The sequence below is a fragment of the Ruditapes philippinarum genome, unplaced genomic scaffold (genome assembly GCF_026571515.1).
Source record: "Ruditapes philippinarum isolate M1 unplaced genomic scaffold, ASM2657151v2 ctg6960_1_1_1_1, whole genome shotgun sequence".
Taxonomy (NCBI): Eukaryota; Metazoa; Mollusca; class Bivalvia; order Venerida; family Veneridae; genus Ruditapes; species Ruditapes philippinarum.
This window is the reverse complement of record NW_026861832.1, coordinates 24,106-90,873: the sequence shown is the minus strand read 5'-3', so window position 1 is coordinate 90,873 and position 66,768 is coordinate 24,106. Positions and strand designations below refer to the sequence as shown.

General features: G+C 32.2%; 3 protein-coding genes across 3 annotated transcripts; 2 read left to right on the top strand and 1 right to left on the bottom strand.

The window, feature by feature from the left end:
* Positions 1-6,513: 6,513 nt before the first annotated feature.
* Positions 6,514-35,145, top strand: LOC132716975 (origin recognition complex subunit 2-like). Its single transcript, XM_060700321.1, has 12 exons — positions 6,514-6,665; positions 13,546-13,662; positions 15,334-15,486; positions 16,101-16,220; positions 17,760-17,956; positions 18,320-18,528; positions 27,819-27,951; positions 28,601-28,700; positions 30,951-31,091; positions 31,596-31,829; positions 33,968-34,086; positions 35,057-35,145. Exons 1-12 carry the CDS (start codon positions 6,569-6,571, stop codon positions 35,138-35,140), a joined length of 1,704 nt encoding a protein of 567 aa, XP_060556304.1. The 5' UTR covers positions 6,514-6,568; the 3' UTR covers positions 35,141-35,145.
* A 3,400-nt stretch (positions 35,146-38,545) lies between these two features.
* On the bottom strand, positions 38,546-44,805 carry LOC132716973 (uncharacterized). Its single transcript, XM_060700319.1, has 3 exons — positions 44,639-44,805; positions 39,698-40,016; positions 38,546-38,805 (listed from the first exon to the last, which is right to left on the bottom strand). Exons 1-3 carry the CDS (start codon positions 44,679-44,681, stop codon positions 38,793-38,795), a joined length of 375 nt encoding a protein of 124 aa, XP_060556302.1. The 5' UTR covers positions 44,682-44,805; the 3' UTR covers positions 38,546-38,792.
* Positions 44,806-48,986: 4,181 nt separating this feature from the next.
* On the top strand, positions 48,987-53,456 carry LOC132716974 (crystal protein-like). Its single transcript, XM_060700320.1, has 5 exons — positions 48,987-49,208; positions 49,827-49,947; positions 50,702-50,891; positions 51,179-51,515; positions 52,372-53,456. The coding sequence occupies exons 1-5, from the start codon at positions 49,042-49,044 to the stop codon at positions 53,147-53,149; spliced, it is 1,593 nt and encodes a 530-aa protein (XP_060556303.1). The 5' UTR covers positions 48,987-49,041; the 3' UTR covers positions 53,150-53,456.
* Positions 53,457-66,768: the final 13,312 nt, after the last annotated feature.

The window sequence follows — 66,768 nt, the reverse complement described above, 5'->3', positions numbered from 1 at the left end:
TAACAATATTCCTGTATATTAAAGCTATTTGGGAAGAGCGTTCTTGCTGTTAGCATCCATGATTTTTAGCAGCATAAGATCAGCCTTAAAACAGGCTCGAGCTCTCGACACAAAACCCATTCCTATAAGATGTTCTCCTCCTTTTTACGGGCTCCCAAAATTACTGTAATAACAAGCGGGAAATAGCAGAAAAAAAAATCATGTTTTCAAATAAAATTGTAGTCAAATTTTGTAATTTTTTTCTAAGTTTTATGAAAGCGTGACTCTTCTTGTGGAAAAATTTCCCTGAAACAGCAAGAATTTTAAAATATACGTCAAACTGTAAAAAAAGGGCCCACCAAAGGGATGACAAAATTTTGGCCCCTTATAGACAAGTGCCCTTTAAATTTAAAAAGGTTATGAAATTCCAGTTTATAAAGAAGATTTAAATCAAAAAAGTGGGCCTTTTAAATTTACTGGGTTATCTTTTTTTAAGGGTTTGGTTTTAAAACCTTATTTTGCCCTTAATAATAATAAACAAGGGGAAAAACGGGCCAACATTTTTAGAAGGAATGTCTCATTTTATTTTTTTATTCAATCAATTTTCAAGCCTTGAATTTTATATTAAATTAACTATCTATAAATACTATCAAAATGTCAGGGGAAATAAAAATTTCTAGTTTTTTATGTTAACAAGCAAATAGTTTCAAGAGCAGAGAATTTTCATGTTGGTCAATTATGTTTCTAGAATGAGTTGAGGTAATTCAATAATTTAACTTTTATGAATAAAAATATACTTATCAAAGATAGATAGCCCAACAAATTGGTTTGCCAGGGCTTTTTATAACATGTATGATGGTAAAGACCAACACTTATGTATTATCAGTTTGTAAAATCAGTTGGTCTTGCAGTCGAAATACTGAGACTACATCAGAGGTTTAACATTTCCTACCTTCAATATTTAAATAAAATGTTCCTTTTTCAAACATTTTACCCAAAAAATTTAAATTTTCAAAAAAAATCCAAAAAAAATTTAAAATTATCTTTTAAAGTTATTCCCCAAAGGGTTCTAGTTTTTATTGTGGGGGGCCCTGTGCTAATATTTTTAAAAAATCTCATAAAAAAAGTTTCTTTGAGATTTTTTCCCAAAACTTTTTTCCCTTTTAAGTTCGGGCAATTAAGACCAGTTTTTTGACAAACCCCCAATTTTTTTTTGAAATAAAAAGGGTAAAAAAATTCAAAAAATTTAAAGGCATAAGTAGGCCTTTACTTGATATTTCCCTTAAACTTTTTTAAAATTTTTTGGTTTTTTACTTACAAAAATTTCCCCAATTTTTTTTATAAATTTTATATTTGATTTTTGGGACTCTTAACCCTTTATTTTTAAAAAATCCTCCTATCCGTTTTCCCTACAGTTTACAGGCGAAACGATTAATTTTAAAATGGGGGTAAAAAAAACCCACTAAGTTTTCTATTTTTGAAAGATAATAAGAACGATTTTCCTACATTATTACAATTGATTATTTTCAACGGACATCCTCTAACTTTAAGAAATATAAGAGATCTATCTAAAAAATTACCGTTTCGGTTCTGTGTTTTTCCTGACTAAAATACGCAAAGGAGATCTTTTGGAGTAAAATATGATATACAAGATCACCCTACAAAAAATGAAAGACTGGGTCACATTTTAATGAATTTTTTAGCAAATTTACATGTATTATATGTATTTTTGTATAAATCAGAGATTTTTTTCATGGTCGGTATTTAAAATACTGTTAGTGCTTATCCAGGATATATAAAAAATTGTTAAAAAAAAACTACATTTTTTATTTTTATCTCTGAAAAATCAGTTTACTCAGTATAGGTAAATTCATATTTACTTGTACTGACTTAGGGTACTTGTTCATATCCACATTGTGAAACACGGGTCTTCAAACCTTTATGATATTTGAAAACCGGGTGGGGTTATACAATGATTAAACCCCAAGTAACATGGGTTTAAAAACCTTAAAGTATACATTTTTTGGGTTTTTCACAAAAAAAGCGCCCGAAAAAAATTAAGGGGTTTCTGGCCCAAAAGGTTTCTCATTTGAGCCCAAATTACCCCAAAATTTGTTTCCCTTTTTTAATCATCAAATAAACTTTTATTTTTGGATATTTTTATAAAATTCCCAAAAAAATTTAAATTAAGGGGGAAATTTTGCCTGAACCATTTTTCTTCCTTTTCCCAATTTAGAAATTTAATACAGTTAAAGTGATTTAGTATTTTTTAGGGAATTTAAACGCTACTTTTAAATTTGATCCCTTTTAATTTTTATATAGTATTCAGATTTAATACATGTACGCTATTAGTCTCATTCTAAATGTTTGAAATAAAATAATCGTAGCTTTTGCTTCAAAATACCATAACAGTTACAGGAAAAGTAAAAATTTAACCATGCATGTATACCACTGAAACCTAATTCCACCAAGTATAAAGTTTACATTTTCTTCAAGCAAGATTTTGTGTTATGAATATTGCATTTCTTTCAAATATTAAAACATAGGCCTGCCTTTGTTGATTTATCACTCTATGGCAGTAGATTGTATACTAGAGATTATGTCCTTCATTAAGAATCACATAGGAAACGACCTAATTAGCCTTATACCACTGAAATAAAGAATCCCTAAAGAACGTAAAAAGCGCAGGTTTGAAAATGTTGTTAGCTTGGTTTAACTGAGATTGTTTGTGGATGGTACAGGAAGGTTCAGGTTTCCATATTTTAAAGTATTGATATTGAAAGAGTCATAGACGGCAAATACTTTTGTGTCACTATTTTCACAGATCAAAGCTTAGATAAGCATAAAGTCAACTAATGAACATATACGCCAGCTGTGTCTTAAACACAGGAATAAAAGTGTGTATTTCTGTTCCAGCTGGAACCGTCGCAAAATAGATACAAAATTGAAATGGCTCAGCGTCGAAAACACGATGAGCAAATCAGAACTACTCTACATATACAGAAAGTTTTTACGGGCTGGTTACTCTATACCGTTACCCCCACCCCACCCCTTAATAAAATGAACCCCTTATAAATAGACAAACAATTTAGACATTTATACATCCTCATTCATAATCCAAAATATGCACCCCTTGTAATTATTATAAATATTCGATTTTCCAACTATTGTCACACTTTGAAACTCCCTCACATGTGAACTTGTGCAAGCCCAAACTTTAGACAATCTTAAGAAGGGTGTGAAAAACTTGGACACAAAGATTAACACGACATATCTGTCTATATGAATAATATATCTTATCAAGGGTTTGGGGTGAAGACCTGCAAAAAGGTAAGATGTTTCACATACATGTATATTAATTCATTTATATAACAATAATAATTTGTTATTTACAATGTAGCATTTGGTTAACTTAGAATCAGGGACTACAGATATCGAAAATCATTGAAAGTAATTAAATGCTGTAAAACAATGACACAATTGCCAATAAAAGATTTAATGGAGCTTTAGGGGGTTTGCCCTTTTCGCAAGCACAAATCATTGCTTCTAATTAGCCTATGTTTTAAACATACCACGAAATAAAAATGTACATGTGATTTATGACTATATAAAAATATACTTATCAAAGATAGATAGCCCAACAAATTGTTTGCCAGGGCTTTTTATAACATGTATGATGGTAAAGACCAACACTTATGTATTATCAGTTTGTAAAATCAGTTGGTCTTGCAGTCGAAATACTGAGACTACACCGAGGTTTAACATTTCCTACCTTCAATATTTAAATAAATGTTCCTTTTTCAAACACTAATTATCCAAAATTTAATTCAAAATAATCCAATAAACATAATTATCAATAAGTTATTCACGAAGCTTCTAGTTTTATTGTGGAGTCCTGTGCTACTATTGTTAAAATCTCATAAATAATAAGTTTCTTTGAGATATTTACCACTGTTTACCTTAAGTTCTGGGCAATATAAGACCAGATTTTTTGACAATATCCCCAAATTCTTTATTGAATGATGGTGAATGTCATGTATTTAAAGGCATAAGTAGGCCTACTTGTATACTTCTTGAACTCTTTAATATTTGGTTTTTGTACTTACACAATTCCACAATTATTTTATCATTTTATATCCTGAATTATTGACTCTGTAATCATATGTTCAAAACTCCTCCTATCCGAATTCCACTACAGTTTACAGGCGAACGATCTAATATTAACTGAGTAACAAAACCACTAAGTTTTCTATTTTGAAAGATAATAAGAAACGATTTTCCTACATTATTACAATTGATTATTTTCAACGGACATCCTACTTTAAGAAATATAGAGATCTATCTAAAAATTACCGTTTCGGTCTGTGTTTTTCTGACTAAAATACGCAAAGGAGATCTTTTGGAGTAAAATATGATATACAAGATCAACCCCTACAAAAAATGAAAGACTGGGTCACATTTTATGAATTTTTTAGCAAATTTACATGTATTATATGTATTTTTTGTATAAATCAGAGATTTTTTCATGGTCGGTATTTAAATACTGTTAGTGCTTATCCAGGATATATAAAAAAATGTTAAAATAAAACTACATTTTTTATTTTTATCTCTGAAAATCAGTTTACTCAGTATAGGTAAATTCATATTTACTTGTACTGACTTAGGTACTTGTTCATCCACATTGTGTACACCGGTCTTACTGACCTTACTGATATTTGAGACCGGTGCGTATATACAATGATTCATCCAAGTAACATGGAGTTTAACACCTTAAAGTATACAGTTTTTGGGTCTCACTAAAAAGCGTCCCGAAGAAATTAAGCGTTACTCGGCCAAGGTTTCTCATTTAGAGACCAAATATATCCCAGAAATGCTTTCTTTTTTAATCATCAAATGACTTTTATTTTTGGTATACTTTTATAGATTCCAAAAAGTTATTCAATGGGCAATTTGCCTGAACCATCTTTTCTTCTTTTGCAATTTAGCAATTAATACAGTTAAAGTGATTTAGTATTTTTTATGGAATTTAAACGCTACCTTTTTACAATTTGATACCTTTTAAATGTTTATATAGTATTCAGATTTAAGTACATGTACGCTATTAGTCTCCATTCTCAATGTTTGAATATAATAAACTCGTAGCTTTTGCTTCAAAATACCATAACAGTTACAGGAAAAGTAAAAATTTAACCATGCATGTATACCACTGAAACCTAATTCCACCAAGTATAAAGTTTACATTTTCTTCAAGCAAGATTTTGTGTTATGAATATTGCATTTCTTTCAATTTTAAAAATGGCCCTGCCTTTGTTATTTATCACTCAAATGGCAGTAGATGATATAGGATTTTCCTATTAAAATCACATGGGAAAAGCCCTAATACCTTATCCCATGAAAAAAGAATCCCAAAGAACGAAAAACGCGGGTTTAAAATTTTTTATTGGTTTAAATAGATTGTTTGTGATTTCAGGAAGGTTCGGGTTTTCCATTTTTTAAATATTGATTTTGAAAGAGTATGGGACGGCAAATATTTTTGGGTTTCATTTTTTCACAGACCCAAAGTTAGATAAGCATAAATCAACTAATAACATATACCCCACTGTGTTTTAAAAAAAGGGAATAAAAGTGTGTATTTCTTTTCCAGCGGGAACCCGTCGAAAAATAATACAAATTGAAATGCTCACGTCGAAAACACGTGAGAAAATCAGAATATTACATATACAAAAATTTTTTAGGGGCGGGTTCTCTATACCGTTACCCCACCCCACCCCTTAATAAAATGAACCCCTTATAAATAGACAAACAATTTAGACATTTATACATCCTCATTCATAATCCAAAAAATGCACCCCTTGTAATTATTATAAATATTCGATTTTCCAACTATTTGTCACACTTTGAAACTCCCTCACATGTGAACTTGTGCAAGCCCAAACTTTAGACAATCTTAAGAAGGGTGTTGAAAAACTTGGACACAAAGATTAACACGACATATCTGTCTATATGAATAATATATCTTATCAAGGTTTGGGGTGAAGAACCTGCAAAAAGGTAAGATGTTTTCACATACATGTATATTAATTCATTTATATAACAATAATAATTTGTTATTTACAATGTAGCATTTGGTTAACTTAGAATCAGGGACTACAGATATCGAAAATCATTGAAAGTAATTAAATGCTGTAAAACAATGAACACAATTGCCAATAAAAAGATTTTAATGGAGCTTTAGGGGGTTTGCCCTTTTCGCAAGCACAAATCATTGCTTCTAATTAGCCTATGTTTTAAACATACCACGAAATAAAAATGTACATGTGATTTATGACTATCAACTATCTTTGCAATCATTAAATTTATGTATTGCACAGTTCACGTTCTTTTATCTTTGTACTATACCCTAAAGACAATTTACTATAAAAAAATATTTCTATAGTCACTTGATAGCTATAGTCAATCATACAAATCCAGTGGGGTCAGTTTGCATTGCGCCAAATGATCTCCGTTGCGGATTTTAGTCATACGGCGCCGTGCACTTTCTTTTTTCCCTTCTAACAGAAGAGTTCTTTATTGCGGGAAAGTGCACGAAATGTCTGACAGAAAACTCCGAAGAAAATCAGTGAATGTGACATTTGCTGGGGATGATGAGGTTTTACAGCATATTGTAGACGCACACAATCAAAAAGGTCACATGTGTTTTTAGACTGTCAATCATGAATACTGTCGTTTTTGGATATCGGTCGATTTCGAGTTTACTCGTCCCTTAGTCAACTCACTCTCTGATTAACTCGTCCACTAACTCGTCACCTATTTTGTTATACATCAAATAGTTGTAGAATTCAAAGACAATAGACACGCTAACCACTTCTTTTTTATGAATTTATCAAGGAAATGTTTTGTTTATTTAGTAACTGAACAGAATTATTCCATTTTCTTTAAGACGTTAAGAAAAAAAGACCGTGAAACACTTCTTTTTAATGAATTTGGCAAGAAAATACACAAAGATCATTTGTAATACTCCTGTAATTACTGTTGTTGAGAAAAAGTAATTGAATGTTTAGAACCTTACCAGTCTTTGTAAAAGACCTGCACTGGCGCTTTGAAGATCTATCAGATCAGTTAACTTAAATGCAAAAATAATGATGTACATTTACGGTACCACTAAAATACGCAACGGAGATTTTTTGGCGCAACGGACGCAACGGGCGCAACGGAGATATTATTTTTAGAAAAACCGGCACAACGCCTTTTTTAAAAGTCAATGTGCTATATTTAAGCATCTAAAATGATTGTTTATAACTATTTAGTAAGTAAGTTTTAAAATATTTCATAAATTGTATATGTTTAATTGCACTGAAGGGTCATATGCCTGGCGAAATGGAAATTTCATGGCGCAACGGAGATATTTTTTTTTCAGAAAAACCGACACAATGCCTTTTCTAAGTCAATATGCTGTATTTGTGCATCTAAAATGATTGTTTAGCACTATAAAGTATGTATGATTTCAAATGTTTCATAAATTGTATACACTGAAGGATTATAATATGCCTGGTGAAATGGATATATATTTCATGGCGCAACGGAGATAATTTGGGAAAATCGGCACAACGTTTGTACTATTGTACTATTATATGAAATTAATTAACACCAATGTTATTTGAATAAATAAATTAAAAAAATCGTATATCAATTAATCAAAGAGCTGCAATGTTGATGTTGTAAAGGATTGTGTGCCGCCGAAATGGACATTTTGTCTGCGCAACGGAGATTTTTTTTGTTTTGGCTCAACGGAATCAATGTTAGTCCGAATTAAGTAGTTATATGAAGAAGTAAATCATTAAAGATATTAACTGAATTACTGAAGTGGTGTAATAAATGTCTGTTTTATTAATTTAGAAATGGAATTAAATACGGTTTTATTGTTATGGCTGACACTGAAAGACATGTATGGATTTTACAATCTGTTTCATTTTTTCCCGTTCAATTCGTTATTTTTACGAAAAGTACCGTAATAGCTTTTCTATACATAATTTTCAGAATTTTTACTTGAAGAATACACGAAAAGTCCGTAAAGCATACGCTGTTGACTTTCTAATGTAATCTTAACAATAAATTACCAAATTTCAACAAAACGTTCATTAATGGCTTTACTGATGCACAAAGAAATACGATTTATTTCCGTCATGGCTGATATTCGAATGATTGTAATATTTTATGCATTTTTAAAATTAAAAATAGTATTTATACAACATATTTATTGTTTGACGTAATTATTAAAATAGTAAAACGACATGCCTGTAGAATTTGCTTAGACTTTCCATTTTAAAACATAAGATAATTAAATTGAACGTTACTTATAACAATTCCTTCCCAATCAGAAAACCCCGTTAATCAAAAGCATTTTGGTGATTGGCAGAATGTTTATCACGGGTGTTAAGTACCGATAATTAAATTACATGTGGTTGATGTTTATTGGACAAGCGTTTTCACACCATTTAGATAATGTGATTAAGAGGAACATGTATTGACTTTAAGGTATAACATATTTTTTATAACTTATTATTGTCGAAAATATTGCTTTTGAAGCTTATTATGCCTTATTATGCCATATTTCACTCAAACTATGAGAAAAATTGTGTATATGAAATGTGAAACGTAATAAAACATTTTGGAGCCTGAATCCGCCACTGATAACGGTCAAGTTTTCTTTTACAAGTGTTAAATTATTAAACACCCGTGCCATACTCGTGCACGATACGTTGCTAATTGCTTACAATTCTCGCGTTATTGATTACCGTTTGTCAATATAACAATTATGAAATATTTTGATTGCTTTTGATGAAATATACAATTTATACGCAACAAACAATTATTGAAAAGGTACACAATGATTAATGAAAGATAATAAATTAATAAAATAATATAATATGATAAAAACTGTTATGATAATCCCCGTTGTGCCGAAATGTCCATTTCGCCGTAATTTAAATATCTTTTACAATATCCTATTTTCAACATTTTCTAAAATAAAGGAAAGTAAATCATTTTTAAAAGACTGTTACTTATTATTCTCAAATTCTTAAGTTATGTTTACATAAGAACTACCCGTTATGCAAATCTTCATTTTCCATTGCGCCAAAATTATGTCCATTTCGCCGTCCATTTAGAATCTGATATATTCAGTATTCTACCCTAATAAAATCAAACTTATACAGTATATGTAAAAAATATGTATAAAATATCAACAATACCAACTAATATGATTATTTTATGTTTTAGAACATAAAAAAACAGTACACAGTTTTGAAAATAAAATCTCCGTTTCGCAATAATCCATCGGCGCAACGGAGTTTATGAAAGGTATAACAAAAATACAATGAATGTTTATAATAAAAAATTACTGAACATTGATTCTGTAATATCAACATATTCCTTTATTTAGTTAACTAATGCAAATTCAATTAAAAATTATGTATAGAAAAGCTATTACAGTACTTTTCGTAAAAATAACGAATTGAACGGGGAAAAATGAAAACAGATAGTAAAATCTATACTTGTCTTCCAGTGTCAGCCATAACGATAAAAACGAATTTCATTCTATTTTTAAATGAATAAAACAGACATTTATAACACCACTTCAGTAATTCAGTTAATATCTTCAATGATTTACTTCTTCATATTACTACTTAACTCGGACAAACATTGTTTTCTTTTTAAATTCCGTTGCGCGAAAAAAAAATCTCCATTGCGTAGACAAAATGTCCATTTCGCCAACACAACAATCCTTTATGTACAACATCAACATTGCAGCTCTTTGATTATTTGATATACGATTAAGGTTTTTAAATCTTTTTTTAAAATTTATTTATTCAAATAACATTGGTGTTAATTAATTTCATATAATAGTACAATAGTACAAACGTTGTGCCGATTTTCCCAAATTATCTCCGTTGCGCCATGAAATTTCCATTTCGCCAGGCATATTATAATCCTTCAGTGTATACATATACAATTTATGAAACATTTGAAATCAAACTTACTTTATAGTGCTATACAATCATTTTAGATGCTCAAATACAGCATATTGACTTTAAAAAAAGGCGTAGTGTCGGTTTTTCTGAAAAAAAAATATCTCCGTTGCGCCATGAAATTTCCATTTCACCAGGCATATGACCTTTCAGTGCAATTAAACATATACAATTTATGAAATATTTTAAAACTTACTTACTAATTAGTTATAAACAATCATTTTAGATGCTTAAATAGCACATTGACTTTAAAAAAAAGGCGTTGTGCCGGTTTTTCTAAAAAAAATATCTCCGTTGCGCCCGTTGCGTCCGTTGCGCCAAAAAATCTCCGTTGCGTATTTTAGTGGTACCCTAATTTAATTCGGTACCACTAAAATACGCAACGGAAAATTTCATGGCGCAACGGAGATATTTTTTTTTCAGAAAAACCGACACAATGCCTTTTCTAAGTCAATATGCTGTATTTGTGCATCTAAAATGATTGTTTAGCACTATAAAGTAAGTATGATTTCAAATGTTTCATAAATTGTATACACTGAAGGATTATAATATGCCTGGTGAAATGGATATATATTTCATGGCGCAACGGAGATAATTTGGGAAAATCGGCACAACGTTTGTACTATTGTACTATTATATGAAATTAATTAACACCAATGTTATTTGAATAAATAAATTAAAAAAATCGTATATCAATTAATCAAAGAGCTGCAATGTTGATGTTGTAAAGGATTGTGTGCCGCCGAAATGGACATTTTGTCTGCGCAACGGAGATTTTTTTTGTTTTGGCTCAACGGAATCAATGTTAGTCCGAATTAAGTAGTTATATGAAGAAGTAAATCATTAAAGATATTAACTGAATTACTGAAGTGGTGTAATAAATGTCTGTTTTATTAATTTAGAAATGGAATTAAATACGGTTTTATTGTTATGGCTGACACTGAAAGACATGTATGGATTTTACAATCTGTTTCATTTTTTCCCGTTCAATTCGTTATTTTTACGAAAAGTACCGTAATAGCTTTTCTATACATAATTTTCAGAATTTTACTTGAAGAATACGAAAAGTCCGTAAAGCATACGCTGTTGACTTTCTAATGTAATCTTAACAATAAATTACCAAATTTCAACAAAACGTTCATTAATGGCTTTATTGATGCACAAAGAAATACGATTTATTTCCGTCATGGCTGATATTCGAATGATTGTAATATTTTATGCATTTTTAAAATTAAAAATAGTAACTATACAACATATTTATTGTTTGACGTAATTATTAAAATAGTAAAACGACATGCCTGTAGAATTTGCTTAGACTTTCCATTTTAAAACATAAGATAATTAAATTGAACGTTACTTATAACAATTCCTTCCCAATCAGAAAACCCCGTTAATCAAAAGCATTTTGGTGATTGGCAGAATGTTTATCACGGGTGTTAAGTACCGATAATTAAATTACATGTGGTTGATGTTTATTGGACAAGCGTTTTCACACCATTTAGATAATGTGATTAAGAGGAACATGTATTGACTTTAAGGTATAACATATTTTTTATAACTTATTATTGTCGAAAATATTGCTTTTGAAGCTTATTATGCCTTATTATGCCATATTTCACTCAAACTATGAGAAAAATTGTGTATATGAAATGTGAAACGTAATAAAACATTTTGGAGCCTGAATCCGCCACTGATAACGGTCAAGTTTTCTTTTACAAGTGTTAAAATTATTAAACACCCGTGCCATACTCGTGCACGATACGTTGCTAATTGCTTACAATTCTCGCGTTATTGATTACCGTTTGTCAATATAACAATTATGAAATATTTTGATTGCTTTTGATGAAATATACAATTTATACGCAACAAACAATTATTGAAAAGGTACACAATGATTAATGAAAGATAATAAATTAATAAAATAATATAATATGATAAAACTGTTATGATAATCCCCGTTGTGCCGAAATGTCCATTTCGCCGTAATTTAAATATCTTTTACAATATCCTATTTTCAACATTTTCTAAAATAAAGGAAAGTAAATCATTTTTAAAAGACTGTTACTTATTATTCTCAAATTCTTAAGTTATGTTTACATAAGAACTACCCGTTATGCAAATCTTCATTTTCCATTGCGCCAAAATTATGTCCATTTCGCCGTCCATTTAGAATCTGATATATTCAGTATTCTACCTAATAAAATCAAACTTATACAGTATATGTAAAAAATATGTATAAAATATCAACAATACCAACTAATATGATTATTTTATGTTTTAGACATAAAAAAAACAGTACACAGTTTTGAAAATAAAATCTCCGTTTCGCAATAATCCATCGGCGCAACGGAGTTTATGAAAGGACTATAACAAAAATACAATGAATGTTTATAATAAAAAAATTACTGAACATTGATTCTGTAATATCAACATATTCCTTTATTTAGTTAACTAATGCAAATTCAATTAAAAATTATATATAGAAAAGCTATTACAGTACTTTTCGTAAAAATAACGAATTGAACGGGGAAAAATGAAACAGATAGTAAAATCTATACTTGTCTTCCAGTGTCAGCCATAACGATAAAAACGTATTTCATTCTATTTTTAAATGAATAAAACAGACATTTATAACACCACTTCAGTAATTCAGTTAATATCTTCAATGATTTACTTCTTCATATTACTACTTAACTCGGACAAACATTGTTTTCTTTTTAAATTCCGTTGCGCGAAAAAAAAATCTCCATTGCGTAGACAAAATGTCCATTTCGCCAACACACAATCCTTTATGTACAACATCAACATTGCAGCTCTTTGATTATTTGATATACGATTAAGGTTTTTAAATCTTTTTTTAAAATTTATTTATTCAAATAACATTGGTGTTAATTAATTTCATATAATAGTACAATAGTACAAACGTTGTGCCGATTTTCCCAAATTATCTCCGTTGCGCCATGAAATTTCCATTTCGCCAGGCATATTATAATCCTTCAGTGTATACATATACAATTTATGAAACATTTGAAATCAAACTTACTTTATAGTGCTATACAATCATTTTAGATGCTCAAATACAGCATATTGACTTTAAAAAAAGGCGTAGTGTCGGTTTTTCTGAAAAAAAAATATCTCCGTTGCGCCATGAAATTTCCATTTCACCAGGCATATGACCTTTCAGTGCAATTAAACATATACAATTTATGAAATATTTTAAAACTTACTTACTAATTAGTTATAAACAATCATTTTAGATGCTTAAATAGCACATTGACTTTAAAAAAAAGGCGTTGTGCCGGTTTTTCTAAAAAAAATATCTCCGTTGCGCCCGTTGCGTCCGTTGCGCCAAAAAATCTCCGTTGCGTATTTTAGTGGTACCCGTACATTTATAATTAAATACAAAATAAAGTTTGAAACAAAATTCAAAATATATATTTTACTCACTTTTTTTTATTGTAAATGCATAATAAAAGTGTTTTTAAAAAATTACTTTTTCATACCATGAAAATTGTATTTTACAATGTTTTCACTACAGTTAAACCAACATCTAAGAGTCGGAGGAAGAGTTGTCCGGAGAGAGTGAAGACAATTGAGGAGGAAGAGGAGGAGGATCATGGTGACAATGAAAACTTGCCTCTTAAAAAGTCAACAGGTTGGTAATATCCAATGTCTTACTCATTGGATAAGAGGATATATCTGTTTGAATTGCCAAAAAAACTAAACTGAAAGGTTTAAATTACTTTACTTGTATAGTGAATTATTTTTGTTTCAAAATTGTCTGAAAATTCTCATTTGATACATGGAAAAATACCCCTGTCTTGGTTTATTGACTGATTGTATAAAAAAATTTATAAACTGGTAAAGTGAATTATTTTTGTTACAAAATTGTCTGAAAATTCTCATTTGATACATGGAAAAATACCTCTGTCTTGGTAAATTGACTGATTGAATAAAATATATGCACCTGTCCAGTTTTCATGGCAAATAGTGTTTTGTTTGTTTTTCCTGGTGTTAATTTTGAACAATGATTATAGTAAGTTTTTCCTTAATTGAATTCTTATTTGAAAATACTCAAAAATAAATTTTTGGAATGAAAATGGAGGTTGAACCCTTTAAGTTATATTTTTGTGCCCCCACATTAGTGGCGGGCATTTAGATTTACCCTTGTCCGTCCGTCCGTTCTCTTTTGTGTCGCATGTAACTCAAAAAGTATTTGACCTAGAGTCATGAAACTTTACAGGAATGTTGATCAGCATGTGAAGTTGTGCACCTGGGTATTTTTGTCTGGATATTTTTAGTATTTTTAGAGTTATTGCCCTTGACTTAGTAAAATTTTGCAATTTTCAACTTGTGTCGCATGTAACTCAAAAAGTATTTGACCTAGAGTCATGAAACTTTACAGGAATGTTGATCAGTATGTGTAGTTGTGCACCTGGGTATTTTTGTCTGGATATTTTTAGTATTTTTAGAGTTATTGCCCTTGACTTAGTAAAATTTTGCAATTTTCAACTTGTGTCGCATGTAACTCAAAAAGTATTTGACCTAGAGTCATGAAACTTTACAGGAATGTTGATCAGCATGTGTAGTTGTGCACCTGGGTATTTTTGTGTGGATTTATTTAGTATTTTTAGAGTTATTGCCCTTGACTTAGTAAAATTTTGCAATTTTCAACTTGTGTCGCATGTAACTCAAAAAGGATTTGACATAGAGTCATGAAACTTTACAGGAATATTGATCAGCATGTGTAGTTGTGCACCTGGGTATTTTCGTGTGGATTTATTTAGTATTTTTAGAGTTATTGCCCTTGACTTAGAAAATGTTTGCAATTTTCAACTTGTGTCGCATGTAACTCAAAAAGGATTTGACATAGAGTCATTAAACCTTATGGGAAGGTTGCTCAGCATATTTAGTTTTGCTCCTGGGGTTTCGCTTGTGGATTTATCCAGTATTTGTAGAGTTATTTCCCTTGACTTACAGTAGTATAAATTTGCAATTTTCAACTTGGGGTTTGCTTGGGGATTTATTCAGTATTTGTAAAGTTCTTGCCCTTTACTTAGTAAAAAGATTTTTAGTTTTCAAAAAATATTTGACCTAGAGTCATAAGATTGACAGAACAGTGGCCCGGTGGGGGCACCCGTGTCCTATGGACACATTTCTAGTTTATATTGACTTATTTAAGTTTAAAACTGCAATTGATTATCAGCTTAACAATTTGATATGATTTATTATATGTGATAAATAATTTAAGACAGTTAAAAAACATTATTATTCATGTCACAGAATAACTTTGTTAAAGTAATTTTTTAAAAATTCTTTATCGTAGCATTGGAAGATGAAAGTCAGTTGTGTGGTGGAGAAGTATATGGGTTCAAAACCCCGAAAAAGTCAGGTCAGATGGCACAGTTGGCATCAGAGTCAAGAACTCCCAAATCTATCCTGAAAACACCAGTGACCAAAGAAGGAACTCCTAAAAAATGTAAGATTGTCAACATAAGGGTTTGTGTAAAAATAAAACATTTTACATTGATAAAAACTTTTTGTTTGTTAAATTTGTCTTGTTATTTATCATCTAATAAAAATTGTGAGTGTACCGGTAAAAGTCAAAATAACAACACATAATCATTTAGCCATAATTGCTTTTCAGTTATTTATTATACTTTGCATGAATAATCAATAACGCATGTGACACATGGGCATTGCCGCAACAATGCATAGAGACTAGAGAGTGTGGCTATCTTTTTACATTTTAGTCAGTTTTGTATGTTGTCCTACACATTTGTCATTATCAATTATTGGTCGATCACGATATTAATATAAATGTAATTATGCTCAGCATGACTGTAAATTGGAAAAAAATGAGATAAAAGTTTTAAACAAACAGTTTTATAAAGTGTACTTACATGTGTACCAAGTGGTTTAGGGCAACATTCAGGGTACCAAATTGCAATGTCTTACTTATAATTGAAGCAAAACGCTCATGTGACAAATTGTTTATGTGACTTTAAGTATTTTGCTGTAAAACTTGTAATTAAAAAAACAAAACAAAAAAAAAACATGACATATTGTAAAAATGTTATTGTATATCTTCAGCTGTAAATTTTCCATCAACAAAGAATGAAGAAATGAGGACACCTACTGGAAAAAGGAATCTTAGACATAGAAAACTGCAGGCTTCAACACCATATAGATTACAGAAGCGACATGGGGCAGGTGAGAATTAAGTCCCCTTACCAACACTTATTTCACTATTGATCTCGTTCGTTGAGTCTAATAGTCATCTGTCTCTCATGGCAGATTTACGAATCCGCTGGGATTAGTAAAAGGTCATTTTTGCAGAAATTGGTTATTACTGGTTAGTTACCCAACAGAGCCAGTTAGGTAGATCAAACATGAAGATATGACCATAAAAAACGAAACAAAGGTACAAACAAAACTTATTTTGCTTAAGTGCCAATTTTTATGCCCCCACAGAGTGGGAGCATATAGCGTTGCACTTGTCCGTACGAGTGTCCGTCCATCCGTCCGTCTGTACGTCCCGAAATCTTGTGAACGCAACTCCTCTTAAACCGGATGGCAGATTTTGCTTAAATGTCCAGGGATGAACAACCTTAATGTGTAGATGGTAGTAAAGGAAGGAATTTTTGCTGCGACCAAATTTAACAGAATTATGGCCCTTGTTGATTTTTTCACTATATACTATGTAGAAATTTTGTGAACGCAACTCCTCTTAAACCGGATAGCAGATTTTGCTTAAACTTCCAGGGATGAACAACCTTCATGTGTAGATGGCAGTTAAGGAAGGAATTTTTGCTGCGACCAATTTTAACAGAATTATGGCCCTTTGTTTTTTTTTTCACTATATACTATGTAGAAATTTTGTGAATGCAACTCCTCTTAAACCGGATGGCACATTTTCCTTAAACTTCCAGGGATGAACAACCTTAATGTGTAGATGGTAGTTAAGGAAGGAATTTTTGCTGCGATCAAATTTAAGAGAATTATGGCCCTTTGTTGATTTTTTCACTATATACTATGTAGAAATTTTGTGAATGCAACTCCTCTTAAACCGGATGGCAGATTTTGCTTAAACTTCCAGGGATGAACAACCTTAATGTGTAGATGGTAGGAAAGGAAGAAATTTTTGCTGCGACCAAATTTAACAGAATTATGGCCCTTTGTTGATTTTTAGTTTTGTGGCACATGTAGTCCAAAAAATATTTGACATAGAGTCATAAGATTGACAGAACAGTGGCGTGTGGGGGCATCCGTGTCCTATGGACACATTTCTAGTTAACAGTATGTTAGTCATATAACAGCTTGCAGTTCTCTAACTAGTGTTCCTGGACTGGAGTCTGTATCCAAGTTAACCTGGATGTAAGACATATTCTTATACTTTAATCCATCACAGGACTTAACATTGGTTTCTATATTATATACCAGTACAATAAAATGCACATAGAAAAATTGCATAACTGCCACCCTGAGGTCTGCAAACCTAATGCTTTTTGTTTTGTAAGATTCTGACTTTTTGTTGATTGGGGGGGGGGGGGAATGAAAGAAGGGAATATATTTTTTTGCCTTGACCTTTCGAAAGCTTGTCTTGAACATAACTTTAGTAATTCTTTAATGAATTTTCTTTGAATTTTTCATCATCAAACAATGTGTTGTGTGCAAGATGCAAGGAATATGTTTGTAAGAAAAAAGGTCAGGTGTAAATGTTGACAAAAAAGTTGTTGTTTTTTCCCCCAGGTGATTCAGACTCCAGTGACAGTATGGAGTCATCTAGCTCTGACAGTGATGAGGACATCAAACCCGTGTCCTCAACCAGTAAGTCTCGTACCTCCTCAGCCAGTGCCTCAAACACACCAGCAAATACTCCCGCAAAATCTGAGAAATCCTCGGCGACTCCTAGAAAGTCTCGTAGAAAAACAGAGGAGATAGATATGGTACAACCACATCATTTTTTATGTAAAATTTTGAGCTGTGTTAAAGCTGCATGCCACCAATATAGAGCTGACCAGGCTGTTTACTTATATTCGACTAATATTAAATTTTTACAGTTAAAATAATTTTAGTATTGTGTCTTGAATTTCTTTGGTTAAATCAGGTCTTTATAGTGGTAAAAATTAAGTAAGGAAAATTACAGTAAAGAAAAAAGAAATTATATGGATGTTAATTCTCGGCTAAAATTCTCACCTATTCTTGAAAAAATAAGTATAAAAAAATGGTTGAATTAAGATTTACATATCTTATTGAATTAAAATACCATTTAAGGCCATTTCAATAAAGTGATCTATTTTAATTTACAGAAGACTAATGTGGAGGAATATTTTGACATTCATGCTAGTGATGTCGGGCCTACGTCAGATGCTACCTTGTCAAAGTTAGACGTGCCCCGCCTGGATCAGGAATCCCTCATTAATCTGTTGGAAAATGTACAGTCGTCACATATCAACGAATGTAAACAAATGTTTCATGAACTTCAAGACATGTTCACAAACTGGATGTTTCAAATGTGGTAAGTTTTGCTTTCTTTTTCTATTATTTTAGCTTACCAGAGCCGAAGGCTCAGGGTGAGCTATTAGTATCAAAGGGGGATGCTCCGGCGACCGTCGTCATGCGTCAACAATCGTCTTCTTCTCTGAAACTACAAAGCAGATTTACTTCAAATTTGGTCTGTAGGTTCCTTGTGACAATCACACTTGAATTTGCTCATGTCATTCCCATTGGCCCCTTTTAGGGGTCAGCAGAGCTAAAAGTAGAAAAACATTTAAACATCTTCTACAGAACTAATTGATGGATGATAACCAAACTTTGTCTGTAGCATTCTTAGGTAGTCTTTTATCAAGTTTGCTCATATTAATTTGATTGGCCCCTTTAAGGGGTCTCTAGGGCTAAAAATAGAAAAACCTTTAAACATCTTCTACAGAACTAATAGATGGATGATCACCAAACTTTGTCTGTAGCATTCTTGGGTAGTCTTTTATCAAATTTGCTCATATTAATTTGATTGGCCCCTTTTAGGGGTCTCTAGGGCTAAAAATAGAAAAACCTTTAGACATCTTCTTCTACAGAACTAATGGATGGATGATCACCAAACTTTGTCTGTAGCATTCTTGGGTAGTCTTTTATCAAGTTTGCTAATATTATTTTGATTGGTCCCTTTTAGGGGTCTCTAGGGCTAAAAATAGAAAAACCTTTAAACATCTCCTACAGAACTAATTGATGGATGATCACCAAACTTTGTCTGTAGCATTCTTGGGTAATGTTTAATCAAGTTTGCTAATATTATTTTTATTTGGGCCATTTTAGGGGTCTCTAGGGCTAAAAATAGAAAAACCTTTTAACATCTTTGCCTACAGAACTAATGGATGGATGATCACCAAACTTTGTCTGTAGCATTCTTGGGTAGTCTTTTATCAAATTTGTTAATATTAATTTGATTGGCCCCTTTTAGGGGTCTCTAGGGGCTAAAAATAGAAAAACCTTTAAGACATCTTCTTCTAGAGAACTAATGGGAGTGGAAGATCACCAAACTTTGTCTGTAGCATTCTTGGGTAGTCTCTTTTATCAAGTTTGCTTATATTAAATTTGATTGGCCCCTTTTAGGGGGGCGCTAAAGCTAAAAATAGATAATACCTTTAAACCATCTCATTATCTATGGGAACCTAATTTATGGATGATCACCAAACTTTGTCTGTAGCATTCTTGGGTAGTCTTTTATCAAATTTGCTCATATTAATTTGATTGGCCCCTTTTAGGGGTCTCTAGGGCTAAAAATAGAAAAACCTTTAGACATCTTCTTCTACAGAATTAATGGATGGATGATCACCAAACTTTGTCTGTACCATTCTTAGGTAGTCTTTTATCAAGTTTGCTGATATTAATTTGATTGGCTCCTTTTTGGGGCCGTTAAAGCAAAAAATAGAAATACCTTTAAACATCTTCTATAGAACTAATTGAAGAATGATCACCAAATTTTGTCTGTAGTATTCTTGGTAGTCTTTTATCAATTTTGATCATATCAATTTGATTGGCCCCTTTTAGGGGCCGCTAAAGCTAAAAGTAGAAATACCTTTAAACGTCTATTTCTACAGAACCGATTGATGGATGATCACCAAACTTTGTCTGTAGCATTCTTAGGTAAGCTTTTACCAAGTTTGCTCATATTAATTTGATTGGCTCCTTTTAGGGGCCACTAAAGCCAGGAATAGAAAAACCTTTGAACATCTTACTGAAATAAGTGATAGATGATCACCAAACTTGGTAGCATTATTAGGTAGTCTTTTATCAAGTTTGCTCATTTTAATTTGATTGGTGCCGTTTAAGCTAAAGCTTAAATGCCCCAGGTCATGGCATTCTTCAAATTATTGTTTAAACATATTCTATGCTCAAATTGAATATCAGAAAATATTGACAATGGATAATTTCTGACTCTGAAAAGCAGTTGTTTCTGGTGAGCGACTCAGGGCCATCATTGCCCTCTTGTTTACAAAGGTGGAACATTCTGTGATTGTGTTAGTCTGTACATTTGCATGCACTTTGGGGGTGACTTTATCGGAAAACTTTCAATGTTTATTCTGTATAAACTGTTGTTTATAGGGTGGAAATAGGTTGCTTATAGAGTTTAGTAAATCAAAGATCAAAAAGAATAAACCCCGTAACTTCAACTTGGAAAGAACATCATCCTATTCTTGTATACTTTGACCTGTTTTGTGTAATTTATGTGGATTGAAAGTGGTTTTTGAAATATATAAATTACTTTCTTTGTTCACTTTATAATATTTTTTGCCGACTTCTTTTCAAAGAAAAAAAAAGATGTATTGTTACAGTCATGTCGGCATTTAAATTGCTGTTTCCCAAAATTTAAGTTTGATAATAACTTTTTAAGTTCTTAGTGTATTGTCACAACAACCCTCGGGAGAACAACCTTTAAGTAAACCAGACTAAACTTGTCCTTCATTTATAAATGTCTAAATTTTGCTTGATTTTTGCTATAAGTGGCTATAACTTTGTTATTTTTGAATGAATTGTCCTCAAATTTAAACACAACAATCTTTTAGGATAGACCTTTAAGTTCATCAGACAGGTTTTGACCTTCACTTACAAATGACCTTGATCTTGATGTAACTGGCTATAACTTGTTATTAATAAATGCACTGACTCCATATTAAGTCACAACATTCTGACTAATGAATGGATTGACTTCATATTAAGATCCAACATTCTTTAAGATAAAACCTAAATGTATTTCAAACTCAAATTGACCTTGGCTCATTTATGACCTTGACCTTGAAGGTCAAATTATTGAATTTTCACAGATTTTTCTTGTAATTGACTTCCTTGGTATTTAATAGAGACTATCTCCATACTTTGATAAAACGACCTTTTGGAGAAGACTTTCTAAAAAGGTTGAACTTTAGCTTTATATGACCTTGATTATCAAGGCCAAATTATTGAATTTCTATCAAATTGTCATAATTTTGTTATTTATATACAGATTTGATTTAAACAATGAACTTGGTCAAAAGAAGACTTGCTACCAAACAAACATATTGTATATTTTGACTGTCAAGTCCAAATTGATGAAAGTGACAAGGTGTACTTTTGTGATTGCAATTTTTTGTACAGCCATCGTCTGTCTATAATCTTTTACTTTTAACAACATCTCCTCATAGACCAGTAAGCCAATTTCATTTAAACTTCACAGGAATGTTCCTTGGGAGGGCACCTTTGAAAATTGTTCAAAGAATTGAATTCCATCAAGCAGAAGTCTATTTGCCATGTCAACCCAAAGAAAAAACTTAAAAAATCTTCTAAAAAAAACCCTAAGGGACTAAAGCTTAGATATGTAGCATAAAACATATTCTAGTGGGTGTTTACCAAGTTTGTTAAAACTGAAAGTAGACCTCTTTTAAGTTTGTACAAATTTATAGCCTTTGGGTCAAAATTGGCCCAGCCCGGGGGGGGGGGGGTCATTGATTTTTCTCACATGTATAGAGTAAAAACAACAAAAAATCTTCTATTATAGTAGCATTGCCTAGTGAACACCTGTACAAATTGATTTAATCATACCCCTTTGATCCAAATTGATCCCACCTAATGACTTGCTTTAGAATTTAAGAATTGTGACTTTTTCTAGAAATCAGTTGAGTGATGTAGGGCCATTTTAGCCCTCTTGTATTTTTTTGTACATTCTGCAGTTGACCATTTCATTATTCCTATTGACTTGAGACAATAATGGCTGATGACTGCATTAAACAGGGTCATTTTATATACAGGGAACATAGAATAATAAATAACCACATGGCTATATACAAATGTTTACAGGGTACATTTTTGTGTCGCCCCTACTCCCTAGAGGCGACATATAGGGATCACTACTCCGTCGTCTGTCCGTCTGTCACAAAACTTGTCCGGACTATTCCTCATAAACTACTGGTGCAATTTCATCCAAACTTTACAGGAATGATCAGTAGCACGTCTAGTTGTGCATATTGTCAGCATTTTCTGGTTCAATGATTTTTGTCGTATGATTTTTGACATATGATACACAAATGTATTCAGGGTACAAAATATAAAATAAGAACAAGACTTTATATACAAGGTTCATTTTATAAAACAAGGCTTGATCAATAGAAGACTAGCTCAAACTGTTTGACTACTGTAAAAAAAAAAAGCTTGGAATAATTCACCTTTAAAACCAAAATTTTAAATACATTTTCACAAGCAATACTTGTCCTCTACACAAGATGCTCTTAACTCTCAAATGTAAAGTCAGATACTACAAGTCAATGAAGTTGGAGTCATTCTTTCAATTTAACATGTTTAATTGTGTTTCAAAATAATATGTGATAAAAAGTGTAATGGCAGGCATTTATTTTGTCATTTGAATCAGTTTGATAATCATATCATTGAAAACTCTTAATACTTCCTTTTTTTTATCCAATTTTATTGGCTAACCAGTAAGCCAGAAAGGAGCTTACATATATGAATGTTTGCTGCATTGTTTCTTGCCGTTTGTTGAAGAGAAAGCATGTAGCAGTTTAATGCTTGTTGAGGTCTGTTTTCTTGTTCCATACATTGTCCTAAAATGTTGAGAGCTGTTTCTCTATGTTGGAGGTTTTTATCTGTTTCTATGGTTCTTTTAAGTTTACAAAGTGCTTGTTGTTGATCTTGATGTCTTTGTAGATGACGATAGATCTTGTATTGTAGGAAGTATAAGAAAGGTAGAGAATCAACTACAGCCCAGTCCATCCAACAGTGGTATGTTTCATCTCTGTGTATCATGTCATCACGAGTTGATCTGAACATTTCATATTGTAGTTCACGAGGAACACAATTGATCTCTCCCTGTATAAATCTGACACAAAAAGCTGTAATATGTTTGATACAGTCCTCACTTTGTGTATTACATACCCTCATGAATTCTGCTGATACTGTTTTTTGGTGGTGTTTAGGACAGCCACAGATAGGTAAAACGGGAATAATATTGTTGTTCTGTGTGTCTCAGAATTAGTTCAGCTTTCTCCATATCTCCTGTACTGTAAAACACTGAGGCCAATTTAAGTCTGCTAGATGAGATATCTGAGTTTAAACCAGCTGATAACCAAACCAGTGCTTGAGGTGACACTTGATTATTTTCACCAATGCTGGATGATGCTAGGATAGATCCATATGTGGTAAAAAGAGAAGGTGCTAGAAGCTTGTGTGCAGCATGTTCTAATCTATTACCATTGTCACTGAATGTCTTTAGTTTACTTACAGATTGCTGTATTGTTCTAATGTTTTTATTTTGTAAATGATCTAAAATATGCATATGCTGAAAACTTATGCCATGTGCAATGTTTATATATGCCAATGACATAACATATTGATATATTTCAAGAGAATAGGGAAAATAGTAAATTCCATGTGGTACCCTGTTCAGTTTAACTTGAAGTCTATGACCAACATCATCAATATCAATACTAAGTAGCCGTTGTCTATCATTCTGTATAAAATCACAAATATTTTTTGAAAGTTCATGTTTTGTCTCAGCTGTAAATTGCCCTGCCATCAAATTGTTTTCCGGTATAATGAAATGTGAACAACAATCATTCTGTACACAATTGTGTAATTCCAATAAGCAGTATGTTAAACATGTATATAAATTGTTATATTTCCATATTCCTGACTCTGTGTTTTCTATACAATGTAATAGAACTGTTTTACACATGAAACTTGATATGTTTATTTCATCTTGAGGATTAAGGAAAGACTTGAGAATCATTTTCAACAGTACATAGCACCTTATTTGTGTTATATTTAGATTGAACATAATACATCTTTCTGCCATTGATGTAGATATTCTCCATTCCAGTTCAGGATATTCACTGACCTTACTTCCAGTTGGAACAACAAAACACCCAGTACTGGTTGCATATCTTCTCATCTCTTGTGTTGGCCATCTGTCAATACCCTCTCTATGTAACCAACCAGATGCTGATTGAGGCCATGATTTACAATGAAAAGCACACACTTTGTCTCTATCACTGAATCCAGGTTGTCCTTGTTCAGCAATAGCTGGTCCATGCTGCTGCTGATCACCCACACGCATATCATTTAGCATTGTGTTTTTATACAATAGTCTTCCTCTTCTATCAGTAATATGGTGTTCATTACGAATGCCAGTTGCAGGAAGAGGTTCATCATGTCTGAGTAGTTGTAAGAAACAGTACCCGGGGGTAGTGTTCTCATCCTGTATCATGAGGTAGTTTAACTTGCCATGTTCCCACTCTGACCAGTCTTGTATTATATTGTAATTATCATTACAGAGTACTATATCAAGGTCTGAATGAAGTCCTATAGTAGTTGTACCTTCACTTTGACTCCCTAGTAAATAGTTAGTCACATTTTTATCAATTAACCTGTATATGATATTACTCATAGTCTCTTCCAGCATGTATCCTCTTCTCCTTCTCATCACCATTCTTTCATTGACACCAATGTCATGTAAAACCTCTGATAACATCAATGATAAGTTTTCTCTGTAGTCAGGTTCTTGAAACATTCTGTAATATTTTAGTAAAAGAAAAAAATATTTCAGTCAGCAGACAAATTAATTTAATCATCTACTTGTTACTTATTTGTCCTTTATGTCCCAGAACTGTATAGAACAGGAAAGTCTGAATCTAGACATTATGAAACATAAAATAAATAAGTTAGTGATGATATCAATTGATAAAAAAAATTGCATATTTTTCTCTATTTGGTTGTGGTATTTTTCTTCTCTGTTATGTAAATGTGAATATTTGTTTACTAAATTAAACACGTATTCAAATGTTCAACTAATTCATTGAATACAAATGACAAATTGTGTAAATATAAATAAAATAAAGTTCAAAACATTGACTTTTGGATATAAATTTCTTAAAAATTATGAAGAGGAAATATTTCTTTTCATATGACCTGATATGTGGAAATTTAGATTTATATAACACCACAATATATTTTGAAAAATACATTAAAATGTAAAACATAATTGTGTATATTTCTATTTATTCAAAATACATAATTCTTTTAAGAAAATATTCTTCTTTTTTTTAAAATTGATAAAAGGGAGACACAAAAATTAAAACACTTTCTAAAATATTGCCTGAATTACTTTCTTACTTAATTCATTCTGTATAAATGAGAAATTAAGTTTTAAAAATATAGTTTTAAACTTACTTTGAATGTTGTATTTAACAGTGTTTCGTAGAAATAATTTAGAAAAATTAAAATATTAACAACAGATATATTGTTTTATACTCTTTAAATTCCTTGAAAACTTTTTGAAACAGAAATTAAAATTTTAGGATTATATTTACTGGTAAATGAGAACTTGAATAACTTGAATAAGATTTTTATAAATTTTCCTTGTTACTTGTAAACATAGGGACAATAAATATATAGAAACTTGTTTCAGATCAATTTCCTGAATATATCTCTCCGCAAGTTGAAAGTGTATTTTTTTAAGTCTAGAAAAAGTTTCCATTCAAGTGTATATTAATGTCCCCTATTTTCAATGGTAGTGTTACTGATATATTAATACTGAAATGAGCCGCATCACACCCTTGCAGAAATTATTGGTAATTTACCAGGAATTTACTACGAATTTACTGGGAAATCCCAGGAATATTTACTTGGATAATTCCTAGGAAATGCAAGGAATCTGAGGAATTCCCAGTTACTGGCTGGCGGTAATTGAAACCACTGAAAACTAGAAAAAAATGTGAAACCAGAAATGCCTTAGATCGACTTGTACTGGAAAATCCTAATTACTGAGAATGACCTGCCCATGGTATTTGGAACATTTTTCTTGTCACTCCCAGGCATTTCATTGATTTTCCCTATATGCATATAGTAAAAACTTAAAAAATCTTCTTTTAAAGAACCCAAAGAGCTAGAGCTGAGATATTTAGCATGAAACATCTTATAATGAATGTCTATCAAGTTTGTTCAAATAAAAGCCCTGGGGTCAAAATTGGCCCCGCCCCAGGGGGTCATTGATTTTCCCTATATGCATATAGTAAAAACTTATAAAATCTTCTTTTAAAGAACCCAAAGAGCTAGAGCTAAGATATTTAGCATGAAACATGTTCTAATGGGTGTCTACCAAATTTGTTCAAATAAGAGCCCTGGGATCAAAATTTGTCCTGCCCCGGGGGTCATTGATTTTCCTTATATGTGTAAAGCAAAAACTTTAAAAAAAAATCTTCTTTGAAAAAAAACAAATAGCTAGAGTTTTGTTACTAAGCATGAAACATCTTCTAATGAGTGTCTACAAAGTTTGTTCATATAAAAGCCCTTGGGTTAAAATTGGCTTCGCCCTGGGGGTCATTGATTTTATTTATGTGTATAGCAAAAACTTAAAAAAACTTCTTTGAAAAAACCCAAATAGCTAGAGTTAAGATATTTAGCATGAAACATCTTCCAGTTAGTGTCTTCAAAGTTTGTTCAAATAAAAGCCCTGGGGTCAAAATTGGCCCCACCCCGGGGGTCATTGATTTTCCTTATATGTGTATAGCAAAAACTTAAAAATCTTCTTCGAAAAATCCGAATAGCTAGAGTTCAGATTAACTGTATTAAGCATGAAACATTTCTAGTAAGTGTCTACAAAGATTGTTCAAATAAAAGCCCTTTGGTCCAAATTGGCCCTGCCCCAGGTGTGTCATTGTTTTTAACTATATGTGTAAAGAAAAAACTTGACCAGCTAGACCTTAGATGTTTAGCATGAAACATCTTCTAATGGGTGTCTACCAAGTTTGTTCAAATAAAAGCCTTGGGGTTTAAACTGGCCCCGCTACGAGGGCCTATATACAGGTGAGCGACTTCAGGGCCATCATGGCCCTCTTGTTACACTTTGATCTTTGTCCAGGACATAACTCTGACACTATAAGAGATATGAACAATAAACTTAATAGTAAATAGATCTCATTGGGTAAATGAGCAGTGCAAAAAACAGTAACTCTGCCTTGCCTAATTTTGGAATTATTGCACTTTAAACCTTGTCGGGGACATAACTCTGAAACTACAAAAGGTATACTTTTCTGTGTCCAAAACCTACTCGGGGAGCATCACCAGGTTCATCCGGCTCTTTGTTTAAAACATTTGTTTGCTTTTAGAGAAAGTAAAAAAAGTTGAGTGTAACCCCTACATGGTGGTGGCTCTTGTAATTTTTACAACAAAAAAATCTAATATTCTAGAATTCAGAGATGGATGACTGTTAAAATATTTTTACATGTATATGAGATTGTTTTAATTGTTGTTTGTTTGTTTTTGCAGCAATGGTTTCAACATACTGCTGTATGGCTTTGGTTCTAAGAGAAATTTGATGGAAAAATTCAGGAGTACAACTTTGAAAGGATTTTCCCAGCTTGTAGTGAACGGATATTTTCCTAGTCTTACTATTAAACATGTATGTTTTATTGTTTGTATTTTGAAAAACTGTTCAAACATATACTATGCTCATCCTTGAGTGAAATATTTTAATCACAGAGGTTTATTCAATCTATGTAATTCTTAATGACTTTGTCTCATTTGAATGTAAGAATTAATAAACTATGTATTGGAAGCCGCGTTCCCTATTACAGGACAAGTAAATTTGGCCTTTTCTTAAAGAAACCCAACTCCAATCCTGAAAATTGTAATCTTGTGATGAAGGTAACTTGTGAGCTTTACAGTAGAGTGGATCTAACCATCAACAAAAGGCCAATGCTTGTCTGAAATTATGCATGTAAGGGCATCCACTGTATTTCTCAAGCAGTCACAGTTGGAAAAGAGGCATATTACATTATCATCATCATTGTGGTCCTACTGTAGTGGCAGCTTGTACCTGAAATAATGCATGGAGGGGCACCTCAAGTCTTTCTCCACCACTGACTAAAGCTGAGAAGTTGCTATATGACTTGAACAAAGTGCTGGCATGACTTAAAACCCAACCCCCAATATAATATCAGTTGTTTCAGATTTAACCAAAAACTAATAATAAAGGAATTGAAAAGATTTTAGAAAAATATAACAAATATATTTTGTTTGAATTGCATGATTAATATTTCTGATTTCAGATTTTAAATTCTATAACAGAGGATATATTTGGACATAATGGCAGTTTCAAAAACCCATTAGATCAGTGTGAATTTATAAAGAAAGAGTTTGAAAAATCAGGTTAGTTTTTAGCTCACAAAGTGACAGGGTGAGCTTTTGTGATCGCTTTTCGTCTGGCGTCCGTAAACTTTTACTTTAAATGACATCTCCTCATAAACAACTAAGTCGATTTCATCCAAACTTCACAGGAATGTTCCTTTGGTGGTCACCTTTAAAATTGTTCAAAGAATTTAATTCCATGCAGAACTCAGGTTGCCATGGCAACCAAAAGAAAAAACTTTAAATATCTTCTTCTAAAAAAAAACCAAAGAGCTAGAGCTTAGATATTTGGCATGAAACATCTTCTAGTGAGTGTCTACCAAGTTTGTTCAAATAAAAGCCCTGGGGTCAAAATTGGCCCCGCCCCAGGGGGTCATTGATTTTCCCTATATGCATATAGTAAAAACTTAAAAAATCTTCTTTTAAAGAACCCAAAGAGCTAGAGCTAAGATATTTAGCATGAAACATCTTCTAATGGGTGTCTACCAAGTTTGTTCAAATAAAAGTCCTGGGGTCAAAATTGGTCCCTCCCCAGGTGGTCATTGATTTTCTCTATATGCATATAGTAAAAACTTGAAAATCTTCTTCTAAAGAATTCAAAGAGCTAGAGCTAAGATATTTAGCATGAAACATCTTCTAATGGGTGTCTACCAAGTTTGTTCAAATAAAAATCCTGGGGTCAAAATTGGCCCAGCCCCAGGGGGTCATTGATTTTCCCTATATGCATATAGTAAAAACTTGAAAAATCTTCTTCTAAAGAACCCAAAGAGCTAGAGCTAAGATATTTAGCATGAAACATGTTCTAATGGATGTCTACCAAGTTTGTTCAAATAAGAGCCCTGGGGTCAAAATTGACCCCGCCCCGGGGTCATTGATTTTCCTTATATGTGTATAGCAAAACCTAAAAAATCTTCTTTTAAAGAAGCCAAATAGCTAGAGTTTAGATACTAAGCATGAAGCATCTTCTAGTAAGTGTCTACAAAGATTGTTCAAATAAAAGCCCTGGGGTCAAAATTGGCCCTGCCCCAGGTGTGCCATTGTTTTTAACTTTATGTGTAAAGAAAAAACTTGACCAGCTAGACTATAGATGTTTAGCATGAAACATCTTCTAATGGGTGTCTACCAAGTTTTTTCAAATAAAAAGCCCTGGGGTTTAAACTGGCCCCGCTCCGGGGGCCTATATACAGGTGAGCGACTTCAGGGCCATCATGGCCCTCTTGTTATTTCTTTGGGTCGTCAGACAAAACAAATAATGGTAGTGAAAATTGAACTTTGATATCAGCTGACCTAGATTTTGACAAAGTGTCTTACTGTGTTGTCCTTTGATGTAGTCATGAAATTTAGGCTGTGTGAAATATGACCTTCACCACCAAATTCAGTAGACTCGAGTGAATTGATATATTCCTACTCTGATCTTTTATCGGATTAATAGATTTAACCACTAATCTGATAATAAGAATTAGATAGGTCAGGGATCCATCTTCAATTGTATAGAAACAAAAAAAAAATCTGTTCCTACACTTCTATTTAGTGTTGTATTAATGAGGTGGCATAGCATTTTTCTCAGATGCTATCTTGTTTTCAAATTGTTTAAGTCAAATAAACATTGAATTGAATGTCAGTGTTGCAATTAGTCTTAAAGCCAATTTACTACAATAAAAACGCAGGAAAGCATTGGTGGCACAAATTGGTTTATAATCTCACAACCTTCACCTTTCTGACATTCTGAGACCCAAACAAATTCAGTGCTTAGATAATTAGAATGTTGGTGATCAATTTCTAAAATGTTTGATTAGTTCTTATTACATTAATCATGTCTTAGATTAGAATAACAAGTCATGAGTCATTTCTCAATTGGTGGTGGTGTTGGTAGTTTTCGCTTTGGATCATGGCAGTAAGCTGCATTGAACATTCAAGAGCACAGTTCAGCCACCCATTGTTCCTGGGCAGACTGTCAAGTATTTACCAGTACTAGTTGCCTTCACTTTCACAAGGAACTGATTACTTCTGTACATGCTAGAGCAGAGCTACAGTGCGAAAAGACTGTAAAAAGGATTTCATTATCAATCACAACAAAAGTGACCTGCACATCCTTGAATTGTATACTGATCGCAGTTTACCGTTCTACCTAATGAGCTAACCGGACGATGTTCATTTCTTAATTGAAAAATGGGTTAATTCTAAATTTAATTTAGTATACAGTATTGTTACAGATGCATATCCAGAATAAAGATATCAGTGCTCTAAATATGAGTTATTGTAAATTTTCAGGTCAAGATTTTTATGTAATTATACACAATATAGATGGTACCATGTTGAGGAATGACAAATCTCAGAATATACTTAGTCTCTTATGCCAGGTACCGGGACTACATATGATAGCATCTGTAGACCATATTAATTCTTCCCTAAGTAAGTAAAGATTTAAACATTTCCTAAAAATTAAAAATGATTTTTTTTTTCAAGACCTACTACTAGATGTATACAGTACAATAATTTTATCAATTTTTAAGCTTCCAGCAAACGATTCGGATAATAACAAACATATAACTCTTGAATGGTTTCTTTTGAGTTATTCCCCTTTGTGAACCTTAAATCTTGAATGGATTCTTTCGAGTTATTCCCCTTTATGAAAGTAAAAATTGCATGTTATGGTTTGAATACAAGTTTAATTTTCTCAACAACAAAACGTATGTCAGTGATACTACGCAAATATGTTCAGGTTTTGTAATTTCAATTAACTTATAACGATCCTAGGTTAGATTTTTACTGGAATATTCCAGTTTAGCACTTCTTTTATTCTATTTAATTCATCAGACTCCTGTAGAAGTTATGTTTAGATATTTTGCGTACTTGAAAACTTAAAAGAAAAGGTTTCATTCAAGGTTGTATTAAAGATCTTTTTTTTTATATCAGTTTGGGATCAAACAAAATGTAGTAGATTTAGGTGGTTATGGTATGACGCTACCACATTTGCACCATACACAGAGGAAACCTCATATGAAAACTCGATACTGGTGCAGCAATCTGGGGCTCTGGCTCTCAGCTCACTAACACATGTGATGAAATCTCTTACACCTAATGCCAAAGGAATCTTCTTGCTACTGGCCAGGAACCAGCTTGAGCATAAAGATAGCACTAATTATATTGGTAAGTTTTGAATGTTTTCTTTGGGTTAATTAAATTATATTGGTTAGTTTTGAATGTTTTCTTTGGGTTAATTAAATTATATTGGTTAGTTTTTATGTTTCTTTGGGTTATTTTATATTCTTCTGTCTCATAAGTAATTAAGATTTCTATGGCAAGTTTATCAAAGCCAGTCTTGGAAAAAATGATGTTATTTAAATGTACTGCATGGTAAACTTGATATCAAAAACTATTTTAATATTTATATACAGAAGTATTAACAGAGGACTTGCTATATTGCATGTATAATCTTAAGTGTCTGTCTATCAAAGAGGGCTCAGTGAGAGTTCTCAGAATGTGCATATTTAATTTAAGTAGGTGGAGATAATGTCTTAATACTACAGATTTATGAATCCTGTTGATTAATAAGCATACTAAAAGTGTTTAAATTGAAATGTTAGACTTAACTTCTAGTATGCTTATTAACAGTTTAAAATGTTTACAATTTTCAAGTTCAAACACTATGAGTAACAAGATGTGTAACTGTTTTTATCTCATTTGATTGATTGTTCAGAGTTGTTGCCCTTGATCAAGTAAAATGATGTATTACAAGTATCAAATATCTTTGGGGGTTCATTTTCAATCTTAAATATCTTATTGTGATGTAAACTATATAATATGATTTAATCATATTTCCCATGGTCTTGAATGTCATAATATATATGTACATATATACATGTATGCATATAGTGCTATAGTACAGTTAAAGCAAAGAAACTAAACATGTTATTAACATTCATGTTCAAAATAAGCTTCTTTATTTTCATGCATTGTTGATCTAAAAATATCTATTTTGTTTATTATTCTATTTGCCTGAAGGCATTTGACTAAAATGTTCATAAAAAACAATATGGAATGTTTAAATGATATACTGACATATGACAACAGAGTAGAGTCAAAACAGCCTTTTAAAAAACTAGCCTGACCAGAAACTGCGCTGTCTGTCCATGGCCAAGTGGTTAAGGTGGTTGACTTCAAACTACTTGCCCCCTCACCGCTGTGTGTTCAAATCCCAACAGGAACATCTGATTCTTTCATGTTAGGAAGCTTTCCAGCTAGTTTACGGAACGTCGGTGGTTCTACTCAGGTGCCCATTTTTGTCTGAAATAATGCACAGAATGATGCCTGAAGTCTTTCTGCATCAGTAAAGCTGGAAAGTCGCCATATGACTTATACAGTGTTTTTGCAATGTAAATCCCAACCAAACCAAAAAAAAAAAAAAAGCAAAAAAAAACCCCAAATATTTTGATATTGTTAAAATCCCTTGAATTAAAATGGGAGAATTCAAATTCATTTAGCATGGCAAGTCCATTAGGTTAATTTAGTATGGTTAGGTTGAAAAACAGGATGTTGTTTGCTTTCTTATGAGTTTAATTGGGGTTATTGCGACTTTTATGTCTTATTTATTTGTTTTTAAAACTACTTCACTACCAATTTTGTTTTTTCGTATCAGTTATGGCTCCTTGATTCATGTGACATTTAATGTTTCATAAACATATTACTTTAAGGTCAGACTAATTGACTTGAGTTGTTGATATATAAAATTCTTCATATTTCTATGTATGCGAGGGATGATAATTTACCTGTGTAGCCGTCTGCTACAGTGACTTGTCAATGTTGGAGGTGCATTCTTCTGTCTTTCATGCTGAACTACCTTTAACTGACAATGGACAGTCCCAGAGGCAGGATGAGTCTATTTCACAAATTTAGTGAAGGGAGGTTTGCATTTATATCTAAGTGGCTAGTACTTGCCTGGCTCGGAAGCCATGTTTCTTATATGTGGGTAAATTGGGTATTGTTTAGCTTGTTGCAAATGGTTTAGTTGGCTCTTAAGCTGTTATGCTCAACCTATACTATTGTGTGCAGGACTAATCAGCTTTACCTGTTAAAAGCGTTTAACACTGTTCCTTGTGGGGGCTTTTACTTTCCCTCTATATTAGTACATGTACTTATATTATTGAGAAATGCTGCTGTGACCAGACCCTATGCTGTCAACAGATATATAGGTTTGAAAATGAAGGTTCTATGTCAGATTATGAGATACACAAATATTCCTGGTGAAGTAGTGCCATGTTAATAAACTGTAGTCATATTTATTACAGGTATGTCACTACAAGAGTTATATCAGAGATGTAGAGAAGCGTTCTTGGTGAACAGTGATCTCACATTGCAGGCACAGCTTACAGAATTCAGGGACCATAAAATGATTAGATCTAAAAAGGTATGTAGATTTTCCCTTGGTCTGTAAGTAGATCACAGATAACTCTTTAATACCATCCTTTTTCAAGAATCCTTACAGTGGGGGGGGGGGGGTTCATGGCTAAGTTCTACACTTCGCATCACTTGCCCTTCATGTATGTGAGTGTGAATCCTATTAGAGACTTTAGAGTCATGTAAACATGAGACAGCTATGCGGTAAGTTTCTGCTGGTTCTACTAAGGTGCCAGCTTGTGTCTGAAATAATGCTCAGAGGGGCACCTGAAGTCTTGCTAGTCTCTTAGGTTTCAAGATCATGTATCATATCTTTTCCTACTTAGCTTGATAAGAAAATCTTCTAATCTTTAATCTAGGTGCCAATTGCATGATCGTTGGGCGATGTAAAATTTCTCTGTGACAATAGGACAATGAGTTTTGTGGTAATTTGTCTATCACTGCTTATTCAAAAATCATACATGATTAGTAGTCTCTCTGTCTCTTGTGAATTTATTGGTTATTACTTGTTAGTTATCCAGGAAACTTAGGTGTCCCAGCTGCTGAGATATGAGTCAAAATGTGTTAAAATCTCTATATCAACAACTCAAACTTAAAATCTTCTTTGAAAAACCCCAAATAGCTAGAGTTTAGATATTAAGCATGAAACACCTTCTAGTAATCAGCTCTTTAATTTAACAAAAATTGTTGTTCTGAATTTTGAAAATGTCACTTTTTGACTAAAATCTTAACTAAACAAGTGTATTATATAAGAAATAAAAACCATGTGCAAGGAAATGTTTTGCAAAATGAATCCATTTGTACTCTAATAAAACTTTTTCATATTAGAATTACTTATACTCTTAAACAATATGAAACTTCTTATTTAATAAACATTTTAAGTTTAAAAACGTAGCCCAATGTCAGGTGATAAGTAAATAGTTATTTTTATTTACTTAAATTGTAACTACATGTATAGTCATTCTTGTATATACTTTCAGAGTTTAGATGGTGTAGAACATTTACATATACCTATTGATGAGGGAACATTGAAGGAATTTGTTGATGAACACACTGATGACTGAGATAATGAAAAACTGAATGACACAAAAACACTGTGACAGTTGTGTGTCACAGACAAATTTGAGCCGCGTCACAACAAAACCAACATAATGGGTTTGCATCCGCGCAATCTGATCAGGATCCATGCTGTTCGCTATCAGTTTCTCTACTTGAAATAGGGTTTGTAAGCGAACAGCATGGATACTGATCAGACTGCGCGGATGTGCTGGTCGCAAACCCATTATGTTGGTTTTGTCATGACGTGGCTCAAATATTGTGACAGTTACATGTAATAGATCTGCTGTTACAGAAGGAAGGAATGACGAAACAAAATAATATGGCAAAATGATACAGAAATATGTCATATGCATGGTAGAAAATGTCCTTCAATTTATTGAATGTAAGAAATAAGTCCTTAGTATTTAAATTAGAGATTTGTGTAGAACAAAACATAACAAGAAAAACACTGATGTTACAACTTTGGTGCTACATGCTTATATTTGAACTTGACTATGTTGAATTTGTATATTACAGACATTCCCTACTTTAAATTTGGAATTGTCTAATGTTAATTTATTGGTTTCTATATAATAATAAAATATGAAAGTTAAGCATTGACACTGGGCATTCAATATACCCACTGAGATGTCACATATAAACTAAGATGCCATAAATACCTCACAGATGAATGATATAATGTTATTTAAAGACTTGTATATTGATACTAGAATTGTGTTCATAAGTTAAAACCAACTGTGTTCAATGAAGTGTGCAAAGCATATTGTTTAAAATCACCCAAAAGTTAAAAGAATTTAATCGCTTTAAGATTTTTAGCTCGACTATACTAAAGTATATGGAGAGCTGTCCTACTCGCCCCGGCGTCGGCGTCCGCGTCCAGATTTCAGATTAAAGTTTGGTGCAGTAAAATATTTTTCACTATAACTTTGTCATTTCTTAAGGTATCAACTTCAAACTTCAAATATATGTTCCTTATCATCAACCACATCTTATGTGACAAGGTTCACAACTCTAGCACCAATATTTTCAGATTTATCTCCCCTTGAACTTAGAATTTTCCTTAAAAAATACTATTCTTTACTGTAACTTCTTTATTTCTTAAGGGATCACCCTCATACTTCAAATAAATGTACCTTATCATCATCCCCATCTTATGTGACAAGGGTCATAACTTTAGCACCAATGTTTTTAAGATTTATCTCCCCTTGAACTTAGAATTTTTCTTAAAAATAATATTTTTTACTGTTACTTCTTTATTTCTTAAGGGATCACCCTCATACTTCAAATATATGTACCTTATCATCATCCCCATCTTATGTGACAAGGTTTGTAATTTAGCACCAATGTTTTTAAGATTTATCTCCCCTTGAACTTAGAATTTTCCTTAAAAAAATATTATTTTTTACTGTAACTTATTTATTTCTAAAGGGATCAACTTCATACTTCAAATATATGTACCTTATCATCATCCATATCTTATGTGACAAGGTTCAAAACTCTAGCACCAATATTATAAGAATTATCTCCCCATAAACTTAGATTTTTTTACTAGAAAAATGTTATTTTTTACTATAACTTTTTTAGTTTTAAAGGTATCTACTTCAAACTTCAAATACTTATTCCTTATCATCAATTACATTTTATGTGACAATGTTCATAACTCTTGAAGCAATTTTTACAGATTTATCTCTCTTTGAACTTAGGATTTTCTTTAAGAAATATTATAACTTCTTTACTTTTTAAGGTATCTACTTCAAACTTCAAATATATATTTCTTATCATAACACACATGTTGTGTGACAAGGTTCATAACTCTAGCGTGACTATTTCTAGAATTATTTCCCTTGATCTTGGAATTTATGTTAACATATGTTATTTTTTTACTATAACTTAATACATATTAATACATAATTGATTTTTCTTTCATAGTTTTGTCCTCCTTACTGCGTCCAGTATTTTATTAGTCGAGCTTGGCTGTCTCCTGTGACAGCTCTTGTTAAGTTTGTTCAAAATAGTTAAGCAGAAAATATGAAATTTAGTTTGAAAATGCTGAAATATAAACATTCTTGATTAAATATCCTTTAAATGATTTCATGAAATTGTATCATTAGAAATGATTTCTTCATGTGCCCACACTGATGGATAGATGATGGGGCCAAATTGATTTCTTTACTTTTTACTAAAGCCCTTAATTACATCTACAGCTCTTGTCAACTTTCAACACCTCCTTGGGATAAAAGCTTCATTAAGACATATCAAAATATAACCTTGATTCTGAATGACCTGGGCTTTTTTATCAAAGTTAATGAAAACTATGTAACTTATTTATTTATTGACATATTTTGGATGAGTATTTATTTATACTATTATAATGTTGATTTACTATAGGTGACATCAAGTTATAAGGCATTTATTTTATGTTAAAAATGAAATTTGTCATTACTTTGCAAATGAAATGAATTGAATGGAAAGACAAAAGAATTACTAGAAAGCGATTCCAAAACACACTTTGCTGTTGTACATGTACTGTATGTTGACATAATGATATTAAATTATTTGAAAATGAAATTTAAGAAAGAAATATTAGTTATTTTATTTGATATTTGGAAGAGCCTTTAAGAAACTTAAAGGGATAAAGGAATTCACTTTGAGTGTTATAGAAAATAAGCTAGGAATTTGAGTATGTCTGCAGGGCACCAGAAACGTATATAGGGAAAATATTTGTTGCTTGACCAATCGTAAAACTTGTACAGAAAATGGTGAAACAGTGGGTTTTTCAGGTGTTTAGTCAGGCAATATTAAGCTGCCCATTTTGCATACATTACACACCGGTGGTTTGGCGGGTGTGGTGCTTTTAGCTATAACACCTGAGATTGAAAATCGTCTTTATACTAACAAAAAAAGTAAAATAGTAGTGATCTCTCTGTCTTTAAAGTACACCTCAAAATGGACAGGTCATCAGCCGGACAATACACATGTAAATGAGACCTTAAACGTACAAGAAAAAGGAAAAAATATGTATTAATACCGGGAAGGGTTTAACTTGTTTATGGAAAGGAGTAAAAGTAAGTACATGTATTAGGAAATTGTGGTAATTTAGAGATATTTGGAAATGTAAATTGTTAGGCTGTAAGATAATTGTTGGATTAAGCTAGCTCTTGGAAGGTCTTGCTTAAACCAAAGTCCTTTTTGTACAAAAACTTTTGTAGAAATTAGGGGAGGTCATGTCACAACCGGTTAAGAAGGAAAATTTGCATATGTTAGCACTGACAAATAGCATTGAGCACTGGTGTCAGAATTTGGCACCAATGTCATAAAAGTTCATAATAGATATGAATGATTAAATTCGTACTGATTATCATCATCGTTATGTTTATAGGCAGTAAGCCAGAAATGAAATGACTAATATATAAAAACGATATTTAGAATTTTATTCTCAATGAATTTATCAACTAGTCCCATAGAAATCTTGCAAATTGTGATTCATGCATTCATAAATTGAATAATAAAACACGAAAATAAACTGTACAAAAATAATCAAAACATAAAAACACAAAATCCGGTAATAGAACGGTCAATTGGACAGAGTCTATACTGTCCCTAGTTGTTAAGTTCTGGAGATGGTGATATAAAAATGATCGTGTTCACAATGCCACATTAAGAAGCGCCCCTGAAACGATAAAAAATGTGTTAAGGTTAAATAGCAAGAAAAAATATTAATAAAGAGCGCAGGAAGCAACGTTGTATGAATTTAAGGCCTTACAAAATTCCAAATTACGATGCCAATTCTGACAAAGTCAAAACTTTTCAAGATAAATGCTTAACACCAGTATCTTACCCATAGCAGCTCAATGATGCATATTTGAACGATTGTTCACTCAGCTTATTAACGCAGTATCAAATGGTAATCTGTCACAGGGGTTTTATTATAATGAAAAGAAACAGGGGCCATAAAATGTACGGGTATATAAGTACCAGGACCCTTACCACCATAAATATCTTAAATGGACTAACATCTTCCAATTTGGAGAAACCATCGTATTCAGGAAATGTTTGTAAATATGTACTAGTTGAATACGATCAGACGGCACGGAGGTGCTGGCTGATATTTATTCTGCACTGGTAGCATGGGTATACCAGTGTACGATTGCCGTCAGCAGGCCTTTAGTTAAGGAACACTATAAAACTAGCCGTTTGACAAAGAAATTTATCCTGCTGTAGCATCATCATGAAACCCCTGTGTTACCTCAGTATTCTCATTTTGTACGATATGTATGTGCGATAAACTCTTGTTTCATAACCTTTTTATTCCGCGTTATTTACTTATGTACAAATGAAATGAACTTGCTGAAAAAATATGTAGATAAAATACAATGCACTTTCTACCATTGATGAAATTGTCATGTTTAAGCTGGGGATTAGATTAAGAGACAGACAAATTTAAGCTTTCACGTGACGTGGAAAAAAAAACCAATAAGTATGAACATGTAACATAAGGTTATGTTTAAGCATTTGTTAGAAATTTCATTGGCGGGAACGGGACTCTTTAGGAAAAAACTTACAAATTTCTGGCAAGGAACATTGTAGCCATGTCTCGTAAGCAACATCCGGTACCAAGAGCACTGCATTTAAGAAGATTCGGCATTGTGTACGTTCTCATGGAGATTATGTTACATATATCGGGCATATTACCACAAGGCACAAACGCAAGGTTTCGTGTGTTGCGGCATAAAAGTGCATTATTCATAGGGTTGCTCTCGCCTTGAGAGTTACCTCCCTGTGAAGTACCGCCTGCACCACCACCCCCTTGTGCGTTATTGTTACCACCTCCCATGTTATTCATTAGTTGCATCATCAAAAAGCTTTGTGGTAATTGGCCGACTGAAAATAATAAAATGAAATATATTTTATTATGCAAGCATAAAACTACCAATTATATTTTTTAACTGCCATAATAATATTTGAAAAGCTCGTAGATTGAGGCATAAAAGAATTGTTTCAATGACTGACCTTGCCATTATCATAGTTTGGGATGTAACTATATCACCAATGATCTATATCAACATATTCTCCGTGATCATAATCTTCATCACCATATCTCCGTCATTATAGTCTACATCACCATTTTAACATTACCACGATCTAAATCAACATAAAACTACATTTCCACGATCCTACATTACCACGATCCTACATTACCACGATCTACATCACCATAATACTACATTACCACTATCCTACATAACCAAGATCCTACATTACCACGATCTACATCACCATAATATTGCATTACCACGATCTACATCACCATAATACTACATTACCACGATCCTAGATTACCACGATCTACATCATCATCATCATACTATATTAACACGATCCTACATTACCACGATCCACATCACCATAATACTACATTACCACGATCATACATTACCACGAGCTACATCACCATACGCTTCGTTTTCTATATCTTTCTTTTATGATATATATTCATTATCGAGAGTCACTAATCACTGTATTCGGTTTTCGGTAAGGCTGCCTATCTTTGGTATTGAAAACGGCGGCTTATTGTTTACAAATATATGTGGCAGGGAAAACGACTGCTTATCTTTGATAGTGGAAACGACGGCGGAAACGACGATCAAATTATGAAAGTGGAACCGACGGCTTAATAATGACAGTGGAAACACGTCGTATCTAGAAGGCTTATCTATGACAGTGGAAACGACGGTTTATCTCTAACAGTGGAAACGACGGCTTATCTATGACAGTGGACACGACGACTTATCTATGACAGTGGAAACGACGGCTTATCTATGCCAGTGGACACGACGACTATTCTATGACAGTGGAAACGACGGCTTATCTATGACAGTGGAAACGACGGCTTTTTTATGACAGTGGAAACGACGACTTATCTATGACAGTGGAAACGACGGCTTATATCTAACAGTGGAAACGACGTCTTATCTATGAAAGTGGACACGACGACTTATCTATGACAGTGGAAACGATGGCATATCTCTGACAGTGGAAACGATGGCTTATAAATGACAGTGGAACGATCGTTTATCTATGACAGTGGATAAACGGTTTATCTTTGACAGTGGCTCGAAGGCTTATCTATGACAGTGGCTCGAAGGCTTATCTATGACAGTGGATCGACGGCTTATCTGTGACAGTGGAAACGGTGGGTTATCTTTGACAGTGGAAACGACTTCTTATTTATGACAGTGGAAACACCGACATATCTATGACAGTAGAAACGACGGTGTATCTAAGACATTCGAAGCGTCTGCCTCATTAAAAAAATGACACAGAAATACGTGTATTTTATGTTGAGATTAAAAATGAGATTTTACAGAAGTTATGTTATTATTCTAAGCAGGTAAATCACGGGAAATTTTAAGCATTATAAGTATAGCATATGTGTGTCACGCATTATAAATAAATGTCCAAAATTGTCATATTTTAAGCTGAAAACGGGGGCACAAAATAATATTTTCATATGTCTTAAGAAATTAAACGTGGCTGTGTGTGTGTGTGTTTTTTTTGTCTCCAATTTTAAATGCAAAGCAATGGACGTTTACTCTTTTCATGTGGTCTAAAAACTTAACAGAAGGTCCAAACACAGGAATATTTGAGCAATGTTTTTTAATGAAACAATGTGTTATTTATCCATGTTTATGTTGCGCTATATACAACTATTAAACGCTTCATAGCATTGTTGTATATATTAATTAAAGTTATTTTCTCGCAAACATTGTAACGTGTACGTTCGTCAAAGAACTTGTCAGCTTATGTCAACTTAACGTCCAAACTTTCTCAAATTTATGAGAAAAAGTAAATTTATGTCACCAGTTGTCACCTTGTAATACGTTTACGTTTTTTACCGTCTACTTCACTACTCGAGTTTTATCGTGTGTAAACAAATAATCAACAAATAAGTTATTTGTTTATCATTGTTTTCGGGGGTTTCATTTACTCTTTTGACGAAAATATGGTGTTAATTAACATAAAAAATGAATGTAATTTGTCATTATGGTATAGCCAGTGTTTTATAACGCAGCTTCTCAAAATTTATTTTCAGAATGTATTAACCGGAAATTAGGTGGTGTTTCGTGACATAGAGATCAAAAACGTACAGATTTGCTGTTTTCTGTGCATAAATGAAAACTTATCAACATGTAATAATTTGCTCCTTGTGTTAAATGTTTAATTCAATGTCTAATGAAAAGAAATGCTAGCATCTTTTCTTGTTGCTTAAGCATTTGTCCATGATCAGTCACTTTTAACCTTAAAGGCACGTTGAATTGAGGATATTGAATGAGTGTGAGTTCAATACTGAATTTATTGCACGAGTTGAATAAAATTATATTATGCGAGCCTCTGGCGAGCATAATATTATTTTATTCAACGAGTGCAATAAATTCAGTTATGAACTTGCACGAATTTAATATTCTATTTATCACATACCCTAAATAAAGACCGTTTAAAGTGAAATAAGAGTCATTTTTCACTGACGCGCCTATAGTATAACGCTAACATTTAGCGCGTCATTTCACTATGTTTGTATAACGCAAATGACGTCACGTCAAAATATATGCACGGCCGTGCAATACCATTTTTACGGAGTCGCTTAATCGGCACTGGTGTTTGATAAAAAAATTTACTTCTATAGAAAAAGCAAATATGCATTTTATAATGTTCAAATTATGGTTTTAGAAAAAGTGATAGATGTTTGTTACCTGGAGAAAGAAGCGATACATGTGAAATATTTTAACATAGAGGTGGCAAAATGTAAGCAAAGTAGAATTTTGACCTCCATATAAAATACTTATTACTTTTAACTGTATTTACTGTCAAAAACAACATATGGAAAAGATGGTCAAATAATAGGCCAATGAGTAACTTTTTGGATACTTTGAAGTACACCAAAATTAAAAAGCTTTTTGAGAATTAAGAAAATAATAAAAGCATTTCTGAGGCATACTGGGCCTTTAACCTGCTGGAAACAAAAGAGATTAGTTGCCATTAGTTTAGAGTCAGACCAGCCAGTACATTCGTGCAGTCTGACCAGGCTCTATACTGTTCATGTATCATTCTATAAACATTCCGTTTTCAAGAAATATTTCATACGAATATCCAGACGATTTATTTCTATTGTTTTTATCTATATTTGAAAAACTTACGAAAAATATGCCAATTGTAGACCAATTCACTTTAAACTTGAAATAAATTTTTCCTATGTCAAACCAGGGCAAATAAATTCATCACATATAATCAACAGGTTAAAGGGCTAAATAATGCTTAAGGTCAAAAATTTAACAATCTTTATTTTGATTTGTAGTCTTAAATATCTAAAAAGTCTGATCAGGATCCATGCTGTTCGGTATCAGTTTCTCTTCTTGCTATAGGGTTTGTAAGCGAACAGCATGGATCCTGATCAGACTGCGCGGATGCACAGGCTGGCCTGGATCCATGCTGGTCGCCAACGCACTATGTTGGTTTTTTCATGACGCGGCTCATTTGTTAAAAGTTAAAGGCACATTATGCCGTAGAAACGAATAAGTTTTTCTTTATTTAGAAAGGCCAAAACATATGTTTTATAATATTGTAATAATGAATAGATAACCTTAGAAATGCTAATTTCCTGAAGAAAATAGCACGACTGTGATTTTTGTTTTGTTATAAAAGACGCAAAATGTAAACAAATTGGTACTTTGACTTCCATACAAAATAGTTATTCACTGTAACGGTACTAATTGCCAAATGCAAAAGAAGCAAAGGGTGTCTCAGTTATATGGTCAATGAGTAACGTATTGGCAACTGTAACAAGGCACCGAACATAAAAAAATGAAAAGAAATGATTGCAAGTTTGAAGCTTTATTTGCCTTTAAGTTTAGTCCAGATTTAAGATGTTTTTAAAAACAGCGAGGTACAGGTAAAGCAATGAGCACTCGAATTATTGCCCCAGCCCCTCCCCCACTTCCCGACCTGCCATTTCCTTAAAGAAATTTATTTTTCACAATTTAATTTTATTTTTGTTTGTCCCTCTTTAATCTACTAATTTCCAGTCGCATAAGAATTAACAAATTATTATTTTCAAAATTTCACATTCATATTCCCATACAGAATTATTTTTAAATACTTTTGCTTTAAACATATTTTACAAGAAGTATTGATTTTTGTAAAATTATTTCGATAACTTCACAATCAATCTATGAAGCGCAAATTTAGATAAGGAAAACCGTTCTTTTTACATATACAATATGGTCGTACGCTAATTTTCTCTGTCAAGCTTCCGTATTAGAATAAAGAAATAATCAAAACATCCGTTCCATGTCATCGTACGTATATTTTGTTAGAAGTTAACCCTAAATGATTAGTTTTTGGGGAAAAAAAAACAACAACGAATTAACCGTTTTTGCATATAACGAAAAAATGCTATAATCACATCTAAAAGATCAACATTTTGAAAACAAATCTAATATGCTTACCGACAAGGCCTATAAGTGTTCCAAATATTATTAATTTAATCATATTTTTTGTGTGCACTGGAAGTTTTTTTTTCTAGTCCTGTTTTAAAATCCCTCGTTACCTCACTTCCGTTGTGCACGTTAAACTAAAATCTGATCTTGTAAACGTGGTGACGCTTGTCAACGTATTGCCACAGAGGCTGTCATACGTTAACGTTTAACGTGATAAATAACGTTACGTTATATATAGTTGATACGTGCTCGTTGATTGAGATTTTTTGTACCATGTGCTATTATACTGGCTGTGAATAGGTAATATGAATTATACAGTTTAATAGTATATTAATTCTGCTATGAAACATTACTTTTACTCAACAACTATAGACGGAGCATATATTTCAAGTTCTTTTTATTCACCTGTGTTAGGCCAATATTTCAGGAATTGTAGAACATTTAGATGTGATTAAATATTAATTGATCGGTCTTTAAAAAATATTTGATTGGAATTGTGATAACGTTATATAGCATTATAACATCCGCCGTTGATTTAAATAAATTTTGTTATACGTGAATGCAAAATGAGTTTGAAAAGATGAAGTACAAGGACAACAAAAAACATTTTGGCTTATTACACTAAGCTTTTGATCAAATTAATCATGTTTTATTTAGCAAACTATAATGATTTGATTATATTGAAGAGAAAAACTAAATAACCATAGAGGTTATTATTATTCAACAGTTTGAATTTTATATAACATAAGTATCGTGGGAGGGGTGGATGAAACTTATGCAAAAACACATATGCAAAAAGCATATTTCTGTTCATATATTTTGGTTCCTCGTATGTCAATCACCGGTATCCGTTACTTACGCGTAACTGACCATGTCAAAATGGCAGGTTTATAACAAAACTGACATGTCCGAACAATAAATCGGTGTTAAACGTGTCATTTTAACAACAACTATGATGCATAAATAAGTTTATTGATTCTTCTAAATCTATTTGTAGCGGTAAGTGACGTGTCATCTCAAATGAGTAACGTAAACATGTTATCCGCCTACAATACAAGTTCACCTGGGGAAAATGCATGCCAACTTGTAAAATATCACTAAAAACGTCCCTGTCTCATTAAAAGCTTCGCATAAAAAGCCTCTGTTACGTCCCATAGCACACCGTATTACCGGCGCCAGTGATAGCAGATCACTGCAGTGATGGCAGATAGCTGAAATTTACCGCTCGGTACAGGAAGGTTATAAATTTGGTTGGTATTATTATATATCACAAATACGGCCCATTTCATTGCTATGAAACTATTGTCCATTGACTGGAGATACTATTAGGTAATTTTGGACTCATTTTTCCTGGTTTTAGACTATTTTGAGCAGTTTAAAAGTGACAGCTTCGGAAAAATCCGTGAAAATGTCTGTTTTTTGTTCAAAATATCTCAAGTTTTAACTAAATGGCAGGATTTCGTGTTATTAATAAAGACGTTCATCCATTGGGGTCACGCAAGCCAAATATCTACCCCGAGTGTCTTTTCTTGAAAGTTTTACAGACGTTCAATCTGGTCCGGTCGAAGAAAATGCTGCCGTTGTAGGCAGATGCTGTCGTCATTGGCAGAAATACCATGAAAGTGGCTAACATTCTGACAGAAAATCAAGGTTAATCTTTTATCAATTCCTCTATTCTTTGCGACCTTTTAGTCGGAATTGAGACATTAAGCTATCATGTCTAATATTTTCTCAAGATAGAAAAGTTATTAATGCTGTATGTGCATCGAAAAAGCTTTTTAGCAACACGCAGTTACAATACAAAATGTGATGATTCAGTACGACCAAATTGCACTATAAATAGAGCAAATAACATGAAGAAATTTATTTTTCTATATTCATGCATGTGTGCTTGATCTGTCAGTTACATGCATACAATACCACATGTATCTTAAGTTTAGCAACGCATAATTCACTCCCTTTTCAAGACATAACGCCATTTGCATATTACAGCTGTAACTTCAGTAAGTGGATATTCATTTGCTAGCATATGACATTATTTTCTCGAGGTGATAATGTTCATCGCTTTATGACATATAAAGGCTGAAATTTACTTAGTCGGCATTATAAGTTACTAAATGGATGTAATATAGGGAAGATTATTAACCTTAACCGAGTCTGCAATTCTTATGTAATTTATAATAGTACCAACCAAATTTATAACCTACCTGTACCGAGCGGTAAATTTCAGCTATCTGCCATCACTGCAGTGATCTGCCATCACTGGCGCCGGTAATACGATGTGCATTGCCCAACGTGATTACTAACTTTGTAATTGTAATTTATTAAGTTGTAATTGTAATTTATTAAGTTGTAATTTATTAAGTTGTAATTGTATCATAGTTTGGGGACCTTTCTGTTGAAAATGTGTCAGAGTTAAACATATACATGCACAGTGCGTTAATTGGTTACTTTTTCCCGGGGTTTCACATTGTGACAACAGGGAACGTGTTCTTATGCTTGACTATGATACAAAAGAGAAAGAACATCAAAACACTCGGCAATCTGATTAATACTCGGGGACTACGCCCCCTCGTACAAATCAGATAGCCTCGTGTTTCGATGCTCTTTCTATTACTTGTATAAGTAATAAGTAGGTATAATAAGAAACGATTCAAACACGTTTGTAAACGATGCTAGTTATATATATGAGTATCATCTGGTCACTTGCTGGTTTCTACCGATGCGACCAATGCAGACTTAGATGATTCGGCACATCTTTGCCTTCCGATCATGGCAACAAAATGTCATATGTACAAATTTACAAATGTATTGTATAAAATGCAACTCGATCGCAATCTGTTGAATAAAATGCTATTTGTGTTGAATTTTGTTTTAAATGAAATGCCGAGTTGAATAAAATATTTTAAGATACCAGAGGTCATAACTATTTTAATAGGGACTTTTCGGGTGCTCCTTGTTTACCGTCGCGATACAATAACACGAAATAGTAAAAAAGTTCAAATTTGTTGAATGCTCAATAAAGGCAATTCGTTTATACCGTTTTGTACCTGTAAAACTGACCATAAAACCAATTAAATGTTTAATGCAAAAACATGCAAAAAATTCAGAAATGTATCTTACAAAACCGACAATAGTCTGTTATGACAGAATTTGACTTCAATGTGCAATGATGATTATATATGCCGACTTCCAATTTAATTATTATATCCAATACCATTTTATTGTGAAAAAAAACAACAACAAAAACAACAATAACAACAACAAAAACATAACTTAAAATGATAACAACAACAACAAAACAAAAGAGAAGAAGAACAACAAAAATATGATTTAAAAAGATAACAACAAGAAACCCCAACAAACAAGAAAACCTTCAAAACAACAAGTAAAAAGATATATACTATAAACAACAACAACCAAAACACAACAACAAAATGCATCATCACAGAAGTTAAATGCGTGTTTTAAGAGTCTATAATTGTTAAGGTGCCTGCCTCCCTACTCGATATATGTTCAGGATGTAAGAAGTGTCCAGTGAATTATGAATAGGGTGTAAGAAGTGATTTGTGAGAAGTGATTGGTGAAATATGTTTAGGATGTGATGTGAGAAGTAGAGTGTGATTATTATTTAGGATGGGAGAAGCGATTGGTGAATGTAGTAAGTGCTCGGTCAATTATGTCGGGTTCAAGTTCTACTGTGGTCACTACCATGTTTCCACTAATAATAACAGTACAAGTTGAGTTCTTGGAAGCTGATTCAATGGCGGTTCAAAATAAACCTAAAGCTTTCAACACAATAAAGCTAATATAAATATGTTTCTAATACATGTGACTTGTCATATAATACTTACACATTTGTAACAACTTAAGGTGGTAGGATATTCACATTTTAGGAATTTTTGATTAAGTAAGTTTATTATAATTATATGTAGAAATGAAATCTTGAGAATTATTGATAAAATAAAACGCGTATTTTTATTTTCTGTATTATAATATTCCACTGCAATGAAACATATTTTCCGTTTTTTTTTCAATGGTGTCTTGTATATAGGACTACTTTCTTCTAAATTCAGCAAATACACAACTTTTGAGTGGGAACCTTCCAAATCGCAAATGTCAAAAAAAAATGTATATAATAAAGGAGATATCTCATTTTAAACACTATTGCTGTTACATCTTTACATCAAAACTTTATCGAAAGGGCCACCGTGAAATAGAGCAGACATACTAAAATAATCTACACGTAACATTGTTTTCGTCTGATAAACTGATATCTGAATCTTAAATCTCGGTCAAGTAAGTTTAAATAAGATAATATTTTACATTGTAAATAAATATCAAATAAATTTCAATACATGATGTACTAAATACACCTCATCAATACACTGTTAATTAGTTTTTGCTCCACAATGCTTGTGTGTTTGCGTTTTCTGCCATTGTTTCTTAGTCTCATTTCGGTAACTTCCGGTGATGTTGTTGTGCAGACGAAGTATGGAAAGGTGAGAGGAAAACAAACCGATCAAACCAACTCTTTTCTTGGAATACCATACGCAAAACCACCTTTAAATGAATTACGGTAAGTGAATATCTTATCTATAACCAATCGTCACAATACAATAAAAATAAGCATTGTTGATATCGCATCCGGTGCTTCTTTCTGAAATTTCATTTTGCGAACAAAATACATGCAAACGGTATTTTAAATTTCGCTACATTTTAAACATTTCTTCTTCTTTTTTTTTCTGTGATAATTGGTTGGACTTTTTCGGTGACATTAGAACATTTATAAATGCTAAACAGTGTCCTGTTAATGTCGGGCTATTTCTGAAATTCTTATTCGTTATGTTAAGTAGAATTCATTACATGTAACCTCATAACCTGCCGAAAACCAAAGAGATTTATGTCTTTTCCACCAGTATAGACAGCTAGCCCGCGCATTCATGTAGTCTGACCATGCTCTATACTGTTGGTAGCTCCATCTTATTATTTTATTATTGAAAATCCTTGAATTATATTTGGAATGTACCAGAATCAAAGCAGTTCATTACACAGACTGATTTTAAATTTAAGGTTAATAGTACAAAGTATACCGATATATTATATAAATTTTACTCCGAAATTAATTCTATCTAAAACCTATCAAGTGGACCAACAAATACCATATTCATTAAAATTTATATATTTCTCTTTTCAGATGGCAGCCACCAGTGGAACCACCGGTCTGGACAGACGTGTATAATGCTACCGAGCTGAAACCTGGCTGTCCGCAACATGGATGTTTCTCTTCGAATCCATCATTTGTCTGTCCCAAAGAGGTTACCTTTCTTATCATAACCAATCTGAGAAGTGCATATTAAATTCCAACAGGGTCTTTCAAATACATGTAAATTATTTTAAATTTGAAAGACCCTGTGTCCAGTAAAGATCTGCATTGTCTTTCATTCATGACTTTTTAGCAATAAACTTCCATCAAATCGCCATGATCATAAATGGTAAATGGGATTCTCGCTTTTGTTAGTTGTCAAATATATTTTTTTACAGATAATATTGAGAGAATTGTCTTGTTTTACTGTCAAATATTTTTAAGGATTAGTTTAAAGTTAGAAGTACTTCCTTCAATGAACAGTCTGATTAAAGGGGATGACTTGACAAGATTGATAACTGTGGCCTGTACTGCAAAGTGGAAGTTTAAGTAGTGGATTTACAGTAAATGGACCAGATACAAGATTATTTAAAAGCAATGAAAATGCCATTAGTTAATAATAAATTCATTTGTGTTATCCTTTTTTTTTCTGTTTTGATATTTGTAGTTTTGAAATGGTACGTTTATACGCATTTTTGCGTAATGAAGCGTCATTTGTAAATTGAAACTCATTCTTGAATATTTGAAGTAATTGCTCAAGTTCCAAAACAAGGTGTTGTTACTTAAATATACATATACGTATACTAATAAATGAAATATGGTTATCTCCTCTGTTTTATTATTATACTTTAAACCCAATCAATTAAAAGACAAGTATCATATGAACGAAAAATGGTATATTCTTTATTCAAATCATTTTGTTTTAGACATCAGAGAGTTGTTTGTTCTTGAACGTGTATACACCTTCAAACTCTTCAACCTCCAACCTACTTCCGGTTATGGTTTACATTCATGGCGGGAACTTTGTGCATATAAGCGCCAGTAGTCCCATTTTCAAGGGAGATTATTTTGCAAGCAAAGGACAGGTGGTGCTAGTGACATTCGACTATAGATTAGGTTAGTAATAGATTAAAAAAATCAAACTACAATTTCTTAAAGTTGATACAAAAGTACCACAGTGGATAAACGCGACCATTTTCCTGAATTGATATTGTTGTTGTAAATGGTGTAAATGGCTTATTTCTTTACAGTGGGCCGCTCTGCAGAGCTTACACTGTACCATCTTTTCAATATTCCTTTTTAAAGATCAAAGAAAATCTTTATTCTTCGAAAAAGAAACGAGATCCTTTTCGATAATATAAACGTATGCATACAATCACAAAATATGTATTTTTGCTTATTAGGTGTATTAGGTTTCTTGTATACCGGTCCTAAATCAACCGATGCTGCTGGTAACTATGGTATCCGAGATCAAAGGCTTGCTCTGAATTGGGTTCAGGAAAACATCAAGTACTTCGGCGGAGATCAAACCAGGGTGACCCTTTTCGGTCAAAGTGCTGGAGGGCAGTCTATCCCGATACACCTGATGTCAAACGAAGCAGATAACCTCTTTAGGAACGTGATTATTGAGAGCGCACCGTTTGATATTCCCTTCAAGAATCCAGAGGAAGCTGTTTACCTTGCAAGTCTAGTTATGCGTTATATAAACTGTACAATGGACGACTATATGACGTGTTTACGGTAGGATAACTTTTAGATTTGTAATCATTACGGCATGGATCTTAATTATGATTAGTTTGCACATAAATCATATGTATTCACGGGCGTTTCCGTACCGGAAAAGATTTTTGCGCTTAAAATGCAAAATTACTCGTTTAAAATTCGTTTAAATGGATAATTTAGTCTCTGAACTTAGTTGACTTTTCCTCAATGAGAACACTGTCGCTTACTATCACTTGGGGATAATTTAATTCCAAAATTATTGAAAAGAAAATTACCGAATTGACATATCACGTATTTTCGCATTATGTGATTAAGTGTTGATACATTGTATATGTTTATGTATGTATGATTATGTGCCATGTCGTACTCTATTTTGTCTTCAACGGAAACAAACGGTTAGAATTCTATTAGACTAGTTCCATATTTCGATTATTTTTCAGAAATATTATACAGCCTTTGATAAACGAGCATCATAATATAATGAGATATTGATATTTGGCTGCTGCTCGCCATTATAGGACAATGGCTTTATATCCATAATGTCATTCGAGCCTGCGGCCCTCCGGTCATGATGGACATCTTCTGACCATTGTCGCATAATGTCGCATAATGTCATTCAGGCCTTCGGCCTCCAGTCATTATAGACATCTTTGGGCCATTGTCGCATAATGGCGAGCAGCAACCAAGCAACCTTCAATCAATCAAGAGAAGGAAAAGGCAATAATGACCAAGACAATAGGTTTATTTCCTGGTCATGGGAAATAACATTATTAAAAAGGAACAATATAAAATATTTCAACTAAGTTCTATCGAATAACATAATATGTTTACCTACATGTATATGATAATAGTTTGCTTTTGTGTCATTATCTAGGTCTAAAACCTCTGATGAGCTGGCCCAAGCCCAACTGGAAGCTAGAGCCAAACCTACCTCACTCAAAGTACTTGATTTTTTCGAACCTCTTGGTCCTTTTGTGGATGGCGATGTTGTTCCATATGAACCTGTCTACGCCATCCAGAATAACAAACTCAGAAAAGTTCCAGTTATGATAGGTACCATGACGGAAGAAGCTAGAATATTTGTTTACGAGGCATGGGGTAAGCCGGTGCCACCGTTAGAATACATTGGCGTGCTTGCAGCAACTTATCCGTCTCATGTGGAGCAAATGTTGAATATGTACCCGTTTGAAGGAGCGACCGACACAAGGGATAATATAACAAAACTAGGAACAGATTTTATCTTCACGTGTGCTTCAAGAAACATGAGCAGACATTTTTACAAAAATGGCCAAAATGTCTTCCGGTTCGAGTTCAATCAGTCGTTCTCGTTTAACGGGTGGGGTAATTTCTCATATTGTGAAGGTCATGTCTGTCACGGAGAAGAAATAGTGTATGTTTTCCACAGCGCTGATCAATCAGGGTTTAACTTCAACCACGAGGAAGAGATATTGTCCGATCAAATGATTGGGTATTGGACAAACTTTGCTTATACGTCTGATCCTAACAAAGGGCCACATTCTGTCAGTCTTCAATGGCCTCTTTATGATTCTGCATCCAAGATTATTAAATTTAAGGCGCCTAGTAATACTGTAATTGATAATTATTTAGAAAAGTATTGTGATTTTTGGGATACCATAGGATACAAAGCGTAGCTCTTACTTTACTCGAGGTCTTTCTCTACCAGAAAAGCTGCAAAGTCGCCACGTGACGTTATATTGTGTTAGTGCGACGTCAACCCACGTGAAGTAACATTGAATAAAGATATCTATATTTAAAATGCTAAATCTTGTTTCCTGCAAACCCGTTAATTGTTCGTTTACTGCCATCAAGACTCTAAAAGACTTTGTAAAAGTGATAAAAAAACGCCGAAAAGTTACAATTGAATTTGTTTGTTTCAAGCTACCTTATCATAAAATCATTGTATTCTCCCATGTCCTAAATAAACATTTCCCTTTCTTATTTGTTATTGCACCCATTCAATGATCTCTTCTGTATCGCTGGCTTTCATTACTTTTAGTGCTTTTGAATGCTCATAAATAAAATATCATACATTTGCATATTTTGCAGTGTCGCTCAAGAAAGAAACCTTTCTGAAAATAGTGAAATATGAATCCAAGGCTTAAAATTTAATGTATGGATTGCTAGTTAAAATGATCAGGGCCAAAATAAAAGAAATACTATAAAATTCACATAAAGTTTTCTATGTCATAATGATCAATGTAACAATTAAAGAAATGATAAAAAAAATTCACATAAAGTGTTCAATGTCAAAATGAAATAAATAATATAAATTAGGTACAAAAAGGTAATCGTAACTGTGTATACTATGTAACCTGTCCTCAAGCTTTTTTTAAACTCGGGGAAATTTTTTTTAAAAAAAAGAATTATTTTAGACCTCGGTTTTAGAAAACTAAAACACCTTTTTTTTTAAATGGTTGTTAAAGTTTAAAAATAAAAATAACATTTTTCACCCTTTTGCAATAACCCCCAAAAAAAACCACTGAATGTATTTTAAGTACACAAAAGTCAATTAATCTTCCTAACAGGTATGGTAAGTCATGCGCCTGCTTTTCAAACACGATAAGGTCATTTATTATGAGGCGTTAGATCAACACCTTTGACAAAAGAGTGAAAGTTAGTTTTTAACGCGAGGCGATGTGGTTATCGAATATGATGTTATTTCAACTGAAGAAAAAAAGTGATTCAGTCGTTTCTGATATATCTATGTTAAGAGTCATTCAGAACATTCTTCCCGGGTTATTAATACATCTGAACATGTCATGGCGTTGCTTTAATTTTATGTCACTTCCTTCTATGAAAAAAAAATGTATTAATGCAATTTCATATAAATACATGAAACTGCTTTGTTTATGAAATTATAGCGTATTTCTTATTAAGACTAACAAAACCACAAATATGCTCGCAAAGGTAATTCGAGTGAGTTATAGCATATATTCACCTTTCAGTGAAAGTTCAAGTGTAGCAACATTTACTTTGTTCGTTCAATTAATTTTAAAATATTGGATAAAATGAACCACAATACAGTGGGTGATGTATGTCAAACATATGTTAATTATGAAACTATGGACCTTGTTAATAAGTATAAAATAAAATATGCTAATTCGGATTAGGTTTTTTTAAAAAAAAAATTGATTATCCATTGTCCAGCTTAAAGTATTCTCAGACAATATAATGGCATAGGAACTTTTTTTGTATTTTACTTTTAGAACTGGGGAAAAATCCGTTTTAAATTTTATTCAATTTATTTCCCCTTTCTAATTTTTTACAAGCCGGGGAAATTGGTAGATTCATTTGTTTCACTCAAATAAAGCCCAAAACCCTTTCGAAAATAAAAAGGATGACACTCTCCTTTTGATCAAATGTTTAAAACACTATTATCCTGTTTATATTTAAATTTTTTTTAAATCTAAATTTTCTTTCTGTTTAAACCTTTTTTCATAAAATTTTTTTAACTAAAAAAGGTTAAAATTTAAACTTATACACTTTCCCTGAAAATTTTTCCCGACGGGCGTGTTTTTGTAACAATTCGTTGTATGATTAAAACTGATATATCCTTTACACATGACCTGCTGGAACCGGAAGTTATTAAATAGAGAAAAGAACCTAAAGAACGCCAAACACGGTAAAATCGAACGTGTTGCATGCTTGGTTTGATTGAGCCTGTTGCAACCATTATAGAGTCAGGACAGTCTCCACTGATTTTTGGCTGATTCACTTGAAATTTTCATCTCGATAAACACAAAATTGATCATGGGCAGTTCCTGAAATGGAAGCTGGAAATGTGATTTTCCATTTCCCAAAATTCAGCTGTTTTTGATGTATTTAGTCACAAGTTAAAAGAAAGGCAAGCGATGAAATATTTGTTAAATCTGGTACGTATGAGAAACTAGACCAAGACAATCAAATTACTCTAAAATTAGTCTCATTATCTCACGAACTTTTGTCATGTGTAAATAAAATTTATCGCACAATCTACGGTGCAGACGTATAAAGGCCTCAACAGACGGTAGGATTTTGAAGTACGACACCAATTAAAACTAAGATGTACAGGCAAATCTTTATGTGTAAGGCTACTATTTCTTGAATGCAGAATCCTTATGTCATGTCTAGATGTAAGGGATAGGACATGTTCTATTTTGATTATCTTGTCGTACAGATTTCTACAGACCCCACCCACAATGACAAGTAACATATTACCAAATTATCTCCTGATAATGTGTGTAATGAATGAAATTCCAGAACAATTAGGGCTAAAAGGTAAACATAGTAGTAAGATGGGGTAAAAATGATGTTGAAAAACTCTTCGGGAGACCCAAAGTTGAGTTAGGTTCGGTATTGAACTGTTTTCTAATTAGGGGAGGGGAGGTAGTTCGAAGGCTGCCGGATAGCTTAGTCAGTAGAGTCGCAGTATGGTATTTCGAGGGTCCCAGGTTTGAGTTTCTGTCAGGATTCACATTAAAAAAATTATGGAGGTGTTTCAATAATTACTCGTGGCGAAAAAAGTATTTAGTGAGTAAAGTATGTAAAGGATCAATTGGGAGGGATCCTTTTTTGTGAAACCTCAGATGATTCCTACCGTCTGAATGCAAGTGTTCTATAGCTTTGGAAAATTGTTTATTTTATCTCTAATTAGTGTTGTACATCTAAATCCTACCGTCTGTTGAGGCCTTAATGAAATATATAGACAGGACTGATTTTGAGAATTTGGCTACCTATAAGATGCTAGAGGCATTTTGTAGTACAAGTGGTATCTCGGTGTATTTTACCTATAAAGGTATGCTGAATCCGATAAAGGTGGATACCAAATTGAAAAACTTGATCTTGACCATTAAAATGGCAATTTAAAATAACCACTATAATGACAGCCAAATTTCTTTATCATAAATGAATGATATATCAAATAAAACTTTTAAGGAAAGGAAAAGCCTGAAATTTGTCACAAAGCATGTTTAGGTAAAAACAAATTAGACACCAAAACAGAATTAAAAAAACAAAACAAAAAAACAATCCAATATGGCCGAAAAATCCAAGATGGCAGACACTTTTCTATAGGTCAATATATTAGTAATATAGAAGTAATATTAAAGATAGTACTGAAAACTTTAAGGCATTTACGCAGCGAACACCACACTCTTTCCTGCCCTATCTGCTAATTATAGAGCTTTCAGGTATTTTATCTGGCACTCTATGCAAGCATATAGAGTGGCTACTCAGATGCCTACTTATATTTGCACAGCGTGCGTATGTGTGAGGGGGTTAAAACGTGTGCATGAAAAATATACATTAATTAAAGGCACCTTTCTCTGAGTACTCTTGGACTTTGGTGTACGTTTTTATGTTATCGGTCGTCGTCTTTGTTCTTCTGTTATCGGTTCTAGTCGCATTTCTCTGCCGTCTTCTTCTCCAATTGGTCGTGACTTTCGTTTTTCAGTTACTGGTCCTCATCGCAGTTCTCTTGTTGTTCTTCTGTGATCGGTCCTGGTCTCAGTTCTTTTGTTGTTAGATGTTCTGTTATCGGTTTTCGTCTCAGTTGTTCTGTTATCGGTTCTCGTCTTCGTTCTTCTGTCATCCGTTCTTGTCTCTATTCTTATGTAATCAGTCCTGGTCTCCGTTTTCTTGTTGTCAATTATTCTGTCATCGGTTCCCGTCTCTGTTATCAATCCCCGTCTTCATTCTTCTGTCATCAGTCATCGTCTATGTTATTCTGTTATCGGTCCTCGTCTATTTTTCTGTTATCAATGCTCGTCTTCGTTGTCTTGTTGTCAGTTCTTCTGTCCCTGTCCTGTTCTGTTATCGGTTCTGGTCTTCGTTTTTCTCGGTTCTTCTGTCATCGGTTCTCTTCTTTCTTCTTTAATCGGTCCTGGTCTCCCTTTTCTTGTTGTCAATTCTTATGTCATCGATTCCCGTCTCTGTTATCGATCACCGTTTTCATCCTTCTGTATTCATTTATCGTTTATGTTATTCTGTTATCGGTCTTCGTCTATATTTTTCTGTTAACAATGCTCGTCTCCTTTGTTTTGTTGTCAGTTCTTCTGTTATCGGTCCCTGTCATTGTTTGCTTGTTGTCAGTTCTGCTGTTATCGGTCCCTGTCACTGTTCTCTTGTTATCCGTCGACGTTACTGTTCGCCTGTTGTCAATTCTTCTGTTATCGGTCCCTGTCTCTGTCCCTATTTTATTGGTCGACGTCTTTATTCGCTTGTTGTTAGTTCTACTGTTATCAATCCCTGTCTCTGTTCTTCTGTTATCGGTCCTCGTCTCTGTTCGCTTGTTGTTAGTTCTGCTGTTATCGGTCTCTATCACTGTTCTTTTGTTATCGGTCGACATCACTGTTCGCTTGTTGTCAGTTCCTGTCTCTGTTCTTCTGTTATCGGTCCTCGTCTGTGGTCGCTTGTTGTCAGTTCCCCTGTTATCAGTCCCTGTCTCTGTTCTTCTGTTATCGGTCCCCGTCTCTGTTCGCTTGTTGTTTTTTCTTGTCTGCGTTCTTCCTTCTTTTATCGGTCGTGGTCTTCGGTCTTGTACTTTCGGTACTTGTATTCTGTTCCGTTAAGGTCTTCTCTTGTATCTATTCTTGTCGTCATTCTGAGTCTATGTCCTGGTTTTGTCAGTCTTGTAGTCATTTTTTCGTTTAGTGGAGTAGCGGGGGATCGAACTCACGACCCCTTGATTTGTAGGCAGACAGTGTTACCACTGCACCATAGCGCCCGCTCTGAATAATAACCATTTTTGAAAACCCTTTATACATTAAATACTATTTCAATGGCTAACAAAGGGTGTATTACAATTATATTTTAACACCTCTATTATGTAGCTAAACCACGTGACTTTTATATATGGTCAAAGAAAGTATTACTCCATTTTTTACAAGTATTATTTTTATAGATAACTTTGCTGTTACTTTAAGATATCCTGGAAATTTATTGGAGGGTACCCGGAATTCTCAATATCAAATGATGTGATAATCCTCTTGTAGAATTTTCTCAAAACCATGACTGAATTCCAAAAATTTTTTGCTACGTGTGCAATATCGTGCCACGATATTGCACACGTAGCAATATCCCGGTTTCAGACATTTTATGACTAGATGGAAATATGGTGTTGTTATTGTTGTTGTTGTTGTTGTTGTTTCTAACTTTAACTTTAAATTGCAAATTAAATAGTCGATCATCACTTATTTTTAAACATTTGTTGTTTTTGTATTTTTGTTAAGAATGTGATAAAGTATACACTTCTAAGTTTAAGATGACTTTTTAATGTTATCGATTATCCATCGTATACCTGAATGCAGTTATAATTGAATCTAAAAAATGAATTATGCAGATATTATTTTTGGCAGAAAACAAGAAATACAAACAAAACAACACACAAAAAACTTACATGCAGCATACATGTGTAATGCTTACAATGTGCTGAAAAACGGCTCTTTATTAATTTCAACATTTCAGCAAGTGACACATTTTATAAAAGATAGGACAGAAATGTTATTTAAAAAGTAGATTGGATATTTTTTAACCTAGTTTGCTCAACACTCAATTATCACATTTTTATATATAAACCTGATGTACTGAAAAGCATAGAATAAAAAAAACTATAAAACTAATGTTAGTGGAAGTCATATCTGCTAAAATGTAAACGTCATCGTTACTTCCGCAGTAGCACAGCCGGTTAAGTGATTGACTCGATGTGTGAGAGGTCTATGGTTCGATTCCTACTGCTGCATTTTTTAAGACCTTTTTTTTTTGGGGGGGGGGGGGCGCAGTTTATTTTTTGAAACACTTTTTTCTGTCGGCTTGTGTTGTGTTTATGGCATTGAAATGACATTTTTTGACATTTCAAAATAATTTTTAAATATTCATTTTAAACCATAAATACCATAATACCTTAATAAGTGCAAAATATATGAAAACAAAATGAACAACTTAAAAAAAATCATAGTTACGAAATATTAATTTGTTATTACGAAATGTTTATTCTTTGGTAATATTTATAAACTAAGTTTATTGTTAAATATAAGTCAAGTAAACAAAACATTAAAAGTGATTTTTTTTCAATCTTAGTCTTATACTTTAACGCGCTAGTAAAACAGTGCTGAATATACTGTTAATTGAGCCATTAGACTTATAATCGCTATATTTGTTGGCCAATCTCATTAAAATCTGATCATATTGAATAATCATTTGATTTCGACAAGAATAATTAATTGCATCATATTGTATCATAGTTTAAATGACCTATTATAGTATTTTTAAGCAGCCATTTTGTCAATTTTATTTTCTTTGTATCCACCCTCATCGTCTTCAGCATACCCATATTAGGTTAAAACACTCAAGATATTACTTGTACTATAAAATGACTCTAGCATTCATATTTTCTTAAAATCAGTCCTGTCAAATAGTGTAATTTGATATCACACTAGCCTAATAAAAATCCTCTTTGAAAGACCTGTTGTCTTAATAAAAATAGGTTTATTTGTGTGCATGTTTATGTTTCTGCGTGCGTGCGATACTTTTCTTCTACATAAAACTAGTATTTTTTCTGCCTCTTTGCAATTTACAGGCTTTTCAAAGTCCTTTTTTAAGTGACATTATGCTCATTTTTTAAAGTTCAAGTTGAACTGACTACATATTTCTAAATTGTGTTGATTGACCAACATTTGTTATTGGAAATTGTTTTGGTTAAAGTATAAAACTGTCTTAAATATAAAAAAAGACTGCCTCGCTCTTTCTATAAATTGAATGATACAGGTAAATCATTATGGATATTTACAGCAATTTCATAGGGCCATGTACGTTATTTATCTTTTGTGTGAAATATATTATAAAATTAAAATGAATTATTGAAAAATGTCAAACTTAATTTGACTTTTACCTGTTCCCTTACTATATACCCTTGTATGTGCATTAAGTCTCTTTAAACTAAGTCCCCGAAACAAATCTAAATTAATCCTTCAACAAAGTGAACTCATTAAACTTTCAGAACACGTCATCAAAAATACGTGGCAACTTTGGACATAGTAATACCTCACGACCTAAACTTCCGTTTTATTTACTGGTATTTAAATAACATAGGTCAATACAACATTTTATTAATACATAAATTTTCTTGTGATATAGTGTAATATAATCTATATTTGAAAGTGGGGTGTGCATACTTGAAGACTTTGTTTGTAATTTTTCAAAAGTAATGTTTATATTTTCAGTACAGGTCATATAAGTCCATTAAATAATCTCACGTTAAAGGGCAAGATCAATGGTCTGTTTTTGTTTCAATCAGTGCAATTTACTATATAAAAACTTTTATCTAGTACAATTCTATGAACATGTATGTAACATTTCTGCACCTTGACACTTTGGGAGACAAATATATTGGTTATTTCTGAGAGGTGTTGCTCTAGTTCAATTTATTTTTATTAATCTTGACTTTAAAAGGAAATGATACGGACGTTTCAAAAGGTTATTACTAAAAAGATGGCTGTTGTACATAGGTTGAACGGTTTTTATATCATGTATGACTTTTAACAATTTTAAAATTTCTATAAACGTATTTGGGTTATGAAATGACCAATGTCATCAATCATTTTCAAAAAAGCATTATATTGCCGAAGCATTACTGATTCTTGTATTTTCATTGGTTATAGACTTTTTCACATGGACTTAACAGAGATTGTTTGGTTTTTGTATTACCTTTATACATTATGTCTGCTTTTGTAGTTGACGTATTTGTAAAAATGTGTTGAACATTCCAAGATTATATATCATTCGTCAGAATATAACAATCAAACACTGTGACACCTATTCCACACAAATACATCTCAAATAATAAATGATTAATCAAATGCTAAAACAATACATGAAAAACACAATTATTTTTAAGCAAAACAATGTCAAACTATAAGTATTTAATTCATTTTGACACGACTAAAGACTAACCTTTTGTAAGTTTTCTAGGGAATGAACTTGCTTGTGGGTACCTTCTGTGGGGTATTTTGAAGTTGATTTTAAACAAACCTTACAACTTATAATAACAACCTATCATCAGAAATATTTTAAGAAAACAATCAAATTATAACAATAAAATATGTAAAACATCATTTTTGAAACGCTCAGCAATGTGTAAACTTCTCATAATTTATTCATTTTGATGCGAAAATATTGTATACTTCTGTGCAGTTTTGTGAGTATATTTACATCTTGTGGTCACGTTATGTACTCTGTGTGGGGTGAGATGTGATATAAGAATAAAATAAATGCCTTTAAATATTCTAAAACATTCAGAACTTGACGTTTCTAAATAATATCTGCATGAGATAATTGATAGGAAAACTAAGTGATGGACTTATTGGAAGGGGTTGATGAAGAAAACGAAAATTATGAATTATTCATCTGTATGTTTGATTGTAGAAAAGAAAATAATAATTTAGTAAAAAAAATGTTGATTTACACAGTTTGGAATCATAGCTGTTTTTTAAATTCAGTTTTCAACCTTTTCCACACTTAATGTCTTAAATGGACTTGCCCATATTCCAATATGGATATAACATTTTCAGACATATGACTGAATGGAGGTGTTGTTGGTAGCCACGTTACAATTCAGCCACAGCATCATGGTCTGTGAAAAGATAGTTTAAATTAATATTTGTTTATAGCCCCCCTGCTCAATGAATTTAAATTAGTGCAGTAACAACATACCACGCACAATGTATTTAACCGTATGTACATTGTATAAATATGTAAATAAAAATAATAATAATAATAATATTTAAATTTTATTTCAAAGTTCCATTTTCAAAGTTTTATAAAGTAGGTATATTTATTTTAATCTAATGCAGTGTTCAGTAACTATACTTTTGATCTTCTTATACTTTTGATCACAAGATGTAAAGTAAACTCTCAATAAATCACGAGGAGTTTGCACATTGTTATGCTTTTCAATAGTGATGTTTTGTTCGTGTTTTGCTTTAGATTGTGCTGAATAATAAACTTTTAAGATATTACCCTATCAATGTATTTTGAAACCATATCATCGTAATACTTAAAACATACGTGCCAATATTTCAAATCTGAACTTTGATTCAGTTCTCCTTTCTGAAATTTCAAATGGAAACGTAAATTAAATTTTAATAGTTTTACATTTAAGTACAAATCTTAAACCCACATATAATCAAGCGAAAAATGCCTGTTTCGACATGTCTTTTATATTTAGATTTGGAACTTTTCTTGCACGTATGTTCTGTAAAAGATTCTTTAGTAGATTCACTTTTAGTTGAAGCATTATAACCATTCATAACCAAAGACTGACCAGAAAGTCAACTAAATCGTTGAATAAAACGCATCAGTGGTAAACGTTACAAATTGCAAATCAGAAGAAAACGGTTTTGGATTCGATAATTTACGTTAAGTTTTGACTTAGCCTTTTTCTTCAGACATTTTTAAACGTAGGATCCTCAGTAGGTCGTCAAAAGATTCAAGACAAGAAATAAACGACCGTTAATGAAGATGTAGTACCTATAAACTAATAACAAATTGAGTTGCCTTAAAAATACTTATTTTTCCAAAATTGTTTTGTATTGTTCCGAGGTGTTTATTAAATTATAATCACTGTTATATTCTGATGTCCTTTTTTTATTTTTGATGAGTTATCATCTCAAAATTTTCTCTTTATCTCTTTTGATAGTCTTTTAAATCCATTTTTTTAAATATAAGGGTTAAGGGAATGATTAAGTTTCAAGTTCCAAACACTTACCAACATATTCTGATAAGAAATAAAGATTTTCCTTAACTTTCGTACTAAGATAGGTTTATGTTTCCTTAATAGGTTAATGTTTCCTAAATCGTTTTTCATATTTCTTAAATGTTATTGCTTTATAGATACATTACGTGCAGCAAAACACAACACGTGTTCTAGCTCGAATTTGAAACAATGTACTTTATAGCCATAATATCAATGGGGTATTTATTAATTGTTGTTTAAGGAAGACATTGACCTTTAATGTTAAGCGATTTTATATGATTGTATACATTCATTGAATTAAAAAACAAATAAACGTCATAATTGCAAAAACAGATCAACAAAGTAAGTACCGGGATAACTCTGCATTAAAATTTTCATGAAAACTGTATAAAACTCCACAACAGAGGGTTTATGGTTAATAGTTGAGTGTTTGTTTAGGTTTTTAAAATCCTACAATTGATATTATCTAGTGGTATTTAGCTTGTTTGTCTCCGAATTCTCGTACGGTAAGAGTTCTTGTTGGTGTTGATTCTAACTAAGTATTTTGTTAACAATTTGTCCAACCCAACAGACGAAATTTCGAGAAGAACTTAGGAGTAACAAGTGTGATACCTTTTGTAAAAGTTCTACATGATACCATTGCGTCCTCTGGAATGTGTTATTATTCAGAGTTTCTAAGGTTTGAACTGATTACCATTGTTATGTCTTAATGTTAAGTTTTGCTTAATAAGTCAGTGCTAGGGGGCGTAGACGTAGGTGTGTATTAACAATTTCCGTCAATGAATTGACTCAATCATATCAAGCTTGCAATATAACATTTTTAATTTTTGCCGTATTACGTAGGCGACTTAACATAATTCCATTTTATTTACGTATGTTTTTCATAACAACGACTTATATAAATAAGTGTTTTTTAAAAAGTTGAAAATCATTAAGTAAATATTTCTAATTTAAACCCTGCATTGTCACTTTAGTGCTGACTTTTTGCTAGATATCATTGCTGTAGAAAATTACAGAATATGAATTGAATTTGACAAAGGCCTCAATGACCTTAAGACAGAAAATATTTGTGAAGCACTCTTGTATTAAAACAGTATGAAATTTCTTGATTGTATTTCGATGTCACATATGATAAGTTTACCTATCAACACTTATATTTCAATCAGCAGAAATGCTTAATATAACCTTAGCAATGTCTCTGATAAAAACGTCTTTCAAGATGATATCCTTGTCAACTAAGATATCACCAGCCTGATAGACAAGTATTATATGGTGTCATTGATTAGCTGGCATTCACTGTTCATACATTAAATTCTGAATGAAGCGATATTTCACCTTTAATTAAGCATGAATACGTTAAAGATCGTACAGTTTGATCAAGAGCCAGCAGCAAAATACAATTAAAACTGATTTCTTTTCATTTGATTGCTTAATACATTTTTTAATATTTTTCATTTAGGCAGAATGCAGACGCTAATCACTATGGAATATAAATCTTAGTTTTCTTCATTTAATGATTTTTTTTCATATTTGTCTGTGCCGAATAACGTTAATGGTCTATATATTCCTGTTTTTCATATTGTTAAGTGCATCTAAAATTAAACTTACTTTTCTAATTACTGCATTCATCTTTTCAATACAGTATATATTAATTTTGATTGGTTATCAAAGAAAAAAAAAAGTTCATTTTATTTGTTTTAATTATTTTCATAATTATTTGCAACAATTGATATTTATTAATATAGACTAGTGACGGCGTGGCTGAGAAATGAATATGTCGGACTAATAATCTGATGGGTATAAACCTTGTAAGGGACACAGTCTTTGTTTCTTTGAGAAAGAAACTTTACACTTTAAACTTTGCTGAGCACCGATTGGTTCCAGAAATGGATTTGAGAGTATGTGAATAAAATTATGGTGCCATACATAATTGAACCAAACTAAATTATATATAAACTAACCATCATTATATTTCAATCATATACACTCAACAAGCACACTCACATCTACAAGTATAAAATATTTAAAAAAAAACAACAACAAAAAACAAAAAAACATCATTTTTGGCATCAAGAATCTTTCAAATAATTATGAAATGTATATTTTTAAATACTGAGACACAAGAACAAATCTGGAACACGAGGTATTATTGACTTTCATGGGAATCAATAATTATTTGTCAATTAATTATATTGTGTGGGAGTATAATCTATATCTACAACTTTTAGAGGGAATTTTATCTGATAAATTTTGTTTTCAAAGAAGTCATTACATACTTCAATGTAATATAAATAACCACAACTTTTCAAACTCATTCATGAAATGTAACAATAAACATAAACCATGACATAACATTTTTAAATGCTATTATTAAGTGATCAAAGTAGTTTTTGTGTGACTTTTGAAACATTTGTGTCTTAAAGTGTGCTCCAAAATGATCACGTCGTTTATTTTTCATTTGCAATTAAAATATTTTGAACGTTTTTCCATTAACTATCAAGTGCAAGACTTAAATGATTATAGCATTAAATTATCGTGTACCTCATTTATTCTTTGTTTAAATTCAGTTTTAATGATTAAAGAAAACTACATTATCGTGGATTTATTACATTTATTTTTTTTTTTAATTTCTTTTATCAAAGTTGACAGCAGTCGCTGCGCTCGCTCATAATGACAGTCTTATTAAGTTCTGTAGATCAAATGAATAATTCCTTGACAGTCTTTTTTTCAAACATGCACAACTGCTCTGAAACGCAATACAGTAAATGATAATTTTTTAATAACTATTCGTTTTTTACGTGCTTTGCATATATCAACAATAATTACATACTGAAGAAGCCAAAGTATCCATAAAAAAATATTATACAAAACTTTGCACAATACAAAAGTGACATTTCTTGAGACAAAAATATATGTTTAGCTCGTTATTAATATTCTTCAAAATATTTTTATGAAAAGTTTAATTGATCAATATCAAGAAACATTTTAAAAGTGTTCCATTCTATGTGAAATGTACTAGAATTTGTTCTAGATGTGTATATATGTATATTAAGTACCAGAATAACAAAACACTTGTACTTTGATAAAGTTATGTCGTCGCCATTTCTGGTGTGTATGTTTTTGATATCTTAAAATTTTATAGCAACAATTTTTATTTTAAACTTTATTCTATCATTTTTCTCTTGCTATTTCTACTCTACAATTCTGCTAAAAGGCTTAACACAATGGTTTATTTAATGAATGCATTGTGTTATTTTAGTGCAGTGTTTCGTTTCATTTCTTAAAAGAAAATGTCACGCACATAACACGCATTAATTTTGGTTGGCCAAATTGTTTATCAATGAAAACGATTTGAAGTGCTTACATCAACAAATATCTCAGTGTCACATACAACTTACGTAAAGCTAGCAATATGGCTTTATTATGTTCGTGATAAGATTCACATTCCGACTGAATATAACATTTGTAGATGTAATATCTTTTGTATTTATTATAAAATTATGTTTAATACTTGTGTATTAA

Coding starts and splice junctions, on each gene's coding strand:
- LOC132716975 (XM_060700321.1), top strand. CDS start 6,569: ATGTCTGACAGAAAACTCCGAAGAAAATCAGTGAATGTGACATTTGCT. Junction 16,221..17,759: donor ACAGAAGCGACATGGGGCAG/GTGAGAATTAAG, acceptor TTTTTCCCCCAG/GTGATTCAGACTCCAGTGAC. Junction 31,092..31,595: donor CCATATTAATTCTTCCCTAA/GTAAGTAAAGAT, acceptor TTTTTATATCAG/TTTGGGATCAAACAAAATGT.
- LOC132716973 (XM_060700319.1), bottom strand. CDS start 44,681: ATGATTAAATTAATAATATTTGGAACACTTATAGGCCTTGTCG. Junction 40,017..44,638: donor AACACTTATAGGCCTTGTCG/GTAAGCATATTA, acceptor TATTATTTTCAG/TCGGCCAATTACCACAAAGC.
- LOC132716974 (XM_060700320.1), top strand. CDS start 49,042: ATGCTTGTGTGTTTGCGTTTTCTGCCATTGTTTCTTAGTCTCATTTCG. Junction 49,209..49,826: donor CCACCTTTAAATGAATTACG/GTAAGTGAATAT, acceptor TTCTCTTTTCAG/ATGGCAGCCACCAGTGGAAC. Junction 49,948..50,701: donor CATTTGTCTGTCCCAAAGAG/GTTACCTTTCTT, acceptor ATTTTGTTTTAG/ACATCAGAGAGTTGTTTGTT.